The sequence below is a fragment of the Henckelia pumila genome, chromosome 3, assembly GCF_033568475.1.
Source record: "Henckelia pumila isolate YLH828 chromosome 3, ASM3356847v2, whole genome shotgun sequence".
NCBI classification, from domain to species: domain Eukaryota; kingdom Viridiplantae; phylum Streptophyta; class Magnoliopsida; order Lamiales; family Gesneriaceae; genus Henckelia; species Henckelia pumila.
This window is the reverse complement of record NC_133122.1, coordinates 28,141,741-28,206,149: the sequence shown is the minus strand read 5'-3', so window position 1 is coordinate 28,206,149 and position 64,409 is coordinate 28,141,741. Positions and strand designations below refer to the sequence as shown.

The 64,409-nt window shown below is 33.9% G+C and overlaps 2 protein-coding genes across 2 annotated transcripts; both read left to right on the top strand.

Moving 5' to 3' along the window:
* Window positions 1–5,033: 5,033 nt before the first annotated feature.
* Window positions 5,034–6,181, top strand: LOC140888335 (receptor kinase-like protein Xa21). The gene is made up of 2 exons (XM_073296017.1): window positions 5,034–5,756; window positions 6,140–6,181. The coding sequence occupies exons 1-2, from the start codon at window positions 5,034–5,036 to the stop codon at window positions 6,179–6,181; spliced, it is 765 nt and encodes a 254-aa protein (XP_073152118.1).
* Window positions 6,182–21,294: 15,113 nt separating this feature from the next.
* LOC140888334 (uncharacterized) lies at window positions 21,295–28,626 on the top strand. Its single transcript, XM_073296015.1, has 5 exons — window positions 21,295–22,155; window positions 22,461–22,581; window positions 22,666–22,703; window positions 26,319–28,172; window positions 28,268–28,626. The coding sequence occupies exons 1-5, from the start codon at window positions 21,309–21,311 to the stop codon at window positions 28,624–28,626; spliced, it is 3,219 nt and encodes a 1,072-aa protein (XP_073152116.1). The 5' UTR covers window positions 21,295–21,308.
* Window positions 28,627–64,409: the final 35,783 nt, after the last annotated feature.

The window sequence follows — 64,409 nt, the reverse complement described above, 5'->3', positions numbered from 1 at the left end:
TGATACAATACAAAAATATTATATATAATTTATGGACTGCAACATGGCTGGTTAAAAAAAGAACATGATAAAATAGTTGAGAAGTGGAGACGTGTTCTTCAAATTCTCCCTTCATATTTTTAATTTTAGTAAAAAATAATAAGGGTGTTTTTGTACAATCATTAAAATGATCAAAACGGTTATTATGTGATTCTCTTGCATTATAATATTGTATAGATATATTTTTTGTAGGAAAAATAATTGAATATATAAAGGTACGAGGATAAAACTTCTTTTGGCTCTCTTACTTGAAAGGGATTTTGATGAATGAACACTAATTGGAGTCTTTTAACCAACACCCATAATTTCTGGATGAAATAAATAATATGTGATAAAGACTTTTAAGCGTTTCTCGGAAGTCAGAAATATTGGAGTCTCGTAAATTAATGCTTGACTCACTTGCCAAGACTTTTAATTATTTAATATCTTAAACACTAATTGTTATTTACAATTTTTTTTTCCCATATCCCCTAAAATTTTTGTTATATATAACTTAAAATTTTAAATCCATTCAAAAAAAAAAACTTAAAATTTAAAATTAATTATCTATATTATCCATACATTATACCATATATCTATACTATACTATATTATAATACATTAACCGAGTAACAAACTTTGTAGTTTAATTAATGTATATATGGATGAAAATACATATTCTTTAATCCAATAAAAATTATTATAATAAATATATTTCATTATATTTGAAAAAATAACTAAATTCATGATCAACATTTTCTTTTGCAAAAACTTTGAATTTTTTTAAAATAATTAATTATGTTTAAAATATATGCACACAAATTTCCGTATGCATGAGTTGCTACACACACATATACATATATAATAGATACAGTTACTGACAAAATTTTTATTTATTAAATGTGTATAGTTAACATATTTGTATACTAGCATTCTTCAAAATAAAAAACAAAATAAGCACAGATTAATTTTAATATTTAGTGTTTATCTACATGATACACATTGAGTTCAAATAAAACCCTTATATAAAAACGACGTCATATCTATACAGACATTGTCTTGATATAGATTTAACGGTGGACATTTATCAATAAATGTGGGGTCCATTATTTTTTAGTAGACTCCACATATAATAATAAATAAAGACCTTTAGATTTATCATGGGGGTAATGCATGTAAAGATAGTTTGTAATAAACCCATAAAAACTATGTTGTTAACACCAAAAGATATAATACAAAATAAATTAAAAAGTACAAAATAACAAAAATATCTTAAATTTAGTCTTAAAATTTTTATATATAGTGTATTTTATACCAAACTTTAATAAAGTTTTGGCTAAATCAAAATTTTCACATCCAATATTTTTAAATTTTTTTTAAAAAAAAATCGATTAATATTTGTATATCATACTAAAATTTGATATCGAATATAAATAATTTTCAATTTTAATATAATTTTGTATTTTATTTATACACGATAAAATATGCTGGAGATTTCTAAAAATATTAAAAAATTTCAGTAGTTAAATAAAAAACATATTATCTATCTGAAAAATATGTGAATTGTGAGCACCGACTCATTTGTACAATCACTAAATGAATGTCACATCAACAAGTGCTGAGGTAATTGTCCATAGTTGATGACATCTCGAAATTTCCTTCCCGTGTTCGTAAATTCTCCTCCTGTGTTTGCCTGAAATTCATGAAAAAACCGGTCAGGGGATGCCAGAATTTCTCCCGGCGTGACCCCTCCGATGCCTAAGTCAGGCAGAGAAACATGGAAGAAAAATATAGAAGAAAACTGAGAGAGCATAATGGGGAAGAAAGTGTAGAAACTCCCTTCCCACCTCCCCTGTGTAATCAGACAGAAACAATATATAAAACTTTCCTGTGATTTAGATCGTGCCCGACGTGCAGCCTCTGATGTCAGCCCATAACTAAGAGGGCAAAACCCATGATCTGATGATATGCAGGCCCATGGTTTCATGAGATGCGGCCCATGGTTTAATTATATTGACAAGTCCAAGCCCAGATGTAGATAGTAAATATTTGACGAGGCCCATATCCAATAATAATTACAAGACATCACTTACCACCAATAACCTGCTTGTTATCACAAATTCCGGTATAAATTCATGCGAAAAAATAAATATATCCCGAGATATCAGACGATATCTCGGGATATATCCCATGACATCACTACACCCCCTTAAGAAGTCGGGCTAGAGTCACCACTCGTTGTCCCGATTTGTTCACTCCACCCATGAACTTAGATACCAATGCACCAATCACCCTCCAGAAGTCGAATCAATAAGTCAGGTGAGAAGATTCCATGCATGCAAGGCCGAGAGAATGACCATGGACTTGTGTTTGACGAGGGGTCGAATTAATATAATAACTGTTGAAGAACATAAAATCCTCGAGGTTGGATCGATATAGTCGTTGGTGAGTAAATGATCAAATAATCTCTCATGCCAAGTCAATAGACTTGTAGTGCCGAATGCATCGGGTTTTGTAGAGTGCCAAGGTTTAGAATACCTTGGGCTTTGATAGGTGCCGGGGCATGGAACCTCCCGGGCTTTAGTTGGTGTCGGGGCATGGAACCTCCCGGGCTTTATAGAGTGCCAATGGTTAGAATCCCTTGGGCTTTGTAAGTGCCGGGGCATGGAACTTCTCGGACTTTAGTAGGTGCCGGGGCATGGAACCTCTCGTGCTTTAGTAGGTGCCGGGGCATGGAACCTCCCGGGCTTTATAGAGTGCCAAGGGTTAGAATCCCTTGGGCTTTGTAAGTGCCGGGGCATGGAACTTCCCAGGCTTTAGTAGGTGCCGGGGCATGGAACCTCCCGGGCTTTAGTTGGTGTCGGAGCATGGAACCTCCCGGGCTTTATAGAATGCCAAGGGTTAGAATCCCTTGGGCTTTGTAAGTGCCGGGGCATGGAACTTCCCGGGCTTTAGTAGGTGCCAGGGCATGGAACCTCCCGGGCTTTAGTAGGTGCCGGGGCATGGAACCTCCCGGGCTTTATAGAGTGCCAAGGGTTAGAATCCCTTGGGCTTCGTAAGTGCTGGGGCATGGAACCTCCCGAGCTTTATAGAGTGCCAAGGGTTAGAATCCCTTGGGCTTCGTAAGTGTCGGGGCATGGAACCTCCCAGGCTTTATAGAGTGTCAAGGGCTTGTAAATGCCTTGGGCTTATAGGGTGCCGAGGCGTGGAACTTCCTGGGCTTATAGAGTGCCAAGGGCTTATAGGGTGTCGGGGCGTGGAACCTCTCGGGCTTATAGAGTGCCAAGGGCTTATAGGGTGCCGGGGCGTGAAACCTCCCGGGCTTATAGAGTGCCAAGGGCTTATAAATGTCTTGGGCTTATAGGGTTCCGGGGCATGGAACATCTCGGGCTTATAGAGTGCCAACAGCTTATAAATACCTTGGGCTTATAGGGTGCCGGGGCGTGGAACCTCCCGGGCTTATGTAAGGTGCCAAGGCTTAGAATACCTTGGGCTTTAGATAGATGCCGGTGCCTGGAACCTCCTGGGCTTTGGGTGCCATGACGTAGATAGTGCCATGGACTTTTCTGGACTGCCATGACGGAGATATTGTCATGGGATTTTAAATGAGTGTCCGGGCCTTGAGACCCCGGGACTTTAAATAAAGATGTCAGGGCCTTACTGCTAGATTGCACGCCCAAAAATAAATCTGATGGGGCTTACTACTAGATCGCATGCCTGAGAAACAGAGTGAGGCGGGGCTTACTGCTAGATGGCATGCTTGAGCAATAAATCCTGGCGGGGCTTAATGCTAGATCGCATGCCCAAGCAATAAATCCTGACGAGGCTTACTGCTAGATCGCATGCTCGAACAATAAATCCTGACGGGGCTTACTGCTAGATCGCATGTCCGAACAATAAATCCTGACGGGGCTTACTGCTAGATCGCATGCTCAAACAATAAATCATGACGGGGTTTACTGCTAGATCGCATGCCCGAGAACTCTACCTCGATGGCAATTTTTTCTTCGGAGAAATCCCTGATTATATCTCAAATTCCTCTAAGCTCACCATTCTCTCCTTTTCTGTCAACAGTTTCAGTGGACGAGTTCCCTACTCCTTTGGAAAGTTGAATCTTTTTCAAAGTTTACTATTAGGCTGGAAAAATTTTGTTAGCGAAACATCGGAGCTAAGCTTAATCACTCCATTGAAAAACTGCAGCCATCTAAGAAAGTTAACTTTTGCTGAGAATCCACTCAATGGGATTCTTCCAGCTTCTGTTGGGAATCTGTCGACCTCAATTCAGTATTTTTATGGTTACAAATGTGGTCTTAGAGGTATCATCCCCGAGGGATTTGGAAATCTTGAAAATTTGGTCACTCTAGCTCTATTTAAAAACGATCTCACCGGAACTATTCTGAATACTCTTGTTAACTTGAAAAATCTACAAGCACTGCCTCTTTTCTAAAACAGAATTAGCGGATCGATTCCTGATATTCTCTGCACATTGCAGAATTTGAATGGAATAGTGCTTCACGGGAATCAGATCACGGGTTCTATCCCCGATTGCATCAGAAACATTACTTCTCTCAGAACATTATTCTTGGGGAGTAACAGATTAAACTCGGGAATACCCACAAGCCTTTGGAAACTCAACGATCTTCGCGAGTTGGATCTAGCTTCTAATCTTTTAACGGGTTTTATACCTCCAGATATTGGAAATCTTAAAGCTGCAGTGAGTTTTAATTTGTCAGAAAATCAACTATCGGGCATCATTCCTAGCTCTATCGATGGCTTACAAAGTGTTGTTAATCTTACTTTGGCAAGAAATAGATTTCAAGGCTCTATTCCCGAGTCCATTGGTAAATTTGTGAGTTTGGAGATGCTTGATCTTTCACACAACAATCTTTCTGGGACCATTCCAAAGTCATCAGAAGCACTTCAATATCTCAAGTACTTTGATGTTTCTTTCAACGAGTTAACCGGTCCAATCCCTGCTGGTAAGCCCCTTTAAATCCTTTACAAGCCAGTTCTTCATGTCTAATGGAGGACTTTGTGGTGATCCTATATATGGAGTTCCACCTTGTCACGAAAAAACCGTGTCTGTGTTGAAAAGAAAGAAAGCGATTCTTCGTTTCGTATTCATTTTCCTGGGGATCTCGGTGCTAGTTTTCGTGCTAGCGTTGTCATATATACTTGAAAGGTACCGCAAGAAAAACAAGACTGAAACTCCAGCAGATATTTCATTGAATACAACACCATTACGAGTCCCGTATCACGAACTTTTAAGGGCGACTAAAGGGTACAATGAGAGCCATTTACTTGGAACAGGAAGTTATGGTTCGGTCTACAAAGCGAGGCTTCAGAATGGAGACGATGTGGCGGTAAAAGTGTTCAACTTGAAATCAGAAGGTGGATTCAAGAGTTTTGACACTGAATGCGAAGTACTACGCAAGCTTCGCCATAGAAATCTCTGCAAAGTCATTGGTAGTTGCTCCAATGAAGAGTTCAAGGCATTGGTTCTCGAATATATGCCGAATGGAAGCCTCGAGAAGTTGCTATATTTGGAAAACAACTACTTGAATATGGTGCAGAGACTGAAGATAATGATAGATGTAGCATGTGCATTAGAATATCTACACCATGATTACTCGACACCTATCGTTCACTGTGATTTAAAGCCAAGCAATGTGCTCTTAGATGATGATATGGTTGCCCATTTGAGCGATTTTGGAATCGCGAAGCTATTGAGCGATGGAGTTAGTGTTATGGATTATGCCGGAGCTATCATGACGATAATAAAATTGCGGAATAAAACAATCAACAAGAACACCAAGATTTACGTGGTTCACCCAATATAGGCTATGTCCACGGAGCTGCTGCAATATTTATAACCGGAGAAATATTACCAGTGTATACAAAACACTATATCTCACCACACCCAAACCCCGAGTATTACTGAAAAATAATTTTCTAACTCACAAGAGATCTCCAAAAAAAACACACACACTTTTTCTCTCTTTTTATTTTTTTCTCTTTTTGTTAATACAAAAGAAGAGAAGAATGGGGTAATATAACCTGAAATCAGAGGAGCCTATTTATAGGCCATTTTACGCGTCTATTTATGTGTTGCATTTAATAGGAATTCAGCAACCATCTGCAATTCCCCGACCAACCTCATTAATTTTCATCTAACATTTCTCCCACTTGAAGACTTGAATTCAATCATGTCTTCACACAATTAATGCAACAGCTCATGCCTCCTTTCTTATACTTGAAGTTCAACTGAAGTTGAACATAACTTCAGTTTGTCAGTGGTCACTGCCTTCGTGAACATATCAGCTGAATTTCTGCTTCCAGGAATCTTGTCAAGCATCAAGATTCCATCCTCCAAAAATGATCTGATGAAATGGTACCGAACCTGCATATGCTTCGTCCTAGCATGATAAACAAGATTATTTGCCAAATGAATAGCACTCTGACTGTCACAATGTAATGTGTTATCCTCAAGCTTCTGACCCAACTCCTCAAGGAATGATCTCAACCATATCATCTCCTTGCTAGCTTCTGTCACTGCAACATACTCAGCTTCAGTAGTCGAAAGTGCAACAATATTTTGCAACTTGGACACCCAACTTACTGCCGTACCACCCAATGTAAACACATATCCAGTAGTACTCTTCCTGCCGTCTAGATCATCACCCATGTCGGCATCTACAAAACCTTGTAAGCCTGAATTTGACTTTCTGAAGCACAAAGATGAACTGATAGTACCTTTCAAATATCTGAGAATCCACTTCATTGATTCCCAGTGTTGTTTCCCTGGATTGCTCATAAATCTGCTCACAACTCCCACTGCATGTGCTATGTCTGGTCTGGTGCATACCATTGCATACATGAGGCTTCCGACAGCAGATGCATAAGGAACCTTATTCATATAAGCATGATCCTGCTCCGTCGATGACGATTGGGCTTTGGTTAGTTTGAAATGACTGGCCAAAGGAGTACTAACCGATTTAGCTTCATCCATGTTGAATCTGCTAAGCACCTTTTTCACGTACTCTGCCTGAGATAACTTCAAGACTCCGTTCACCCTATCTCTCAAGATCCTCATACCAAGAATTTGTTTTGCAGCTCCCAAATCCTTCATTGCAAATTCTTTTGATAATTCTCTCTTGAGCTTATAAATCTCTTCCAGACAAGATCCTGCTATCAACATGTCATCCACATATAGCAGTAGAATGATATAGAAACCATCATTCTTCGTCACATAACAACAGTGATCTGCCTGGCACCTCAAGAAACCGTTGTTATTCATGAATCCATCAAACTTCTTGTACCACTGTCTTGGAGCTTGTTTGAGACCATACAAGCTCTTTTGAAGTTTGCATACCATTTTCTCCTTCTCTCGTAATTCAAATCCCTGTGGCTTCTTCGTATATATTTCTTCATCCAAGTCACCATGAAGAAACACCGTCTTTACATCCAACTGCTCCAGATGTAAGTTTTCATTCGCCACTAATCCAAGTACAGTTCTGATAGTGGTCAGCTTCACCACTGGAGAGAAAATCTCGGTGTAATCAACGCCTTCCTGCTGTTGAAAACCTTTCACAACAAGTCTCGCTTTGTACCGCTTGCTACCATCATGTTCTTATTTCAACCGGTACACCCACTTGTTGTGTAATGCCTTTTTGTCTTTCGGAAGTTCCGTCAATTCCCATGTCTGATTGGATGACAGTGAATCCATCTCATCTTCCATGGCTAACTCCCACTTGGTTGAATCATCATTTTGCATCTCTTCTTCAAAGGTCTCCGGTTCACCTTTATCAGTCAGCAAAATATAGTGAAGTGCAGGGGAGTATTTCTGAGGTGGTCTGATTGTTCTTGACGATCTCCTGAGTTCAATTACCGGAGTTTGTGGGTCAGCTTCTTGTGCAGTTTCTTCTTCCTGGTTACTATCCTCCGACTCATTCACAGGAATATCAATCAATGGCACTTCATTTGACTTCTGAACTTCTGGACATTTATCTCCAGTTGGAATGTCTGAGTTGTCCTTGTACAAAACTTGCTCATTGAAAATGACGTCTCTGCTCCGTACGATCTTTCGATTTTGGTCATCCCAGAACCGATAACCAAACTCATTATCTCCATAACCAATAAAGAAACACTTCTTTGATTTCGGATCAAGTTTCGTTCTGTTGGCTGAATCGATGTGAACATATGAGAGACAACCAAACACTTTCAAGAATGAAAGGTTTACTCCTTTGCCGCTCCATACCTCCTCTGGTATTCTGAAATCAAGTGGTACTGAAGGTCCTCTGTTGATCAGATACGTTGCAGTGTTAACTGTATCAGCCCATAATGATTTCGGCAGTCCAGCGTGCAATCTCATGCTCCTGGCTCGCTCATTCAGGGTCCTGTTCATCCTCTCAACTATACCATTCTGTTGAGGTGTACCAGGAATGGTTTTCTCCATCTTGATCCCGTTCTGTGCACAATACTTCTTGAACTCAAAATCTTCATATTCTCCACCATTATCAGACCGTAAACACTTCACTTTCAGGTTGGTCTCATTCTCCACCATGAATTTCCACCTCTTAAAGGTTTCATAAACATCAGATTTATTTTTCAAAAAATAAACCCAGACCTTCATGCTCGAATCATCGATAAATTTGACATAATATCGTGAGCCTCCAAGGGATGTCACAAGAGATGGCCCCCACACATCAGTATGAACCAGCTCCAACTTTGCTGCTTTCGGTTTTCTACCGCCTTTCGAAAAGCTCACCGTTTTTTGCTTTCCAAGAACACAACTTTCACACAGTTTGTGTTCGACAGTTTTTAACTCCGGTAGCTTCCCTTTTGATATCAGCATCTTCATTCTTTTCTCACTCATATGTCCAAGTCTACAATTCCATAGACTTGAGTTAGCTCCAGCATCCACAGCTGCTAACATGTCTCTGCAACTGAAAGTCATGTATAGGGTTCCATTTTTTGTTCCTCGAGCAATAATCATGGCTCCTTTGCTCACTTTCCAAGAGCCATCACCAAAGGTCACGTCATTGAGCTGTCCCACTGAGATCTGATTTCGGGTCAACTTTGGTACATGCCTCACTTTGTTGAGCTTCCAGATGAATCCGTTTGAGATTTTCAAACTGATATCACCCATACCAGCTATTTCCAACGATTTTCCATCAGCCAAGAAAAATTTTTCGTAATTACCAGCAATGTAATTACTAAACACCTCAAGATCACCGGTGGTATGAAATGAAGCTCCCGAATCCATAACCCATGAATCAACCGGGCTTTTAATGGATAGTACTAAGGCATCATGTACATCCTCAGTAACAACATTTGCATTATTCTTGGGTGATCTGCAGTCCTTTTTCATGTGACCAGTTTCACCACAGTTCCAGCACTTTAATTTCTTTTCGAATGTATTTTTGTCTTTTCCACTCCTTGATTTGGATCTGCCACGCCATCGGTTAGAACCTTTTTTGCTACTCCTGCCCCTACTTCTGTTTTTGATATTTAGGGCAGATCTCGATGATGTTGCTTCTCTCGAATCCCTTCTGCGAACTTCTTCACCAAGGATTCGATTTCTGACATCATTGAATTGTAACTTTCCCTTTCCAGCAGAATTGCTAACCGCTGCACGCATCGGCTTCCAAGCATTTGGTAAAGACGCCAAAAGAATAAGTGCACGGATCTCATCATCAAATTTAATTTCAACCGATGTAAGCTGGGAAACAATCGTGTTGAATTCATTGATGTGTGCCGCTACTGAAGCACCTTCCTCCATCTTCAAGTTGAATAACGTTTTTCATGAGGAACACTTTATTATTTGCTGATGGTTTATCGTACATGTCCGATAAAATGGACATCATCTCCTCCGTGGTTTTTGCCTTCGACACGTTGTGTGCCACGTTCTTTGTTAGGGTCAATCGTATTACCCCTAACACTTGTCGGTCAAGAAGCTCCCACTCATCATCCTTCATCTTTTCTGGCTTCACCCCGTATAGAGGTTGATGTAGCTTTTTGCTATACAGATAATCTTTAATCTGTAACCGCCAGAACGTGAAATCTGTACCATCGAACTTATTGATTCCAAGACCCGATCCGTCATTTCCGGCCATTGCTTCTACCGCCTTAATAAAATTTCAAAAAATCTTTTCTGATGTGGAAGATCAGACAAAGCTGCAACCACAGAGCATACTCAGAATTTTAAGAAATTTTTTACCAAGGCTCCCGGACATCGTAACAGCTCTGATACCAGTTGTTATGGATTATGCCGGAGCTATCATGACGATAATAAAATTGCGGAATAAAACAATCAACAAGAACACCAAGATTTACGTGGTTCACCCAATATAGGCTATGTCCACGGAGCTGCTGCAATATTTATAACCGGAAAAATATTACAAGTGTATACAAAACACTATATCTCACCACACCCAAACCCCGAGTATTACCGAGAAATAATTCTCTAACTCACAAGAGATCTCCGAAAAAAAAACACACTTTTTCTCTCTTTTTATTTTCTTCTCTCTTTGTTAATACAAAAGAAGAGAAGAATGGGATAATATAAACTGAAATCAGAGGAGCCTATTTATAGGCCATTTTACGCGTATATTTACGCGTTGCATTTAATAGGAATTCAGCAACCATCTACAATTCCCCGACCAACCTCATTAATTTCCACCTAACAGTTAGCATTACTGTCACAAGGACTCTTGCAACATTAGGCTACATAGCCCCAGGTAAACATGCCATTAATATTTTCCATCAGCCACAATTTTTGATTTGTTGAAATTCTTTGTTTTCCTATTTTATAGAATATGGTTTGGAAGGATTGGTGTCGGTAAGATGTGATGTTTACAGCTACGACATAATGTTGATGGATGTTTTCACGAGAACGAAGCTGAATGATACAAAATTTACAGGGGATTTAAGCCTAAGGAGGTGGGTGAATGATTCGATGCCTAATGCAATTGAAGAGGTGATAGATTCAGAATTGTTGAGTGCAGATGAAAGATATTTGGACGAAAAGCTGGAATTTTTGGTGTCAATAATGGAGATAGCTTTGAAATGTTCGATGGAGAATCCGAGTGAAAGGATAATTAACATGAAATCTGTTGTTATAGCACTGAAGAAGATCATGTCTAAACTCCTTCGCTATACTCCACAATAAGTAGGCCACGTTTGAAACTGGATTTGTGCTTTGTGTGCTTTGGAAAATTCGAATAAAGTTAAAGTATAATTTAAGATTTGATTTTTCCAAAGATGAAGTTACATGCTAAGGCTTTATCAACACCAAAAAGTTGGAAATTGTTGGAACAATTCAACATTTTGGTGTTGACAAAACATATAGGCAAAATCTCAAAGTAAAATGAATTTGTCCACGACCCCAACTGAAGACATAACTCGACAATTTCACACCGAAACTAAAGTGCTACCTTAACTAAGTTGACTTTGAATAGAGCTAAACTGAAGTCATCACCGAATGAGTCAACCAAACTGGATTAATGAGCTAAACTGGATCATTCCACCATGACCAAGATTTAATTTTTATATAAGTTTACCTTTGCGGGATAAAGTTTTCTTATATAGTTGACGCCGCAAAACTACAAAGCCACAATTTACCTTTGTGTCAGAATAGTACAATGTTTCAGAACTGGTACAATTTGAATTGAAAAGAGCCGTTACAACCTACACTTATAAAATACAATATCAATATCGGCTGGTCAACTCTCCACTTTCTTAACAATCAACACGCTCGAATTGCTACAAACTATATTTTCTCTGTCTAGCAAAGAGCTTCAAGAGCGATCGAAGCAACTGATCAAGCATACACGTAAAGATATATTTGATCAAGTGTAGGATCAATTTGTGCTAAGTTTATCGAGTTGTTAACACTATAATAGATCAGTTTAATGAAATGTAAAACACTACCCGAGTTCTAAGATAGGCAGTTGAGAAACCCTAGTCTTGGATTGGGCTGATGCAAATAGTTGTAATAATAAAAGTCTTGTAAAGTGAATTATTCTGAGGTGGAAGAAAGGGTGATATAGGTGAATTTAGCTTCAAACATCCATAAATAATTTCTTGTGTTCTTTACATTTCAATCCAACCATTTGATATAAGGGCAACTTGGAAATAGGTACCCAAGCCAAACAAAAGTTTGAGTTTAGTGCCTAGAGTTGCATTTTCCAAAAATGCCCTTGTCGTTATTTTAATTATTTTTATTTCTTGAATTATCAAATGTGGAATCAGATTCAAAATCTGATTCAATTGATTCATCAAGATAATAAATATTTTTATCGTCGGATAAAAATTCAATTGTTTCTATTGGATAGAATTCAATAGTATATATTTCTTCAAGAAGTTTAACTTTATTTTTCTTTTCGTTTCGTTTTGGACATTCATTCGCATAATGTCCTTCTTCGTTGCACAACCAACATGTGCAATTCTTTCCTTTACCCTTTGGGCAATGTGGTTTTTTGTTATCAAATTTTTTATAAAATTTTCTTTTATAAGGTTTTCTGAAGAAATTCTTTTTAAATTTATTTTTATTATAGGGAATAAATTTTCTATTAAAAGATTTATAAGGTTTATTAAATTTATTCTGTTTCTGTCGTTTTAAATGTTTGTGTGACATGTTTGTTTTGCAACCGTATTCCTTTACTGTGAATTATATTTTGTCACAACAAAGTTTATTGTTTTGTTTGTAAGATCTGGATATTCTTTTATTTAATGTTACTTCATGACATTTCTTTGTTATAACATCTTTAATGAATTTAATAGCTCCTCCTAGTGTTTTGGCATAAGCGCTAGTTAAGAATTCATCTTTACTATTTATTGGTATATTAGGTATTTTATTAAAAATACTTAATTTATAATGTTCTTTTTTATCAGCATCTATTAACTGATAATAGTTTGTTTCATAATCACATATAAATTCTTCTAGATAACATAAATTGCATAGTTTAATATTATCTAGAATAAAAATTGCTCTATTTTGTTCTATGTTCTTAGCTACCAGATTAGCATCATTATTAGAAACTCCTAAAAAATTTTGGTACAAGGCATCAACAAATAGTTCAAAATATCGATGTCCTGTCATTCCTTGTGGTAGATTAGTAATTACTAGGTTTTCAGCCCAAGTTCTTACTGCTCCTACCAATGTCATTTTTATCATCCCATGAGTTAAAACTTGAATATTCTTACTTTTGTCTAATAATGGTGTTAATTGAATTTGTACTGATAGTTCATTTGCCCAATGATCTATCTTTGATTTTCTTTCTTTAGTTGTTGAACAACCTAAATCTAAAATATTTTGTTTCACAAATCCTGATGTTTTTGATTCTCTAAGAATGTCTCTAACATCTTTATAAGATCTAGAGTATTGGTCTCTGTTGTATTTAAATTCTTCATCATCTCTTCCACCACTACCTTCTACATTTGTTCGTAGATTTAATTGTGGTCTAGAATCATCTTCAGACTCTGATTCTGAAATATCCATATCTCTGTATTGTTCTGATTCCTGATGTGAATGATATAATTCTTCTGTATTTACTCCTATTTGTTCAGATTCAGATGAGTCTGTTTCACTAAACATCTTCATACTTATGTTTGTCATAACTAAGGGGATTTCTATACCATGATTCAATTTTGAATGGTGGTTCTTCTTCCATTTTCCTTTTTTCCTTTATCTATTGGAAGAACTTCCTTAAGATAGTTTAATATTTCATTACTATGTCTTTCTTGTTTAATTATTAATCTAGTCGTTGCTAAATCAATATATTCTTTGAAATTCTTCTCTAATTCTTGTATTGATAGATTGATCTTATTGATATTATTTTCTAAATCTCCTAGATCTTTTTCTAATTTTATTAAGGACGTCATTTCCATGAGGTTGATTCATTAACAATAGCTTGTTTAATTTTAATAATATTTTGATTCATGGTTCCAATCTTTTCAAGAATATCTTCATCATTTCTAGCAAATGATAATGATCTTCTTGGTACAGACTGTTTTGTGATTTGGAGGTCATCTGAACTCCATCTTTTATAGGGATTTATTTCTTCAATAAATGTTTTTCGAGGGTGTTCAATTCTTGTAATATTTTCAAACATTCTTTCAACAGAAATAGTTGGTTTTGTTGAAATTATTCCTGTTTGAGAATTATTACTTATTGCTAAACCAACAACATAGTTTATATTGATCGGATGGTTTTCTGTTAACATAAGATTATTTCTATAAAAGTAATAATCTAATGTTAAAACATCATTTATGTTTTTATCAAAAAGAGATATATTGTATTGTGGATAAATACAAAATTTCATCTTTTTGTAACATAAGTTTCCTTCAATTTTTCCAAGGATAGAATCCTCAAAATTACGTATCCTTTTGTCACGAACTGTGATTTCAATTGGTGTATCTATTCATTCTCGGTAGTGAGCTGATACTATTATTTCGATTCCTCCAATATGAACATATTTCAGTTCAGATCGTTCTTTTTCACTGGCTTTTGCCATGATGGTATCAATATCTTGAGTTGTTAATAACTTCAGAGTATTAGACTTTGATTCGTTATTTATTTTACAAGATCGTTCTTTTGTACGAATCGAATAATAAATTAAATTTTTTTTGGGATTAATAAAATTTGAAATCTTGCTTAATATTCCTGGTTGGTCTATTAGATTTGTTTTTGAATTAGAAAACCCTGTTTTTTGTATCTCAGCAAACTTATTCTGATTAAATATAATATTCAAATTATACTCTTGGTTCTCTTCAGATTAATCAATCTGACTATTATGATTTGAAATTTTTACTTCTGTCATTTTAACAGATGATAGAACTTCTTAATTTTCTTAAGGCTATTAAAAACCTTTTTTGTTGAATCTATCTGTTCTAATAAATTCTGAAAATCTTCGAAACTATTAATTGAAGATTGACAATTTTTAAGATGTTTCAAATTGTTTTCACAATTTTCTATATCAAAATTTATATTTTGAGAATATAAATTAAAGATATTCATTTTCGTATTTTCATAAATTTTCCATTTAGTAAAAATTGTTACTTTTATTATTTTGTTTTTGTTGATCGGATTTCGATAACAAAGTTTGTTCTTATTCATAACATATTGTTATGTCTTCAATTTCATCGTTTTCAGAAATTTGAATTATCATTTTCCAGTTGCTTGAAAAATGTTCTTTTTTATGATTTTTGAAATAAAAGGTTTGGAGATTTTTTATTTTATACCATAATTGATCTATTTGACGTAAATTTTTTAGTAAGATTATTTTATCAAATAAATTTTTAATCTCAATATCTAAAGTTAATCCAGGCATTAATAATCTGCTTTAATTAACCGCTCTGATACCAGGTTGCTGAATTCTTCAAATTCTTATGAATTTTCTTATTCATGGCTTTACAGATCTGATTCATTTATAACAGAGGGGTTGCGGAATTCTTCAAATTCTTATGAATTTTCTTATTCATGGCTTTACAGATCTGATTCATTTATAACAGATAAATGTTTTCAGATTAGTTTGGTTCCATTCATGGGTTATAATTACAACTTTTAGTTGATAAATTGATTCGAATATGGTTAAATCAGAAGTATTTAAACGATATTCATGAAATGTATCATATTCATGATCATCTTCTATTTCAAACCAGTTTTTTTATTATCAATCTTCCATTTCTTATGAAGGATGATGACATGACTAACGTATTTTGAATATTTCTTTGAATTAAGGGCTGCAGGAGATTTAGGAAGGTTACATTGTTTGAATGAATCTTGGTTTTGAGCAGAGGCCAAATCCTTGCTTTTCCTTAACGATCACTTGATCGACTGATACTTGCTCTATGGATCTCCAGGTTTACTCTAACCATGAATCTTCAATGGTTGATTTCCAACCTTATCCTCCTTACGCCCTGCTTGTTTAGTTATTAGCCATAAGACTTATTTTGTTTCTGATTTTATGTTTCTTAGTTTCTGATAGTTTTCATACGTCTTGTATGAATCAGATTGTAAGAAACTTAAGAAGAGAGAGATACTCAAACTTCGCTTCTTCTTATTTACAGCACAAAACATCTCCTTTTATAGGCGTGGAGAAACGCATACATAATAAAGAAAATAGGGGGACCACCCGACACTACATAATGGAAAACAACTCATTTTACATCTGAGTGGATGCCTTTAACATGTGGTGTGGTCCACGATTTCATTTGTTTTTACATTGTGTCACTTTCTGAATCACTAGTACATTCGGACCATTTCTTTATTGGTTTGTCTTCTTTGACAGCTGTTTCTTCTGTCTGAATTGTTTGGCAATGTCCACATTTGTGAGTGGAAATCATTGTTCTTAGTCTTTGACATATCATTTGTTGGGTTTCTTGGGTCATGTCAACTCTTGCTTCATAGATTGGAGCTTCGAATTGAGCTAACATGGCTTGTTCTTTCTTTTGGATTGTCTCCTTGTGTCCAGTGGTTAATAAAATTTTACTGGTTGCAAAATTTATTTTAACCTTTGAGTTTCCATCAATCTTTCCTGTCTTTGAGATCATGTCAATCAATGTCTTTATTCTTATCTCAGGAAGTGTTGAGATATCCATTACTGGTTTCTCTTCATTTGATCCTTCGAATAAGAACTTGTCTTTTTGTTTTCGACATTGAATATATACCATTGGTTGATAGAATTTGTTATCATCCCAATCTGGAAGGGTTGAGTGAATACTCAATGTTAATACTGGATCGTCCTTAAAGACTGCTTTCTTGAACTGGATGATACTATTTCTCAACTGATATGGAAATAGTTCTATTTGTTGATTGTTGGGACTGACTTTCAATCCACTTAATAATCCATTTGAAAAGAATCTTGCGACTTTATGCACTGGAGCACCTTGCAGTATTCTTGCTCTTGATATGCTCTGTGTGTCACAAGTTTGTAGCCAAGATTCTGCAGATGGTTTGGCTATTCTTAAATAGTTTAATGTTTCAAAGAATTCAGTCTTGAGTTTTTCTGGAAAATTTATTTTTTCAAAAATTGGTTTTTGTGGTCGCAGATTGACCATCTTTCTTTCTCTTGCTTCAAGGGCACTTTTAAACGTCCTATTTTTTCATTTTTCTCGGTGTTAGCTATGATCACCGGTTCTTTCTTCTTTTCTTTTCTTGGTTATCAGTGTTGGCTGTGACCACTGACTGTTTTTCATTCATCTCCATTATTTTGTTAAATGGAGTTACTAACTTGATTGGAGTTTTTGGTGAGGATGATGATGATGATGTTGTCATCTTTTCTTTAATCCTCTGAATTTTTCCTTTTATATTTTTTTTCTTTGTTGAAGAATCTGAATTTCTTCATCTATGTCAATCAATTGTTCTTCTAATTGATTTAATTGTTCCATCCTGCACAATAAAACATATATATATATAAATGGTTAGAAATTTAACTCTTTTTCGTGAGTAACCCGGATAGTTTTATTATGCGTATCATTGTATTTATGAAATTCTTTTGCAAGAATTGAATCAATCTTCATAAATGAGATTGATTGTCTTTACTCATAGAGTAATTCATGTTTCTGAATATAAATCTCATTTTCATCAATTTATATTTTTCATACTTTCTGAGGCATGTTCGGATGACTGAAAGCCATAAAATAATTCATGTCTCTGAATATAAATCTGATTTCATCAATTTATATTCCCCATGCTTTCTAAGGCATGTTCGGATGACTCGTGGTCATTTTCTGGATCACTTAGGATCTCTTTTGTTATTCCATTACTACGGATAGTATAATTTGGATGAAGTTCTCTGGTTAATGCGTCGGGTAATGAATTATCCGTTCCTTTGACATGTTGGATCTCGAACTGATAATGGTTCAATTCCAATTGCCATCTAATTAGCCTTACTGCATTTCTCCCTGCATTTCTTGATATTTTCCTTGTCTTGAAATATGTTAAATTCATATTATCTGTTCTTACTAAAAATGGTTTAGGAATAAGATAAATTTCATAAGTCCTAATTGTGAATATTAAAGATAATAATTCTTTTTCAATTGAATGATAATTTAATTGTGCACCTTGAAAAGTTCCTGATGTATAATTGCATAATTCTTCATTATTTCTAGTAGCTGTTTTAGTAAGTTCTTTTAAATTTCTTTCTCCTGTATAAGCTTTTAAACATGCTCCCCAGTATTCATCTGAAGCGTCTGTTTCAATTATTATTATTATATCTTTATTGGAAGGAAAATATAACTCAGGAAGATTACTAATTATTTTCTTTTTAATAGTATCTATATAATTAGTATCTTTTTTAGACCATTTTCACTTGTAGTCTTGTTTAAGTTTTACCTGAAGAGGTTTTCTGATTTCTGCAAGATTCTTAATGTAATTTTCAGAATAAGTTAATAATCCTAAAAATCTTCTTAATTGATCTTTATCCTTGATTTCACTAGGAAAATCGTGAATTTTCTTAAGTATATGCTGTTGTAAACAATGTTTTCCATCTTCTATTTGTAATCCTAAATAATTTATTTTTGTTTTAAACAATTGTGCTTTTTTTTCAGAAAGTATAATTACATCTTTATGACAAATATCTAATACTGTCATGAGGTCTTTATAATGTTAATCTAGTGTTTTTGAATAAATTAATATGTTATCTATATAAACACAACAAAAATCTACATATGATTTAAAAGATTCATCCATATATCTTTGAAAGATATCTGGTGCTTGTTTAAGTCCGAAAGGTAATACAGTCCATTGATACTGTCCTTTTGGACAACTGAATGATGTAAGTAATTGTGTTTGTGGTTCTAGCTGAATTTGCCAGAATTCTGATTTACAATCTAAACTGGAGAAATATTTCATTCCTCCTATATAAGATAGTAAATCATTCTTGTTTGGGATGTAATATCCATCCATAATTGTTGCATTATTCATTTTTCAATAATCAGTTATCATTCTTTTCTTATCAGTGTCTTTCTTACTGACATAAAAGGCTGGTGAAGAGTGTAGACTCTTGCTTGGGATGATTATCTTAAGTTTTAGTAATTCTTGAACCTCTTTTTCGAATATTTTTACATCATCCATGTTGCATCTTCTTGGTGCTTCACGGATTGTGATATTAGGGTCTTTAAGTTTTATTGAAGCAATGAATTTTTTTTTTTCTTAATTTTGTCCTGAGGATTTTCAGAACAAATATCATGAAATTTCTTCATGTTTTTTTTTCATGATTAATTGTTAAAATATTTTCTATTTTTAGTTCTATTGGATTTGTATTTTCGTTTATGAAAATTCTTTGTAAATCCTTCATTTCCTATACGAAATACTGTTCGTATTTTAGGAATATAAATCATTGATGATCCTTTGTTTAAAGTTATGTAATTTTCAAATTGTTTAAAGGGAAGATATTCTCTTAAAAAGTTATTTCCTATTATAATGTCCATTCCTGATTCTATTTGATATATAATAGGTATTACAAATTTTGTTTCTTCTATTTCTATTTTTAATTTTTCTGCTACTGTATTAAGCATGATTATTGATCCATCTCCTATTCGAACTTTTAATCTTTTGTCGTATTTCTTCCAATAATGAGTTGGGAGTATGTGTTTACTTGCTAGACACATACTTGCTCCTGTATCAATATAAGCATGTTTATGATATGGTTTATGTTCTTTGATTTTAATTTGAATTTTTATATAAATACTATTTGGATTTGTTTTGTTTTTAGTATCCATTTTCTCACCCTTTTTTTTATAGTGATTTATAAGGATTTTTAATAGATAAGGGTAGAATTGGTATTTTTAAACAAAATTTTCTCTCTTCAGGAAGTAGAAAATAAGTTTTAATGGGTTAGGTATTAAAATGTAAGATGAAAATAGGTTTGGGTATGAATTTATAATTTACCCTTAATATAATTATAATCTGTTAATTGACATATTTTTGCATATAATATTTGTTTGCTAATTAACATCTACATACTATAGTACTTCAGTTTAGCAACTTTGATGATTGACTGATACAGACTACATATTATAGTACTTCAGTTTAGGAAGACCACCACCCCACCAAAGAGATCCTATCACTATGCACGTGTAGGACAATTGTTAGCTAGATAAACTAAGTTTTGGTGATGTGTCAAATCCGTTAAAGCGTTTCTCTTAAGTTAGAAAATATTGGAGTCTCTTAAATGCCGAGACTTGTTATGCCCTTAGTTGACCTAGTCCACGGTCGTAACAATGATCATGAAATTATCTTTAATTACATTCTTGCTCTCGTTTTTTTTTTTTTTTTTTGACATGGGAATCTGCGCCCGCTATTTTCAGTGCGCATTGGGTAAAGCCTTGAACTAACGCAATAGCTGCAAACTATGTTAGTCACGTAAACCACACTAGGCAAGCCCGGTGCGACAGGTTAGTCCAAGAAGGTGTTTATAGGAAGAATCGAACTCCTGACCTCAGACCAAAAGTTCACCTACTCCATGCTCTCGTTTATGTTGTGTGTATATACAGTCAGATTTTTTTGTTGGAAACTTTTCATTGGATTAGTTCATACACTAATCCTGTAAAATCTTGAGATTATGAAAAAATTTCCAATGAAAAATAATGATGTATTAGTTCTCTATTATTTCAAATTTTGAGTACATACGTCTTATTTTTTCAAATTCGAACACATACCCCTTTGTTCGTATGTTTTTTAGGCGTATGAATACTCAAAATTTGAAAACACAGAAAGTTAACGATCATAGAAGAATTTCAACAATTTCGTGATCCCACGGGACTGGTGTATACGATTATCTAATTTTTATATAAAAATTAAAATCGAGTTTATATATAAAAAAATGTCAATTTTATGATATTTTATATATTCTGTACTTTTTGTTACTAAACAATTTGTCCCTCAAAAATATTATATTGAGATGCCAATTGCAACTTTCGCAAGAAATATTATTTACATTTGCTCTTCAAATCAAAATATCTATTTTTTAATTAAACAAAATGGGAATTCGCAGTATTAATTTCATATAAACATAGCTTTCTTTTGTTTTTGTTTTTGTTTTTTTGTTTTTTTTGTGACGTAAACTCGCGGACCAACGCAATAGGAGTGGACGTTCTTTAATTTATTTATTTTTAAATTTTTGGTGGAAAAGCATAGTGGAAATATATACTCAGTATATATATATAATCAGTAACATAACATTAATTAATTCAAAATTCCTCTGTATCTGGAAATGGGCATACAGAGACCTCAGTTATTTCTTCTAGCAGTGGTTTTATTGCATACACTAATGGCTTGTTTGGCGATGGCGCTAACCAACATAACCACTGATGAATCTGCCCTTCTTGCTTTCAAATCCCAACTCAGTTTAGACCCTTCTCATATTTTGTCTCAAAACTGGTCCCATTATTCCCCAACGTGCGAATGGATTGGAGTTACGTGCAGTATTCGCCACAAAAGAGTTGGTGCTATAGATCTTTCCAACATGGGACTTGGCGGAAATCTGCCGTCACAACTGGGAAACCTGTCGTTCCTAGTTTCTCTAAACTTGAGAAATAACAGTTTTCGTGGCCAACTTCCCAAAGAGTTGGCCCAGTTGCATAGGCTCAGATTCTTGGATTTTGGGTTCAACCACTTTGTAGGTGACATCCCTTCTTGGTGGTTTGGAACCATGGTTGAACTTCGGTTCTTGAATCTTCGTAACAATAGTTTCACCGGTTCGATCCCGAGTACCATCACGAATATGTCCAAGCTTGAAGTTTTGGATTTATCATATAATCCTTTACAGGGAAGCATCCCAGAAGAGATTGGAAGTTTGTTGAACTTGAAAAGATTGGCAATTCAAGATAACAATCTTACTGGTGTTATACCGTTGTCGGTTTTCAACTCATCCTCCATGGAATTTCTTGGTTTTACGAAGAATAGTTTGTCTGGTAATCTACCAGAAGGAATGTGGCGCGGCCTTTCAAATTTGAAAGGGCTTTATCTGTCTATCAATGAGTTGGAAGGCCCATTACCGCCAAATATTTCTGAATGTTCACAGCTTAGGTTTCTTTCCTTGTCATTCAATAAATTTAGTGGCTCCATACCAACAGAAATTGGAAACGCAAGGGCACTTGAAAGATTGTATCTTGGTTCCAACCATTTTACAGGTATATATTTATGTGTTCTCATTTTCCAACAAAAAACTTCACTTGACGGTGTGGTGTTGTGAGAAGGAAATTAAACGTGTGTTAATTAAATTGGATTATAATCACTGGATTGGATCATTGAAACTTTTATAACTACACATGTAATTGGAAGCATACATAAAGCCATTGGAAACTAAAAAATCATGGAAATGTTGTATATTGGCCCTGACAAGTTCATGATGGATATATTTTAATGATATTTGACGAACTGTAGCTTGTATATATATCCAAGAAATTAATTAATATCAACTGTTCCTTTATTTCAGGAACAATTCCACAAGGGACGGGCAATCTTTCCAATTTGGAACAACTCGACTTGTCACAGAATAACTTAACTGGTAATATCTCAGCATCCCATCTCAACATTAAGATAGAATCAACTTTTGGGTCATTTTCCAAAATTCAATTTGAACACTGCTTCACGAAATAAATGAATCAATAACTAATGCTAATATTCTCTGCATATTACAGATTAATTTTTAATGAAATAGTGCTTCAACATGATATAAGTCACTGGTTCTATCTATGATGACATTGGAAATCCTACCTTTCTCAAGCTCAATACTCTGAAATATTTCTGAATGTTCACAGCACAGGGAGTGTTGTGCATTAACCACGAACAAATAAAATAAATAAATAAAATTATTGGTTTAAAAAATATATATCAGTTTTTATGTGATTCTTAATTAGGTAGCTAGTGTTTGCAAATATTTTTTTTTAAAAAGTAATTATGAACTTTTCTTTATAAAGTTTTCAAAAGTTTGAAAAAAAAGGTTGATAATATCTTTTTTATTCATTGACAAACACTACTTAAAACTCATCTACATTATTTTCTAATTAATTTAATTGAAAACCAAAAAGTAATCGTATGTATGGTGATTTTTTTATTTTTCGAAAGTGATTCAAGTAAAATATTAATAATACATAATTATTAAATATTTATTAAATACTATCCACTTTTGTTTTTAGCTTTCACTTTTGTTTTCAAACATCATACACTTCTTATTTTCATCAACTTCTTCAACTTTAAAACTTAGACAAAAACATATATAATATGGCAAACACTTTCCTAGTCATCTTTGCTTTTTATTCAATAAGTTTAGTGACTCCATACCAAGAGGTCAGCAAACTCATGGGTGCTTGATAAATTGTATTAGAATTTAGTATCTGAAAGCAATAAATTATGTGTATTTTTAGTTGCTAAAATATTATAAAAATATCGTAGAATCACGTGCACAATTTAAACTCTCAAAGATAACTGCTGAATATTCTCCATAAATTATAGTATCTGCGCTTATGTTGAAAATGTTATGCAACAAAAGAAGTTAGAATCACGTTAATATTTTTACAGGGGTCTAAGAACGATTTTTAAAATTCTTTTTATTTTTCACAATGGTAATTAGTTCATTTAAGAATTTTTTTTTATTTTTAAAAATGTCTAAAAATAAACAACTTTCTTTAAAAAAAAATTATGAAATTTTTAGCTTGTGAATCCAAGAAATCTATATCTGTATATATAAAAGCAAGCAAGTCTACTAAATATGGTAATTTGAGTTTTTCCGCCAAAAATCCAATACTATAAATGGAAAGAATATTAATTATGATGCTAGAATATGAAAAGTCATCAAATAAGTTAAATGCATTTACATATTCCAAAAAATTGAATGTATGTTCTAACAAATAGTAACACGTAGTATTTTAAAAAAATAGATAGAGTAAAATGTTAAATTAAAATTTTATGATTTAATATGAGTTGTATGCATATATTCTTGTGAAAAAAAAAATGTCAACAGTAATATATTTATGTCAAAGTGACAATTTAATAATAAAAATAATAATAAAATATATCTTGACATATACAAATTAAATATTTGAAAAAAATAACAAATTAATACGAATTTTTTTAAAAAGTGATATTTAAAAAAATGAAAATTGTATATCATGATTTTTTTTCTTTCATCTTCATTGGGTAATTTCAAAATATCTTATAATTCTCTTTTCGATTTCTATGCAACTAACCTAATAAAATCTTATAAATTATGAGATGTCTATTGAAAAAATTATCAATAAACATTAAAAAATAACTCAAAAATAAATAATTTAATTATTTATGTTATATCTATTAAATATTAATAATAATAAACCTTTATAATATCAATGAATAATTTGAAAAAAAAATTATCAAACGCGTTCGTCTTTGATTTTTGTGAAGTCTACTTAAAAAAATAATTTTAATATAATATTTATTGGTGCACTGTGCACATTTAAAAAAACTTCAAATCATAACTTCATTTTTTTATAATATTATTTAAATATCTATATCTATATCAATATATATATATATATACATATATATGTATATATATATATATATATGTGTGTGTGTATGCAGAAAAATATGCTAAAAAAGAAAGCTCAATTTTTCTTCGCCTAAAACTCATTACTAAAAGCCGAAAAATGCAATTATAAAAAAACAACTAATAATCTATTTGTGAAAAATATAATTAGTCATTAATACATAATAGTATTACGAGATAACAACAAATTCAAATTTTGCTTTTAAAAAGATGAAAAACAGTTTCCGATATAACAATAAATTCAAATTTTGGCTTAAAAAAATAAAAATAATAGATTCATTTATTAAATTTAAATTTTTACGATGATGCATAATGACACAAAAAAATTCAACAGCAGATTTAAAAAATTGTTATACAAAGAAGCAAAAAATATATAACATCATATTTTAAAAACGACAGAATAATTTTTACGAGATAATGCTAAATTTAAATTTTATACTCACCTTTTAGATTATATATTCAACGACATATTTAATAATATTATGTAAATATAATGCTAAATTTAAATTTTATAAACGGTATAAATTTTTTTTAGATGATATATCTAACAAAAGAATTTTTAAAAAAAGTTACACAAATAAGACCAAAAAATAAATAACATAATTAAAAACAGCAAAATTCAATCTCATTTAGATGCATATATAAAAAAAAATGTTATGTAATAAGACCCAAAAAAATATAACATAATACTTAAAAAATAGCAAAATCCTTTTACGAGATAATGTTGAATTTTTTTTAAACATAAGCCTTTTTAGATTATATATTCAATATCAGATTTAAAACAATGTCACGCAATAATACAAAAAAATATATTAGCATATTTAATAATAACATAATTATTTTATGAGATAATATTAAGTTCACGTTTTTCAAAAACTATAATCTATTTTTTGATAATATTTTTAGATCTATTTATTGTAAAAATTACCAAAAAATATATAATACTATGAATTAATATAAGTAATTGCATATATACAAAAAAAATTAGAATTTTATCATAAATTTTTATATAAAAAATAAAAAATTTATCTTAGGTCAATGAGAAAAATGAGTGGCTGTTAATTTTTTAGTTAATGTGAAAATTGAGCGAAAAAAATATCAAAATATACAAAGACAACATGGAAAGTAAAATATTAAAATAAAACATTTCTAAAAAAGTAGGGGTGTAACGATTTTTTTAAAAAGCATCTTATAAGATGTCAAATAGCTTATTTTGACAACTTAAAACTGTTTTGTTTTCTTACAGATTTAAATAACATATAAGCTATGTCAAATACCCTCTAGCCCCAGTCATGAATTTAAATTGATTCCAATATTCTAAGATTTAAAATCCATTGTGATTAGTTATATCAAGAATTTAAATTGATTTCAATATTCTAATAATTTAAATTGATTGCAATATTCTAAGGATTTGAAATCCATTGTGATTAATTATATCAAGAATTTAAATTGATTCCAATATTCTAAGAATTTGAAATCCATTGTGATTAGTTATATCAAGATAAATTTGATTTTTTTAAAGTTATCTAAACAATATATGAAATACATTTAAATCTCTATACTTCAAACCATTTCATCAAAATTCAATCTTAATTTAATTGTATTCTACTTATTTATTCAAATACTCATATTTACTATTTTTTATCAATAATTATATAACAATAACAATCTGTGCATCGCAAAAGAGGAATACTAGTTTTAATTAAACTGTCCATGTTTTGTTTTCATTTCAACATCTCTTGGTTAAGTTAAATTGTTTGTTTTTAGGTGACGTTTCATCTCTTTGGAATGAAGGGCTGCCTAATCTGAAAGAACTCTACCTCAATGACAATTTTTTGGTCGGAGAAATCCCTGATTCTATCTCGAATTCATCTCAACTTACCATTTTCTCCATTTCTTCCAACGCTTTCAGCGGACAAGTTCCCAAATCCTTTGGCAAGTTGAATCTTTTAGAAAGATTGATGTTATTTGAGAACAATTTTGTTAGTGAAACTTCAGAGCTAAGCTTCATCACTCCATTGAAAAATTGCAGCCACCTGTGGGAGTTCGATTTCGCGGAGAATCCTCTAAATGGAATTCTTCCGGCTTCTGTCGGGAATCTCTCCACCTCTGTAGAATATTTCCACGCCGAAAAATGTGGTCTTCGAGGCAGCATTCCTGAGGGATTTGGAAATCTTGAAAATTTGGTTACTCTAACCCTCTTAAGTAATGATCTAACGGGAGCTATTCCGAATACTTTTGTAAACTTGAAAAAATTTCAAGGATTATATCTCTATGACAACAGATTAAGTGGATACATTCCTAATAATCTCTGTACATTACAGAGCTTGAATGTAGTAGCTCTTGGCCAGAATCAGATCACTGGTTCTATCCCTGACTGCATAGGAAACATTACTTCTCTCAGGACACTATACTTGAGGAATAACAGATTAAATTCTGTCATACCCACAAGCCTCTGGAAACTCAATGATCTTCTCGAATTGAATCTAGCTTCTAATTTTTTGACGGGTTTTCTACCTCCAGATATTGTAAATCTTCAAGTTGCAGTTGTTTTAGATTTGTCAGAAAATCAAATGACAGGCATCATTCCTAGTTCCATTGAAGGCTTAGAAAGCATTGTCAATCTTTCTTTGGCACGAAACAGATTTCAGGGATATATTCCCCAGTCCATTGGTAAGTTAGTGAGTTTGGAGATGCTTGATCTTTCACACAACAATCTTTCTGGAACAATTCCAAAGTCATTGGAAGTACTTCAATATCTCAAGTACTTTGATGTTTCTTTCAACGAGTTAACGGGTCCAATCCCTGCTGGTGGCCCCTTTAAATCCTTTTCAAGCCACTTCTTCATGTCTAATGGAGGACTTTGTGGTGATCCTAGATATGGAGTTCCACCTTGTCAAGAAAATACCGTCTCTGTGTTGAAGAGGAAGAAAGTGATTCTTCGTAACGTATTCATTTTCTTGGGGATCTCCATGCTAGTTTTCGTGGTAGCGTTGTCATATATACTTGCAAGGTACCGCAAGACAAACAAGACAGAAACTCCAACAGATATTTCATTGAATACAGCACCTTCACGATTCCCGTATCATGAACTTGTAGAGGCGACTGAAGGGTACAATGAGAGCCATTTACTTGGTACAGGAAGTTATGGTTCGGTCTACAAAGCGAGACTTCAGAATGGAGAGGATGTGGCGGTAAAAGTGTTCAACTTGCAATCAGAAGGTGGATTCAAGAGTTTTGACACTGAATGCGAAGTACTACGCAGGCTTCGCCATAGAAATCTCTGCAAAGTCATTGGTAGTTGCTCCAATGAAGAGTTCAAGGCATTGGTTCTCGAATATATGCCGAATGGAAGCCTCGAGAAGTTGCTATATTTGGGAAACAACTTGTTGAATATGGCGCAGAGACTGAAGATAATGATAGATGTAGCATGTGCATTGGAATATCTACACCATGATTACTCGACACCTATAGTTCACTGTGATTTAAAGCCAAGCAATGTGCTCTTAGATGATGCTATGGTTGCCCATTTGAGCGATTTTGGAATCGCTAAGCTATTGAGCGATGGAGTTAGCATTACTGTCACAAGGACTCTTGCAACATTAGGCTACATAGCCCCAGGTAAACATGTCATTAATATTTTCCATCAGCCTTGCACAGTTTTTGGTTTCACTTGCTATATCTTTGTTGAACTTCTTTGTTTTCCTGTTTTATAGAATATGGTTTGGAAGGATTGGTGTCGGTAAGATGTGACGTTTACAGCTACGGCATAATGTTGATGGAAGTTTTCACGAGAACGAAGCCGAATGATACAAAATTTACAGGGGATTTAAGCCTAAGGAGGTGGGTGAATGATTCGGTGCCTAATGCAATTGAAGAGGTGATAGATTCAGAATTGTTGAGTGGAGATGAAAGATATTTGGACGAAAATCTGGAATGTTTGGTGTCAATAATGGAGATAGCTTTGAAATGTTCATTGGAGAATCCGAGTGAAAGGATAATTAGCATGAAATCTGTTGTTGTAGCACTGAAAAAGATCATGTCTAAACTCCTTCGCTATAGTACTCCACAATAAGTAGGCCACGTTTGAAACTGAATTTGTGCTTTGTGTGTAAGTTCCAGTATGAATTAGTGTTTTTGTCCGTGCGTAAAAATGTGGAAAAATGTTAGATATGACTGCAATTTGTGGACAACTAGGAGAAATAAAAGTTATTATTCATCTCGAGTGCGAAAACGAAGATGTCTAATTCTGGCATTTTGCATTCTCCACTCAACAACTAATAATACTAGTAAGATGTGTGTTGCACGTGGAAGACATTTTTATGTCAATGTATTTGGTTATGTACGATAAATGTTAAGTCTTGGTTATCATGACAAAAGTGATCAGAATAAGTCTAATCTGACCAAACCTATGAGAGAAATCAAACTGATCCGGAAGGAAGACAAGTGATCTGAATCGATTAAACTGATGTGACCAAGATAGTCCTAATACCATCTCCAGCAGCACACTACACTAAAATAGTGTGCTGCTGGAAATTAATGCAAAATATTGCTCCAGCAATGAACTGCAAAATGCCGATTCTTTGAAGTTGTGGAGTTTCACTGTTCACAACGGCATAATTTTTTTTTTTTTAATATCTTTTTTGTTTTGTTATTTTATGATTTATTTGTTGATATTATCATTATTTTCCTTTTTTTTTCCCTTTTTTTAGAATCTTTATATTATTTGTTTTTTAATAACATTAATAATATTTAACATATTACTTTGAAAATAATTAGTGGCATATAATATAAAAAAAATTAACATAGGATATTTAAAATTTCAAGAAAATTACATAATAAAACGAAATTATAAATTATATACGAATTCATATAATTTTTAATTAAATTTACCACATTAATTTATATAATAAAAATAATTTATAAAATATATGTAAAAATAAAGAATATTATGGAATATTATTTTGGTGCAAAGATTTGGCGAAGACTGTTGGAGATGAAGTATTAGTTACACTATATTTAACATAATAATAGTGTAAAAATTGCACTATTTTAGTGCTATCTGCTGGAGATCAATCCGGACTAGATCAATTTCTATGAAAGACAAGCATAGAAGTTTGAACAAACAAATATTTCATCTAACATTTGATCTGATGTACTCAACGACTATTTGAAGTTATTCTCATTAAAGAAAAGATTAATGATAGAAGATATAATTAATTAAAAATACACACACACACACAAATTAAGTGTATATTTTTTTAAAAAAATCATATTTAGTAGAACAATACATATATAGTTTAAAAATAAAAAAAATACATTGTTCCATCGAGAGGAAAACGATAAAAAGAAATTAACATAGAAGTGAAATAATTTGACCAAAAACCATCACAATACATCCAAATGGAGCACATATAACAAACGATTATCAACAAAAAAATATCTTATATAACAAAATTATCTTAGTAATACAAAATAAAACCACAAAAATTGTTTATTAATTGTGTTTTTGCTAAATTTGTAACGTCGTATGGATTTTGAAAATCTTTCTAGGTTTGTGTAAAACGCTTTGTAGAAATTCTACCAAACACTCGTTAATCGTATCATGTGAACTTTTGACATGCATATATGGACGGTTTGTGGAGCATTGGATTTTGTCTCATTGAAAAATAATTTGACAAAAAATAAAAGTTCAATCCTTTCAAGCGCTTCTCCTAAGTTAGAAAATCATGACACACTTGTGACGACTTGATGTGTTCCTCAATTGATGATTGTAACAATGATTATCAGTCACATTTATTCCTCGAATTTATTATGTTCAAATTAGGATGGCTCATGAATTTTCATCGAAAATAAAAAAAAAATCGTCCTGTAAATTGGTCACATTGTCATTTTAGTCCTGCATCATGTTTCTATATATATATATATATATATATATATATATGTATATTTATAGGATAATTGAATATAAAGTATATATATATTCTAGGAAAAATAATATATTGAATATAAAGGTATGAGGATCAAACTTCTTTTGGCTCTTCTACTTGGAAGGGATTTTGATGAATGTACTGACTTTTAACTAAGGTTTTAAAAAACGTGAAGCGCGTCGAAGCGTGGAGGTCAAGTTTCAAGCTTTTCAAGTTTAAGCGAGCTTAAAACGAGTTTAAGCATAAAAAAAGGTTTTCAATTTATATTATAATTTTAATTATTTTAAGACAAACATTAAATAAAATGTTAGATTAACCATAAATATATGATTTAATATATAATTCAAGTTCTAAACTATAAATATGCATATTTATAAAAATGTTTTTATTTTAAAAAATAAATAAAATCTTTCGTTCTAAAAAGCAATCGTTTAATCGATTTTAAGCGTATTAAAATTTAAGCAAAATTAAACATCGCTTAAACGAGCTTTTTAGAAGAATGTTTTTAACCAACATCTATAGGCCATAATTCTGGATGAAATAAATATGCCATAAAAACTTTTAAGAGTTTCTCGGAAGTTACCATTATTGGAGTCTCGTAAATGCTTGACTCACTTGCCAAGACTTTTAATTATTTTATTAATATTTTTATATATTCTGTATCTTATACCAATAAAGTTTGGTAAATCAAATTTTCACATACAATATTATATATGTATGTATATATTTGAAAAAATCGACTAATATTTGTATATCATACTATAATTTGAGATATAATATAAATAAGCTTAAATTTTAATTAAAAAATATATTTTTATTATTTTTTGTTTTATTTATACACAATAAAATATGTGAGATTTCTAAAAAATTTAAAATTTTAGTAGTTAACTACAAAACATATTATATTTGAGTTTTTTTTTTAAAAGTAAACAAAATTTATTATATAAAAAATGATTATAAGGAAATATGCTTCTAATAATAGTAAGTTTTTGGAGTGTAACTACTTGAGTACGGGTTATCGTTAACGTGGTGCCTTGTAAAATCAGTAACTAAATGTCACGTCAATCGATAGTCAAGTAGTTGTCCACTCTTATTGAATATATATATCAATAATCTACCAATTCATTCAAAATTTTTATATGTTTCTGGAAATGGACATACAGAGACTTCAGTTTTTTCTTCTAGCAGTGGTTTTAATATTTCATACTTGCAGTTCTCGCCACCAAAAAGCGAATACTTTAGATATCTCCTACATGGAACTTGAAGGAAATCTGAGTTTGGGTATTGGAAAGAGCACAGTTTCAGTTTTGTGTGACTGATCTTGTATTCAATCCTCTCCATAAAAAAATATTATATTTTATGTCAAAAGTACTTCATTGTAAACAGAGTCAGATTGATCCGTCTTACAGATATATATGTAAAATCGTCTCATATAAGAACTACTAATTATATTATAATATATAATATTCTTTATATAAAAATGTGATTAGAAGGACATTTTTTCATTGTAAATTTTCTACTTTACCTAAAAATTAAAAACGGAACCAAAACCTTGATCTAAATTGTCTACAATTGTAATCAAAACCGTAAATAAATATTAAATTTTATGTGATCTTGTAGTATACATAATTTATATATATACTTTAACTCATTCATGAAAATATCCATAGTATTTTATAATACAACGTTAATCTTAAGTATTAACTAGTTTTATTACGTACAGCAAAAATCGTTGTTAATCTTAACTAGTTTTATTACGTATAGCAGAAATCGTACTATTCATTTTTCACATACCATCGAGTACAACAAACCAGAACCGAAACCATTTAAAACCAGAGAACTAATCGATATCCAAGTAGTTCGATTCCAGTTTCACCTTTATTAATTGGAAATGAAATTGGTTTTAAAACATATGTGTTAAGCTGACAATTGAAAATCTTCTCAAGAAATAATTTTCAATATCTGTTCTCAATAATAAATTATTATTATTATTATTTTTTTAAAATAAACAATGTGCATTCATATATAACATTAAGTGATTTCGTAGAAAAGTAGCTCCTTTTAATTTTGTGGTATTAAATGGTCTAATAGACTTCCAAATCTTTGAAGTCAACATATGCACGTAAGAATCACGATTGGCATTTATCAATTCAACATCAACGTACACAATGGCATTAATTTTCGTAAGTTGGAAAATACGAAACGTCTTGATCAACAACGACCATGACAATATGATAATATATATATATATATATATATATATATATATATATATATTTTACTACACACATTTTATAATTAATCTAACAAAATAAAAATTATTTCGTAAATTTGAATTTGAGTTCTAGACGAGGAAAATCGATTTTATGATATTTTATATATTTTGTAGTCATTTGTAAATATGTGGTAAATTAAAGATATCATGGTAATTGTTTATGTACAACAGGGGAGCATGAAAATTAATTAATTTTTCAAGCAACAATATGTAATTATATTTCTATCCCAGGGACATACCTTGACTCCAAAAATGTGGATGTTATATGCTCAGCCTTATTACAGGATGGAGCTATTATCACACATTTATTCCATGAATAGATTTGAAGCAAATTAAGCAAGGCTCGTGATTTTTCATATATGGCTCATTATTTTGCATAGCCATAAAAAATATTGTGAAAACCCGAAATTTCAGTTCCATTCACTTCAATTCAGTTTGGATTCAATTTGGATTAGTTCAGATAGATTGTCCTATTCATTTCAGTTCAGGTCGATTTAGCTAGACTGGTGAGATGAGTTCAGTTCAGTTCAGTTCGGCAAATCAGTTCAATCATCCAAACTGAAATTACAACTCTCTAGCTGCTGCTTTAAAGTTGTAACTAGCACATTAACTCAAGATCATGACAAATAATGACATTAAATGGGAGTCCATTTATACATACATAGACAGAACAAAGCTGAAGTATTATTTATTCATAAAAAACACAGAGTCCATTTATGCACCGATTAACTTATGATTTTCGTGGCTAATTGATCAGTCTCTTATATGTTTATCAAATAAATGGTAAGTAATCAGAACAGAACATAAACATAATAGAGTATCCAGAATATATATTCCTACCATTAGTTCACAAACATCAGTGTATTAAAATCACAGATTTCAGAGATTTATGCTTTGAAAACAGATATATGTTGTTGGAACACAAATTTAAAACATAATATTAGCTTTAAAACCGAAAGTCCACTTACCGTAGATTGCTATAGAAATTTCAGTTATTATTGAGGTTATGCCCTTTTTCATTGAAGCTCGGCTGTTTGTTCAGCTGAGTTCTCTCACTCAAACTTCTGTGTGTATTTGCTCATAATCTTGTGCAAATCTTAATTAGAAATACGAGTGCTATTTAGAGGCTCAAATCCTACTGTTACACACCATTTAATATCTTTGAATTGCCTTGATTTTGAGTTAATACGTCGGTTACAAAATGGTATCGCTAAGTCGCGTCACGCCCAAATTACCCAACTCAATCAGATAACCACTAAAAATGTAGTAGTGTCAGTAGGGATCGTTCCCACGAGGAAATGTAAATTTAATGTGTTCTAAATAAACAAAAGGAGGGGTTTTGAGATTTGTGATTAACTATTAAAAATTCAAGCAATTAAAATTTAATATTATCACTATCATGCAAGAATGAAAATTCAACGGGAGATATCAATAAGAGACGAGACTTGGTATCGATCGGCTAGACCCTTGATATTTATTTATTCAATCATCGATTTCCTAAAAATAATTAATCCTATCAAATATTCATCATTGAAAAACTAATTCATGTTTCACCTTAATTTTAGTTAATTAGAAACCAGCGTTCTAGATTAACCCTCACCAATAAAATAACCCAATACCAGCGATCAGATTTAAATCCACGGTAACATTCAAACGAGTAAAACTGATGAACCTAGACAACACATGCACTAGCGGATGTATATAGCCTAGTAAATAGTTGACCCTACAATTTAATAAATTCAACAGCAGAAAATATCAAACGTAGTTGCTTCGTAGATTAGTTGATTCAAACAATAACGGATTTGAATTCTAATTTAGCTATAGTTTGCATAGCAAAATCCTAAGATGGTCAATCCTAAAATCTCGCACACAAGCATGAAATAAAACAGATCAAATATCGATACTCAATAAGAATTAAACACTGAAAATCGAATCTCATGAACAAATTATATCAAAGTTTCGTCTCCCTCAACCAAGTATAAAAGTTAGTTACAACGATTCATCAAAAACTCAAGAAAAATTCAAAAGAAGAGAAGAAAACTTGAGAGAGAGATGTAAAATAAAACCTAGCCGCCCTAGAGATCTCCAAAGTCTGATAATTTTCTCTAAAAATCGGAATAAAAGCCTAATAAAAGCTAGAGTCTAAAATAACAAAGTTTTCAAAATTACAAAATATTTCCCGAACAGACTAGCGCGCTCGATCGCATGAGTACGTCCGAACGAGCACATGAAAAATTACGAACCTACTGTCTTAAAATTGCCTTGCCCGCGCTCGATCGCATGAGTACATGCGATCGAGCGCATTGTTTTACGCGAGCCCACTGCCTTGAATCCTCAAATGTCGCGCTCGATCCTATGAGTACGTGGGATCGAGCGCATGAAAAATTGCCAACATTTTGCCTTACTTCTTGAAACTTGATACTTCCTACACATTAAACCCGAGAGTGTGTTATGTAGCTAAATGCATGCATAAAAACAAAACTAAGATAAAACAAGAACAAAACAAATAAATGAATGCAAACTACTAACAAAATAACATTAAAATATGCAAACAAAACACGACTATCAAATACCCCCACACTTAATCCTTACTTGCCTTCGAGTAAGCCATGCAAAACAAAATAAAACAAAACAAACACATATGTAAGGGCGATTATGAATAATATAGCCTCAAAAAAGTCTTCTCACAAAAACAAGTGCACATGTACTCTCGATCATCAATGATATACCTTCAGTCGAATGCGAACGTGTGTGTGTGACATGTTACCCCAGTTACATGCAACTTCAAAAGACAAAGTGTCAAGACTTTTCGCCGACCTAAAAACAATTCAGTGCAAGCTTCACAATCAAGAACTCTCCTCCCAACAATCCATCAACAAAACACAAACTCTCTTAAGCTAATTACGCACCAAATTTTTCTACTTCTTTTACAGTCCCAATAATTACCCGCACACTTAGCTATAAAATAGTGAATAGGATTTCATTCACATTCCAAGCCCGGATAAAACTGATGCCTTACTAAATTTTTTTTTTCAAGGCTTAACCCCATTTTATTTTTTTCCGCAGACTTAGCCACAAACAAGATGAGTAGGATTTCAAACATCTTGCTCGCAACCTGGATGTATTCGATTGCTCATAAACAATTATAAAAGTTTATGTCTCTTTTTTTTTTTTTTTTTTTTTCAAAAAGTACCCAAGAGAGTAAAATGCTAAATCAACAAGATCATCGAGACTCAAGAACCATCAAGTTCTACAAACACCTATTGTTGTGCAATGGTCCAACAAACATTCACGATATCAACAAACAACCTACGGTTTCTCAATGTGATCAAGAGCCAAAAGTTTTCAAAAATTCATCATTTTTCAACTACCTCATCATAAGCTAACACTCTCATCCTCAACTCTTGTATACGACACACAAGCACACAAACATAACAACGCACATAAGGAAAGACAAAAACGAAACATAAACAAACAACACACTCATGCACGCAAATGTAATGTAATGCACTCAAGACTGTTCGCCGACCTAAAAACAATTCAGTGCAAGATTCACAATCAAGAACTCTCCTCCCAAAAATCCATCAACAAAACACAAACTCTCTTAAGCTAATTACGCACCAAATTTTTCTACTTCTTTTACAGTCCCAATAATTACCCGCACACTTAGCTATAAAATAGTGAATATGATTTCATTCACATTCCAAGCCCGTATAAAACTGATGCCTTACTAAATTTTTTTTTTCAAGGTTTAACCCCATTTTATTTTTTTCCGCAGACTTAGCCACAAACAAGATGAGTAGGATTTCAAACATCTTGCTCGCAACCCGGATGTATTCGATTGCTCATAAACAATTATAAAATTTATGTCTCTTTTTTTTTTCAAAAAGTACCCAAGAAAGTAAATGCTAAATCAACAAGATCATCGAGACTCAATAACCATCAAGTTCTACAAACACCTATTGTTGTGCAATGGTCTAACAGACATTCACGATATCAACAAACAACCTACGGTTTCTCAATGTGATCAAGAGCCAAAAGTTTTCAAAAATTCATCATTTTTCAACTACCTCATCATAAGCTAACACTCTCATCCTCAACTCTTGTATACGACACACAAGCACACAAACATAACAATGCACATAACGAAAGACAAAAACAAAACATAAACAAACAACACACTCATGCACGCAAATGTAATGTAATGCACCCCCCCCCCCCCAACTTAAATAAAGCATTACCCTCAATTCTTGAGAACGAAACTAAAAAAACAAAAAACAAACCAACAAACCAAAAAAAACAAAATGCAAACAGAATGCAATGCAAAGAAAAGTAAAACAAGACTCCCCTGGTTTAGCGGTTGGCGTCGTTTTCCTCTTCATGCTCAGGAGGAGGGATAGGATCGGCGAATGGAAACTCGAAAGGTGGGGGAAATGGGACAACCGGTGGAAGCGTGGTAGGGTCGATCCCGAGCCTCTCAGAAATGCCATGACAAATATAGTCCAGGACTTAAAAATTGGAGGCCGTAGCGGCATTGAAGGCAGTTTGATACTGGGCATGGTGGGCCAATTCCCTAACAATTATAGTAGTAGTTTGGCGGGGGAGCGGCGGAGGCCGTACTGGATCGTGGACCGACATAAATTGATCGTCCACCATGAATTTGCTTCTTTGAAATGCGCGTTTGGCATCGATAGTCGCTCTGTCAATGGGGCGCATTGGTGGCAACCATTCCTCGTCGGGTCTAAGTTGCACACCGGCGCGTAGGCACAACTGCGGGATGATCATTAGAAAGAAAAGACCCGATGTCCTGGTAGTGATTGAATGCCGCATCTGTGCGTGAATCACTCGTCCCGCATTTACCAGCATATTAAGATCGAGAGCGTAAAGTAGCACGGCACGCTCAACATGGACTTCGCTCGTGTGGGAAATGGGCATCAGACGACGGGCGACGAAAATGTACCAAGTGGCCGGATCCATCAGTAGGTATTTCTCCTTAAAGCATTTGAAAGTAACTTGGTCCTGCCAGGCAGCCCCTACCATGCATAATTGCTGAAGGACCTCGGGCAAATTCGGGTTGAGGGCGATGCTCTGGTACAAGCTATCATCAACGTCGGGCGTTTCCGACAGACTATTCAGATCTTTGGGCGCATAAGAAACCAAAATGCCTCGAACAAAGGCCTTACTATCTGTGCGCTCCGCAGCATTAGCGTAAAATTCCCTAACAATAGGGACAATGATCGGAGAAGGTTGTTGACAAAAGGTTCCCTACCCACGGCTCAAGAATTGGGTAGTCACATCGCTGTCGTAAGCCTCTATATCAAAACTCCTCTCAGTAATAGAGGAGCGATGGGTTTTAGCATGATCATACCTATCCCGAGCCGTTTGGTTGATGAATCGGCCGGCAAGGTTGAGTGAAGCAGGTGCATCCCTTGTTCCTTGGCGAGAAGATTCACCGATCTCTCTATTGCATTTTGGGCCCATAATGTCTCAAGAATTTGCAAGAAAAATGGATAGGGCAATTCGTCGAACACGTGGCGTTCACCAAAGTTTCCGGCGTTTCTGAGCAAAACAAGGCGCTGGAGAACTGGAGATGAGAGAAGGGATGATGATTTCAATCCTTGGAATGACGCCTGCAAGAAATTTAGAACAATTGGTGAATATTTAAGCGAATTCAAAATTTGGGGGTTTAGGGTTCTAGGGAGGCCGATAAAAGAAAAGGAAGAATGAGGGGAAAAGGAAAGAAAAGAGAGAATATAACACGCACAGGGGAGCGCGCTCGATCGCGTGAGTATGCAGGATCGAGCGCGCTACGTAAAAGTCAGGGGCAGAGAACTGGGGTAAAAATGCGCGCTCGATTGCGTGAGTACGCAGGATCGAGCGCGCCCAATAAAATATCCGGGGCAGAGAGTTGGGGAAAAATGTGCGCTCGATCCTATGAGTTCGCAGGATCGAGCGCACAATGCCTTCAGTGAAACTTTTTGTAATTTTTCAAAATTTTCTAAAAAAAAAAACAAACAAAAGAAAAATAAACTAATAAATAAAATCAAACAAAAATAAAAGGGAAAAAAACTCTGGGCTGCCTCCCAGTCAGCGCTAAATTTATAGTCAGTCTATAGCTCGACTGCATGCCACGATTTAGTCGGCAGTTGGCGGAGCATCTATATTGATATCATGCTCGTCCCCCCTTATGTTCGCTTGGACTCCTTCATAGTAGTGTTTAAGCCGGTGGCCATTGACCTTGAATGTTTTGGATGTGTCCAAGCTTTGAATTTCGACTGCACCATGGGGAAAGACATTAGTAACAACAAACAGACCATTCCAACGTGAACACAACTTACCTAAAAATAGTCAAAGTCATGAATGATAGAGAAAAACTTTCTGACCGACTTCGAATTCCCGTCTAGAGATCATCTTGTCGTGGAAGGCCTTTGTTTTGTCCTTGTGAATCTTGGAGCTGGCATAAGCATAATTGCAGATCTCTTCTTATTCTTGAAACTGCAACTTTCGGTGCTCGCCACTCTCATCCATCTGCATGTTAAAGTTTTTGATAGCCCAATAGGCTTGATACTCCAATTCCATTGGCAGATGGCATGGTTTTCCAAAAATCAGCCGATATGGAGACATTCCAATCGGCGTCTTGAACGCGGTTCTGTAGGCCCACAAAGCATCATCAAGGTGCAAGCTCCAATCCTTTCTTGTAGGATTCACGGTCTTTTCTAGGATGGATTTGATCTCTCTGTTCGAAACCTCAGCTTGACCATTGGTTTGTGGATGGTATGCAGTAGAGATCTTGTGCGTGACATGGTATTTTTTTAGCAAACTGGCCACAGTTCGGTTGCAAAAGTGCGTTCCTATATCACTGATGATAGCGCGTGGAATTCCAAACCTAGAGAATAGATTGTGCTTGATAAATTCTGCAACAACTTTAGAATCATCAGTTCGAGTGGCCTTTGCTTCCACCCATTTCGAGACATAGTCCACAGCAAGCAATATATATATATAACCATATGAGCTAGGAAAAGGCCCCATGAAGTCGATGCCCCACACATAAAAAAATTCACAAACTAAAATAGGTTGCTGGGGCATCTCCTTGCGTTGGGATATATTACCTTTCTTCTGGCATTGAGCGCACGACTTACAGAACACGTAAGCGTCTCGAAATAAGGATGGCCAGAAAAATCCGCAATCCAACACCTTTCTTGCTGTTCTTTTCCCTCCAAAATGGCCTCCACATGCATAAGAATGACAAAACGTGAGAATAGGGATTACCTCGCTTGCTGGTACACATCGTCGTATGACTTGATCAGCGTAGTGTTTCCACAAGTAAGGATCATCCCACACATAATACTTTGCATCGCTCCGCACTTTGTCCCTTTGTGCCTTAGAAAATTTAGAAGGAAACCCTTTAGTCACTAAATAATTAACAATATTTGCGTACCAGGGTAATTCGGCGCTTGCTGAAAACAATTGCTCATCAGGAAATTCTTCTCGCAAATTCAGCTCCTCATCAATATGAACTAGGCGACTCAAGTTGTCAGCAACTCAATTCTCGGTCCCTTTTTTGTCTTTGATTTCTACATCAAATTCGCTAAAAAGTAGTATCCATCTTATCAGCCTTGGTTTTGCCTCCTTCTTCGCCATCAGAAAACGAAGAGCTGCATGATCAGAGTAAACAATGACTTTAGCACCAAGTAAATAAGAGCGAAATTTTTCTAATGAAAAAACAACAGCTAAAAGCTTATTTTCAGTGGTGGAGTAGTTCCGTTGGGTATCGTTCAGGATACGCGAAGCGTAGTAAATAGCATGCGATGCTTTCCCAACTTTTTGGCCTAAAACCGCGCCAACTGCATAGTCGCTGACATCACACATGATCTCGAATGACTTGCTCCAATCCGGTGACTGGATTATTGGTGCGGATGTCAATGATTCTTTGAGTTTATCAAAAGATGTTTTGCATGGTTCATCAAACTCAAATGGGACATCTTTTTGCAATAGTTTGCACATGGGGGATGCGATCTTGGCGAAGTCTTGAATGTATCTCCTGTAGAAACCTGCATGGCCAAGAAATGAACGCACTTCCCGCACACATATGGGGTAAGGGAGAGACTGAATAATATAAATTTTAGCTTTGTCTACCTCGATTCCCTTAGATGAAAAAACATGACCTAACACAACACCTTGTCCAACCATAAAGTGACATTTTTCAGAATTTAAGACTAAGTTGGTTTCGACACATCTCTTAAGGACAAGAGCAAGGTTAGACAGACAGTTTTCAAATGAATCACCATAGAGAGTGAAATCATCCATAAAAACTTCTAAGATATGCTCAATGAAATAAAAAAAATACTAACCATACACCGTTGAAAAGTGGTCGGTGCTGAAAGAGTGGGTGCCCGGTTAGCCAACTTGTGGCTAAGGGCTTTTATGACTCTATGTAAAACAATCTTTTGTTTAATATAATTTACACATTTATAATGTCATTGACTTTATCTTTCTTCATATTGTTATATTATGATATACTATTGTTGTTTTGATAAAGACCTTGAATATACTATAGTGTATGTAAGATGTGGTAGCACATGGGGATGGCTATCATGAAACACATCTTATAGTCACTGTATATTCTAAACTGTTCCTAGTCAATTGAGCCGTCCGCAAATAAGGATAAGGATCGCTCGAGATTGAGACTAGCATTTGCGATGCCGAGTACCACGTTTCATTGGTATGGAACATAGAGATGTTCAAAGCATGCAAATGGATATTCATATGATGAATGATCGAACTACCCTATTCGGACTTTCCAAGTGGTTATCACTTATCGAGTGGATAAAGTCCGCGGTTTTGGTTGTACACCATTAGTCCTTATTACTTGAAACATCATTGAGACTCTATATGCTAGTACTGTACTTTGACTCGTTTACCGACTCTATTGGGGTCATCAGGTGTCGGGATTGGGTACAGTTACGACACATATAGGAGTCGATGCTTTGTTGTCAAGGATTCACCACATACTTGCGAGTGTGGATATCTTATGCGATCTGAGGAGATATTAGTGTGACGAATCTCTGGCCAGAGTACATGATGTGTTTTAGGTTAATGGGTTATCCTAGTAACACATGCGATGTCACTATTTGATCTCCAAGATGTTATGCATAGTTATCGAATCTCGAACGACTCTCGATATACCAATGGTTGTTGATTTGATCGGGATATATGGATGAAGGGACCGTACTGTACGCTAACCAAAATCTACTGGTTCTTGCAGGCACTATCAGTAATACCTAGGGAATCATGGGGCGATGTTGCTAGGCGCTCTTACCATGATTCGATGGGTAAGTCAGAAATTGTTGTTCCGAGTCACAAGGAGTTGTGAGCCCACGGCTAGCTGTATTCCTGAACCATTGAGGGTTACACAAGTAATGGATTACTAAAACCCCGTAGAGATAGTTAAATTTAAAGAGTTAAATTTAATGAAAGAGAAGTTGGACTTCTTAACTAAAGGGAGTGGAATTTCCTAAAATGACATAGGGATGGGCATTTTTGGAAATCACTGAATTCGGATTCAGAAAAATTATCTTGACTTTAAAAGATGCAGAAATGGTTTCTGTGCACATTGGTAAAATCAGTTTATCAATCGGAGTCACGATGAATTTTATATTAATTTCTATAACAACAGGCTTGGCTTGTTGGGCTTAAGTTATGGATTATGGGCTTTAAGGAGTTGGAGTTCTGAAACAATTATAACTTAATCTAGTCTAGAAATTATCTATAAATATATGTGCAGTGTTCGAAAATTACATGCAATTCATTATTAGAATTTTCGGAAACACTACAAAATATTTCAAGAGGATTTTCGAAATCTTCTATCCCTTTTCGGAGAAAATTTGGTCTTGTGATTTTTGTGAAAAATTACAATTCGGATTAACAGATCATATCTGTTTATTCTCTACGGAAACTTCTGATTGATTTCTAGTGCAGTCAATCAGAGGGTTTTGTTTTCTATTCGTGGACCTGATTGAAGAAACGTTCGTTCATCAGTTCCGAGGATATACAACAAGAGCAGATTAAATTCTGTTGGTGTCCATAATCTCGCTTCGAGATTTTAAGGTAAAATATTTAATTGTGATTATTTATTTTACTTACACAAATTTAATCGTAAAAGTTTTGATACCCAGATATGGAATCGTTCCATATTAATAAAATAAATTTTTTAAACTTCCGCTGCACCGGGTATCAATTCTAATTGATCTGAACACCGGTTTTCCAACAGGTGCATTGCAAAGTCCAAAGGGCATCCGTCGATATGCAAAGGTGTCAAACGGGCATGTGAATGTCATCTTTTCCTGATCCTCCAGTGCAATTGCAATCTAAAAATAGACAGAGTATCCATCAAGAAAACAATAGTAAGGATGACACGCTAACCTTTCAATCATTTGATCAATAAAGGGTAAAGGAAAGTGGTCCTTTCGGGTTTCGGAATTCAGCTTCCTATAATCAATACAAACCCTCCACCCATTTTGAATATGGGTGGGAACCATCTCGTCATCCTTATTCTTCACCACAGTAATTCCGGTTTTCTTGGGTACAACTTGGACCGGATTGACCCACTGACTGTCAGAAATTGGGTAGATGACCCCAACTTCAATTAGTTTCAGAATTTCAGCTTTTACCACCTCCATCATGGGTGGGTTCAACTTCCTTTGTGGCTGCCGCGAGGGACTCGCTCCTTTCTCCATTAAAATTTTGTGCATGCATGTAGAAGGGCTAATTCCCTTGATTTCTGATATGGTCCACCCAATGGCAGTCTTGTGCTCTTACAGTACTTTGACTAACTATTCCTCTTGGTCGGCTTCCAAACTATTGGAGATTATGAATGGTAACGTTTCTCCTTCTCCAAGAAAAATATACTTAAGATGTTTTGGAAGTGTCTTTAGTTCGACCACTGGTGCTTGCAAAACAGATGGAAGGCGCCTAGTATTAGAAATTGGTAGAGATACATAAGAGACATTACCTGACTGAGGTAGCTCAGAAGCACTGTTCAGAATTCCATCAATCTCCTTAACTTCTTCGCTGAATCCAATTCCATCATCCTGCTGAATGGGTGCAATAATAGCCACCTTTAGATCATCTTTCCCTGCATGCTCACAATAATCTTGTGCCAAGTAATCCACAATATCAAAAAAAATACACAATCATCACTATCACTAATTCGATACGTTTTCCATGTCTAGCACATAAAAATCTGCAGGAAATACCAAGTCATTCACTTGCACTAGCACATCTTCTACTACTCCCCTAGGGTATGCATTAGTCCTATCAGCTAACTAAATAACAATTCCAGTTCTATTCAATGTACCAAGTTTCAAGGATGCATAGATATAATATGGCATAACACTGATTGATGCTCCTAGATCTAACATGACCTTCTCAAGTCTAACATTCCCTATAGTGCATGGGATAGAAAACATATCTGGATCCTTGCATTTTGCGGGCAATTTTTGTTGGATCACAGCAGATACGTTCTCACCAAGTTCCACTTTTTGACAACCCTTCAGTGTTTGTTTTCTCTTTGCCGTGCACAATTCTTTCAAGAACTTTGTGTATCGAGGTACCTGCTTAATAACATCTAACAACGGAATATTCACCTCACATCTACGAAAAGTCTCATAAAGATCCTTTATCCCTTCATCTTTTCTAGACTCTTTAGGTGCTAAGGGAAAAGGGGAAACATGCTTATATTCAGAAAGTGGAGAAAACTTACCTCTTGGCGCTTCTTCCTTGGATGCCTCTCCATCAGTCGCCTTCGGCTCTTCTTGCAGCTCCTCTTTGGCTGGAGTATCCACTTATTTCTCCTTGATCTTCAACTCCTTCCCATTCATTAGAGTGATGGCACTTGCGTTTTCTCTTGGGTTCGGAATTGTTTGAGATGGTAGAGCATTGGAATGTTGTGCTTCTAACTTATTGATGGCGGTGGCGAGCTGTCCCATCTGGGTATTCAAGTTTTGGATACTTGCTCTTGTCTCCTGTTGGAAAGCTACAGTATTAGTAGCAAGATCCTTAACAATATTTTCAAGAAACTCACCCGGATTGGGAATCTGAGGACGCTGATGCTGTTGAGGATACGGTGGACTATAAGTTTGATTGTGCGGTGGTGCTTGAGGCCCTGATTGATTTGCTTGAGGGCTCCCATATCTCAAATTTGGATGATCCTTCCAACCAGGATTATATGTGTTGGAATAAGGATCATATTTCCGCTGTGGTGGTCCAGGAAATCCTCCAGTAGAATTGACTTGTTCAACCGATTCTTCTTGAAGTGTGGGACACATATCAGTAGCATGTCCCACTGCAGCACAAATCCCACATGCCTTTGCAGTTTTTCCATTCCCTACAGCCATCTAACGCACAAGAGACGTCAATTCAATTAATTGTTGCTCAAGGGAAGATACATTTACCTCGGTGTTTTTCTTTGGTACATGCTCATTCCTGATGGTGCCAAATTGTTGAGAATTGGCAGCCATATTCTCTATCAGATTTCTCGCTTGTACCGGAGTTTTGTCTACAAAAACTCCTCCACTGGCTGCGTCTAGCATACTCATGTCATGAGGTAACAAACCTTCATAGCAAAATTGTATTAATTGATTTTCACTTATCTGGTGTTGCGGACAGCTAGCACAAAGCTTCTTGAACCGCTCCAAGTATTCATGCAGTGATTCCCCAGAGTATTGCTTGATTCCATAGATTTCCTTCCGGATGTTCACGGCTCTAGAGGCTGGGAAGTATTTCTCCAGAAAGGTTCTTTTCATCTCTGTCCAAGTTGTGATAGAACCAGAGGGCAAGTAGTATAGCCAATCCTTAGCAGCACTCTTCAAAGAGAAAGGAAAAGCTCTCAGCTGAATCTGCTCCTCTGTCACTCCATGGGGTTTCATACTTGTGAAAACCACGTGGAATTCCATCAAGTGTTTATTCGTATCCTCACCTGTAAGACCATTAAAGGAAGGCAATAAGTGAATCAATCTAGATTTAAGCTCGAAAGTTGTATTATTTTCTAAAGTAGGAAAAGTAATGCATAAAGGTTGTTGATTGGGATCAGGAGTGCCCAATTGTCTAAGACTCGGGTTTGCATTTGCAGCCATCTCTTCTTCTGGAAAAGCAGCTCGAGCAGCTTCCTCTTGTTGTTTCCTACGAAGTTCTCTCCTTCGCTTATGCAAGTCCTTTCAATTTCCGGGTCGTAGAGAAAGTCTTCTTTAGCGAAATCTCCTGCAAGCATGAACGAGAGAAAACTAGAAACAAAGAAAAGAGAAGAGAGTAAGATTAATCAAACAAAACAAAAAGAAAAAGAACACAATAAATTAAACACCGTCCCCCGACAACGGCGCCAAAATTTGGTATCGCTAAGTCGCGTCACGCCCAAATTACCCAACTCAATCAAATAACCACTAAAAATGTAGTAGTGTGAGTAGGGATCGGTCCCACAAAGAAAGGTAAATTTAATGTGTTCTAAATAAACATTAGGGGGTTTTGAGATTTGTGATTAACTATTAAAAATTCAAGCAATTAAAATTTAATATTATCACTATCATGCAAGAATGAAAATTCAACTAAAGATATCAATAAGAGACGAGACTTGGTATCGGTCGACTACACCCTTGATATTTATTTATTAAATCATCGATTCACTAAAAATAATTAATCCAATCAAATATTCATCATTGAAAAACTAATTCATGTTTCACCTTAATTTTAGTTAATTAGAAACCAACGTTCTAGATTAACCCTCACCAATAAATTAACCCAATACCAGCGATCAAATTTAAATCCACGGTAGCATTCAAATGAGTAAAACTGATGAACCTAGAAAACACATGCCCCAGCGGATGTATTTAGCCTAGTCAATAGTTGACCCTACAATTTAATAAATTCAACAGCAGAAAATATCAAACGTAGTTGCTTCGCAAATTAGTTGATTCAAACAATTACGGATTTGAATTCTAATTTAGCTATAGTTTGCATAGCAAAATCCTAAGATGACCAATCCTAAAATCTCGCACACAAGCATGAAATAAAACATATCAAATATCGATACTCAATAAGAATTAAACACTAAAAATCAAATCTCATGAACAAATTATATCAAAGTTTTGTCTCCCTCAACCAAGTATAAAAGTTAGTTACAACGATTCATCAAAAAATCAAGAAAAATTCAAAAGAAGAGAAGAAAACTTGAGAGAGAGATGTAAAATAAAACCTAGCCGCCCTAGAGATCTCCAAAGTCTGATAATTTTCTCTAAAAATCGGAATAAAAGCGTAATAAAAGCTAAAGTTTAAAATAACAAAGTTTCCAAAATTACAAAATATTTCCCGAACAGACTAGCGCGCTCGATCGCATGAGTACGTCTGATCGAGCGCATGAAAAATTACGGACCTACTGTCTTGAAATTGCCTTGCCCGCGCTCGATCGCATGAGTACCTGCAATCGAGCGCATCATTTTACGCGAGCCCACTGCCTTGAATCCTCAGATGTCGCGCTCGATCCTATGAGTACGTGGGTTCGAGCGCATGAAAAATTGCCAACATTCTGCCTTACTTCTTGGAACTTGATACTTCCTACAAATTAAACCCGGGAGTGTGTTATGTAGCTAAATGCATGCATAAAACAAAATTAAGATAAAACACGAACAAAACAAATAAATGAATGCAAACTACTAACAAAATAACATTAAAATATGCAAACAAAACACAACTATCACAAAACCCAGACTATATGTTGTCTGTTACGAGTTGTCAACTGGATGCCCCAACTAGTCTGACCAGTTGAAATGGTTTGATTGATTTTTTCCTTCGATTGTTCTAGTACAGCTTCTCAACTCGGACTGCTTTTGTTCCTTAACTGGCCCAGTTCAGCTGCTCAATTTAGTGAAATCATCCAATAGGTCCGAGATCCCCTTTTCCTCAACTATCTTGAACGAGTATAACCTCTGCTTCATATACAATCTGTTAGCAGGAGATTTAGTCATATACAAGCTCTCAAATTTCAACCATGCAGCAGCAACCGATGTTTCTCTTGAAATTTCCCAGAGTGGTTTATCCCCTAAACATAGAATGATCACACTTAGAGCTTTCTCCAGGAGTTCTGGTTTCATCTTCTCCACTTTCGGGTCTGATGTTTCACCTTCTTTCTTGAGTGCATCTACCAATCCTTGTTGTATCAAGATTGCTCTCATCTTAATCCTCCATAATCCAAAATCATTGTTCCCAGTAAATTTCTCAACATCAAATCTTGTTTTTCCCATCGAGGTAGTCATTCCTATAGACGGCGTCACTTGATGGATGAATAGAACAACAAGAACAATATATATACTGGGCTATAAGATTTGGGCCAATCAAGCAAGATGAATTCACGTAACACCCACCAGCAATCACACAATCATCAATAGTAAACACAATCATGAAAAGCAGTAAATCAAGAACACGATCTTTACGTGATTCGATCACAAGTGATCTACATCCACGGAGAAGCAACCAAGATTTTCTTTATTGATACACCAAGGTGTTTACAGTACATGTACAATCTGGAGAAGTAAGAACATGCGAATAAAAGAATTGAACTTCTTCTCAGTTGTTTAAGATCCAGCTGATTCCCCCAATTCCTTCTTGCTCTGCTTCCTGCTTCATCTGCTCAAGTGTCTCGATCTCTCAGTATTGATCAACCCACTCCTGTTAATATCCTGTTTTTTGAATCTACCCAATCTCTATATGGTTGAAGGTTATATAACGATTAACCAATCCAACTGCCATTCTCAACAAACTCCAAGAAAGTCAACATAATAGATGTATAATATCACTTTGACCCCTTTGGACTAACTGATCTGTGGGAGCCGAGTTTGAGAGACATAATCCCAACAATATATATATATATATGTACGTATGATATTATTATTTTATATTTAAGAGTAATTAAAGTATTTAAGAAAAAATTCAGTAGTAGTTTTTGGGTCGTTTCACCATACAATAGAGATATTGTTATCCGTGGACACAATGGAGAGTATATATATCATAGAATCAAGCACTACTATTTCGGATGTTATGATCTATTACAATGCCGTATACAATATTTTTTATACGGTATACCGAAAACTAGGGGTGATCACGGTGCGGTTTGGCGGTTTTTCGTAAAAAATTCAAATCGAATTATCAATTGCGGTTCGGTTATATTTTATTTTTTTAGTTGCGGTTTTGTATTTAAAATCGTTTTCGCGGTTTTCGGTGGTTTTAAGCGGTTGAGGTCGGTTTGCGGTTTATTTTAATGATAAGTAAAATGAAAAAATAAAACTATTCAAATTATTAGAATAGTGAATGAAAAATATAATAAACAAAATAAAAATAAATAAAATAACAATCAAGCGACAAAATAAAGTTAATCAACTATAATATGTTTAGACAAGGTTGAAGATTAACATTTGTATAGAAAAGTAGTAAATAGATTAACAAGAGAGAAAGATGGGAAAATTTTTTGAAGAAGAGTTGGGAGAGAAAATATGTTTAGACAAGGTTGAAGATTAACATTTGTATAGAAAAGTAGTAAATAGATTAACAAGAAGATGGGAAAATTGTTTGAAGAAGAGTTGAGAGAGAAAAGAGTGGAGACGACATAGGAATCTATTGTGTATAATGTATATACAATGTGCAATAAATATAACCCTAGCTAATACAACAATACACGGCAGCGCGGTGCGGGACGGTGCGGAGCGGTCGGTTCGAGCGGTTTTTAAAAAAATTGATCACCCCTACCGAAAACCCACCCCTTTATATGATGAACCAAGAACAATACTTTTTTATTAATTTTTCTAGCGTTACTATGTGAAACCTATATTTCCTAAACTTAATGTTTTTCTTTAATACACATTTGTTCACCAGCTTATACTTAAAATATTTAGTGTAAAACTAAACATCAATCACCTCAATCTATTATTATATATTTCATTATTTACAATAATTGCCTAATAAATAATAATAACTAATTAAACCAACAATAAGGTTGATATGTTGTTTGTGCAATTAACGATTTGCTCCAATAAATATGACATATATACATTTTCTTTTTATTTTCATTTTTCCAATAATCCTTTGTCCAATAGAGAATTATAAGTTCTATTAAAAATTCATGTGCCCCGTATCTTTAATTTCAAAATGTTTTAATCAGGAAAAATTTAGAAATTCAAATAAAATTTCAACTAATGCTAGATCGCTAATTTCAATAATTTTTTTAGTAGCTTACAATGCTCTCTTTTTAAGTACCCACTTTCTATGTTTTTTCAAGAGAAATTGGAAATTGCTAAACCCGTGAACCAACACACAATTTTCTGAAGAATATATATCGAACTTTCACAACAAAGAAAAGTGGCTTGGAACTGTGAAAATTGGGATAAATAAAAATTGGGATTTTGAATTGGATTTTGTGACGACCCGGTTCGTAATCTCTCAAAATATATTAATAATCCAAGGTTCATGGATTAAAGCTAAGCAACAAAAGCCACAAAATTATTTTTTTTAAAAAAAAGATTGCCCTGCGCGCGGGGATCACCCCTCGCGCGTGCGCAGGCCAACAGGCCAGCAGCCCCAAGTGCTAGCCTGTGCGCGCGCGCAAGCAAGGGCTCGCCCGTGCGCAGGCAAGACGGCCAGAAAAAAAAATCAGAAAGCTCAGCTGCTGTCCCAAGCTTCTTGGATACAACTACAAGCTATACTAAGTCCAAGAACAATATCATCAAACTACAATATACATCCACAATATCATTGTTAGAGTGAACACAACATGATCAAGTGTTATCCATAACCAAGTAGTAGAATCTCTAGACAAAAGTTCAAGTCTATCAACTACAAGATCATTATTCTTGAACTAACAAAAGTTGACAGCAACCAAACATCTACACCGGATCATCACTCTACTCTCTCAAGTCTTGATTCATCAAGCCCGTCTTTGCCCTGTTCCTGAACCATCTATTGTCATGCACACATACAAACACGACAACAGCCAGATAACTCCGGTGAGAAACATATTTCCCAGTAAAAGCGACATACATGCAAATAAATATATATATCAAACTCATGATATAAATAAAATACAATGCATGATTAAAAACAGGTTTGTCTCAAGAAATCTCTCATTTCATCGGTTGAGATCCCGAGAAGAAGATATCGTAACTGAACCACCGACACTCCCGATCGAGGTGGGGCTACTTATCTTGCTTCTCTAGACTTTGAAGCCACCATACATGTAAATCAGACGCTAGGCTATCTCAACCACCCAGGCCATACATATATAGTTCCTCAAATCGTCTAATCGAACGCTTCAGTTCATTTCAAAATCAAGGAATAAGTCTCACAAGATGAATGCAACATATAACATCAATATAGCATTTATTAACATCATAAACTCAATTAACAATTCACATAAGAGCAAATAGTCAAACACGTATGTGATTTAGGGAACTCGATACAAACCATCTCGAGTTTTAATCTCATTCAAGTAGAAGTACACTTTTACCTTTCAAGTATGGTGTTTAAGGTGTCGTCAAGCTATCCATTCTGTACAAGAAACAAGCATCACACTTCAATAACACTTGTACTTGCACCTCAACTCAAATATCAAGCTATAACTCTCAAACCTTGTTCTTTTCTTTGCCGATACGATTTGGAACTTCTCGATCTCGTCAAGCTCTCACCCAAATCTGACAAAGTAGATACATCAAGCTACAAAACTCAGCAACCAACTCAACAATATCACAGCTGATCACAAGATAACAAAACAACTTCAAATCACAAGTTCGACGGCGTAACAGCTGAAATTTGATAATCGATAAAATATTAAGTTCAAAACCAACTTCATATCAGCCATAACCATAAAAACCAACAAGAATTCCTCAACAGATCAGCAGCTATGAATATCGAATAATAAGCTGGAATCATAATAAGCTGAAACGATATTCGTTCGTCGATTCACTTTTGAATATATCAAATATACAAGTTCATAACATCTATTTGAAATTATTTATAGATAATGTTTTTCAAATTTAATAAAACATTCTTTCATCTATTTGAAATTAAACAAGATAATTTTATTAATTTATCTTGCATTATTATGTGAAACCTATATTTCCTAAGCTTATGTTTATCTTTAATACACATTCGTGCGCCAATATATAATAAAAATATTTAGTGTAAACTAAGTGGTACTCTAAACATCAATCACCTCAACCTATTAGTGTTTATTTCATTCTTTGCAATAACTGAGTAATAGAATATTAAAAAAAATTATTAAACCAACAACACTGTTAATATGTTGGTTGCACAATTAACCAATTGATCCAATTAATGTCCGTACGTATATGAATTAAATATAATTAAATTCACTTAAAAACATATATAAAACTATTTAATAGCTTCTTTATTCTAATGATGTATTATTGTTATCTTCATATTATCATAGGTGTCAATAAAGAAAGTAACAAAATGATCTCATGCCGAGAAGATGTGGCTGCTGCTTTTATTGGTTGTCCAGTTAAAGATTATATCAAGTCGGTGGACGAGGTTAGTGCAAACCAAGTACTAACAATAACACCTAAATTAAATTCAAAATATAACTCACATTGTTTTTTTTTTTGTGTAGGATGCAAGTGCTTCACCATACTATATGGCCCTTGACATGCCAGAAAAGAGGGAATACAACTTTCTTTTCAAATTTCATGAAAAGGATCATTCCCATAATGGAAATTATTCCATTGTAATCAAGGTTTTTAGAAGCACTTGCAAAACCTCAACAACTCGAGCAATTCAACGCAAAACAACTCAAACCATATTGATGAATATAGGAGCACAAGAAAACGAGGCAGCGCCACCAAATATCGGAGCAAGAAAACAGTTGAGACTCACAAAATGGAAGATCACCATGCCATCACACATATTCAAATCGAAGATGATGACAAACTTGCTACTTTTATCAAGACGAAAACCACCAAACAAAGTCCTATTTCCAAGTCTCAAACCAAACCAACCAAAAATAAAGTCAATGATGATGCCAAAGGAATTACACAAATCCTTATTGAAGATGATGAAGATATTTCTTCTGTCACAAAGAGAATGAGGCGAGTCAAGTCTAGAAATGACCCAAAAAAGGTGGCATCTGTCAAGATAAAGCAAGAAAAAGTTTGAATTCCTCGTAAAATCGAGCACTATGATTTCCTATTGCGTTTTTTCCCAAACACATCATAAAATTTTGCACTAAGTTTTTTTTATTGCTTTTTGATTCATGTCCTAAATTGCTTTTTATTTATAAATTGATATGATATTCATGTACATATATTTTAAAAACATTTATTTTTCAATCACTAATTATATATCACTGTCTCATCGTCTTCTAAGAAATTTCTTCTATGATTTAAGTTCAACTTAATAACACAAAATTAACTTCACCAATATTCATTTGGAAATCACGTGCAAAGCACGTGCAATTTCATAGTTAATTTAAATGGTAGAAATCTATACACCAGATTGCAAGTGTTGTATAAATGATAAAAATCTCCGCTCAGGTGTTGTTTCTCTCTTCACAATAGAGAATTTTGTTCCCAAAACCTTTTAAAGCTTTTCCCCAAGTTGCAAACTATAATGTGCTCCATAATGAAACCTTTTTAAGATTTTTCCCCAAGTTGCCAACTATAATGTGCTCCATAATGATATTGTCTTCGTGCACTATTATTTCATGCATAATTCGAGCACAAATTGTTTTATTCCATGTATAGTTCGCGAGTCAATCGCGAGCTTAAATATTTTATTAGTTATTAATTATTAATAAATATAATATAATATAATTTTGTGTTAAATATTTCGAGCGTTTCAATGTTTATTTTTGAATAATAGTTTGAATAGCTAGCTCGCAAATATGGTTGAATCTTTTGAGATGAGTGCGAACTATACTTAGCTATTCGAGTAACGAATCAGGCTTGAACTCACGCGAGTTCAAAACTTAAATTTTCTTGATATTCGACTCTGAATTCGTCTTCATTAATATCTGATGGGTTATTACCCAATTTGACTTTCTCTCGGGCCCAAGCCCAATGACTCAATCCATTTGAATCTCATATTATTTATTGGGACACTTTATCAAGGCCCAAAAATTTCAAAAAGCCCATAAGAGGCTCAAGCCCATGAAACTCTCCGACTATCTATAAATAGCTCAAGTTCTCTCATTATTAAGGTACACACACTATAGTCACATGCTCTAGTTCTCTAGAACTTTTATTGGGAAAATACTGACTTGAGCGTCGGAGTGTCTTCGCCGGGCAACCTCCGGCGCCACTCACTTTGCTTTGTGATGCAGGTGACAACCCATGAAGTTCGGACTTTGGAACAGTTTGAGTATTGATCCGACTATCTAGATCTTCACAAATTACCCAGATTGTCTCCAATCGGGTAATATCAATTTTTTGCTACATCAGCTTGGCGCCGTCTGTGGGAACTTGTTCACTGCATCATTGAGAATGCATACTCCACCACAAAAATCTCAAGGAAATAATCGTAATGGAGACCCACCTACAATCTCCAAACCATCGTCTTGATTTAGTTTTACAAAGGAAAAGTTGACAACCTTAATGGAAGGAACAACCGCACGCGCAGAGACTGAAGCGGTCGCTCAGTTCGTGAAAACCCGTCAACGCCGAAGCACCGACAAGAGAGCTCATAGAAGAGGGCTCTCATCTCATGACACCGATAACAAAGACCCAAAGAAAACTAAGTCTAAAATGAATGACAAAGATCCTGAGGGGAGCGAGAAAAATACTACTCCTAAAGAGGGGGAAGCAAGTGGTCACACAGTTCACGACGTCTCTTATGAAAACAAAATCACTAATCCAACCCGTGGAGATGGATCTCACACATATGTAACTGGAGAGAATTCGTCAGCAATCTTGCCTGCACGTCGGAGCCCATTCAATAACGTCATTCTATCTAAAGCATTGCCGAAGGGAGTCAAAATTTCCAGCCTACCTGAATTCGATGAAACTAGCGATCCTCAAGATCATATTAACAAATTCTACGCAAAAGCAAATTTGTATGACATCACAGGTGCTGTTTACTGCAAGATATTACGAACAACGTTATCAGGGCGAGCTCTCACATGGTTCAATAAGCTGCCATCTGAATCCATCGCCAACTTGGAGCAACTCATACATCGGTTCATCCAATAATTCTTAATTAATAAGAAATATCCGAAAACAGCAGCATACTTATTCACAATTCTTCAAAATGAAGGGGAAAGTTTGAGAGACTATATTAAGAGATTTACATACGCGGTTCATGAAGTCCCACATGTGAACCACGATATGTTATCTGAAGTAATGCAGCAGAACTTGTGTTCTGGAAGGTTCAAGGAATCTATAGCAGGAAAATCCCCGAACACCTTGGAGAAGCTGTTGTCTAGAGCCGAAAAATACATCCGCATCGAAGGAACTGATGAGTTGCACTCCTCGGGATAAAGAAAATGATACAAAAAATACGATGAAATATAACGCAGGACAGAGAGTCGTGCCAATCTAAAGAAACTCTATATTCATAGAGCAAACACCTGCAAGCTAAAAATGCTTGTCGCTACTTTATTTGCTCTACAGATCAAAACTTTTACTTGATTCTCTTTTATTTTAAGTTTAATAATAAAATTACGTTTATTTGTTTACTTTTTTATTTAATTATATAGGAAGGAACACAGCTCCGTCAACGAATGCTTAACTCATACGTCACGACCCATGCATTCATTAAGGCTACTCATCCATCAGAGGCTTGGCCAGCCCTGTAGGACTACCTAAGCCACGATGCTGTAAGAGGTCAAGACGACAAAATTATAGTCCCGGGATACCTCACCACCTAGCAAATAGAGTGGGTTCAGGACTTTCCCATGAGACAAAATCTTAGGAACTTGATCCACTCCTAAGTACTCAATGTTAAGCACTACGTTATTTCTACTAGAGCACAACAAAAAGTCATAGCGACTATAAACAATTCAAAAAAGTCATAGCGACTATAAATAATTCAAAAAAGTCATAGTGACTATAAACAATTCAAAAAGGTCATAGTGACTATAAATCTTATATTCTATTAAAAAGGATGAGTTGAATTGTGTAATATTCATTTTACCTTTATATTTATATTGTAATTGTGTTGAGTTTGTATTGTCCTTTTATCTTCTTCATTTATTGTGTTAAATAAATTAATTAAATATGTGTTGTAGTTATGTTCATTTTAACCTTATATTCATATTGTAATTGTGTTAAATTTGTGTTGTCCTCTTATAATTGTGTCCTTATATTAATGTCCATTTTATGTGTATACATGTGTAATTGTGTTAAATTTGTGTTGTCCTATTATATTTTTCATTTATTGTGTGAAATAAATAATTTAAATCGGTGTTTTATTTATCTTTTTGTGTGTTAACTGATTAATTGTATAAATTTGTGATTTGTATGTCTTTAAATTATTGTGTCAAATTTGTGTTTGAGATCTTAATTTTAGATAATGCATTCAAAATTAAGCATGATAAAAATAATTAATAGGTAGTGAAACATGAAATTCATATGTGTGTCTATGGAATAAATTGCTTAATATGATAGATATATAAAATATAATGGCTAACGACTAATGAATTAAAGATCATAAATAAATTAAGTTAAAATAGATCAAACTGATAATACTTTTTTTAAAAAAATTATATAATTATTAAATTATCAATATCTTATTTATATATTTAGTAATTAATAAATATAAATATCGCATGAAATACTAAATAGATGTAAATCTAATTAAAAATTATAAAATATAAAATAATAATTAAATAAGAGGTTTGATCGATGGGGTTTTATAAGAAAATTTGGCACCGTGTCATGTAATGAGGTGTTTTGTCTTTAAATTATTGTGTCAAATTTGTGTTTGAGATCTCAATTTTAAATAGTGCATTCAAAATTAAGCATTATAAAAATAATTAAGTCGTAGTGATAGATTTTATTGATGTGTGTGTCTATGGAAGAATGTCCTCTTATCATTTTCATTTATTGTGTTAAATAAATAACATAAACCTGTGTTTTATTTATCTTTTTGTGTGTTAACTAATTAATTGTATCCACATTGTGATTTGTACGTCTTTGAATTATTGTGTCAAATTTGTATTTTAGATCTTAATTTTAAATAGTACATTCAAAATTAAGCATTATAAAAATATTTAATGTGTATGATATATATATAAATATATATAGAGAGAAATTTTCAGCTGCCCAACCATGTTTTTTCACTTGGTCCACGACCACTAAAACCCGGTAGTGGGTTTTAGTGGTTTTTGTTTTTTTTTTCGCATCACTAAAACCCACTACTGGGTTTTAGTGGTCGCGGACCAAGTGGAAAAATATGGTTTAGCAGCTGAAAATTTATATATATATATATATATATATATATATATATATATATATATATATATATATAAGGTACAACAATTTAGTTACAGATCGTAAAAAAATTGGTTAAAATAGACCAAACTGATGTATTCTTTTTTAAAAATATATATAATTAGTAAATTAGTAATCTCTTATTTATATATTTAATAATCATAAGATATAAAATAATAATTAAATAAACGGTGCAGTCGATGTGGTTTTATAAAAAAATTGGCACCACATCATGATATAATGCGATTCGGTCTAAGATTTATTTTTTAATCGCGGTTTTCTTAAATAAATTGCAAATTTAGGTACAATGTGATTCGATTTGGGTTGTTCGAAAAATATATTGAGCAGCAATACTAGATCAAGTGTATTTTTCTTAATAACATAAGTTCTTAACTAATTTAGATAGTGCATTCAAAATTAAGCTTGATAAAATAATTAACACGTAATGATAAATGAGATTGATATGTGTCTATAGAAGAAATTGGTTAATGTGATAAATATAAATACAAGGCCAAAAATTGAGTTAAAGATCGTAAATAAATTAAATTAAAATAGAGCAAACTGATAGCATTCCTTTAAAAAATATTTAATAAAAAAAAAAATTGGTCAATTAATTTGTCCATTTTTGGATTTTGGTACACTAACTTTAAATTTTCGGTGATTTTGGTCCAATTGCTGACGTGACAGCTTGACAAGTCAGCATTTTTCGGTAGCACGTTATATTTTCTCGACGTCACGTCAGCATTTTCCGGTGTCACATCAACATTTGGACCAAAATAGCCTAAACTAAAAGTTAGTGTACCAAAACCAAATATTGAAAGTTAATGGACCAAAACCAAAAAATAGACAAGTTAATGGACAAAAAAACTATTTTCCCAAAAATATATTAAAAAGCATGAAGAAAATGGAAAAACCGCGAAAAAAAATCTAAGTCAGTCCTCCTCCAAAATAGATATCATAGAGATTGAAAATGATGAGAAGATTGCTGATTTTAATTGAAGGATGAAGAATTTGAAACAAAACAAGGACATGGTCCCAAAAGTGAAAATTAAACAAGAGAAGAATTTATAATTTTTTTAATATCAAGAGTTTAGAATGACCATTATGCTTTTCAATATTGAAATTTCTCAATGGATAATTAATCTTTTGCTTTCCCAAATAAATCTATATAAGTATCTATATTCCAAACATTATGTATCTCACTTGCAAGTAGAATGAAGCTTTTGTTTTAAAAAATAAGTCTATATAAATATCTAATTTTCATTAGCCTAAAAAACTTAATGTTACCATGGTATATCTCACGTGCAATGCACGTCACACTTACTAGTAATTCAAAAAGTCATAGTGAATATAAATAATTCATCAAGTCATAGCGACTATAAAAAATTTTCAGAAAAAGTCATAGCGACTATAAACAATTCAAAAAAGTCATAATGACTATAAATAATTCAAAAAGTCATAGTGACTATAAATACTTCATCAAGTCATAGCGACTATAAAAAATTTTCAAAAAAAATCATAGCGACTATAAACAATTCAAAAAAGTCATAGTGACTATAAATAATTCAAAAAGTCATAGTGACTATAAATAATTCAAAAAGTCATAGTGACTATAAATAATTCATCAAGTCATAGTGACTATAAACAAAAAATTTCAGGAAAAGTCATAAAGACTATAAAAAAAATTTCAGAAAAAGTCATAGTGACTATAAAAAATTTTTCAGGAAAAGTCATAGAGTCCATAAAAAATTTTTCAAAAGAAGTCATAGTGACTATAAAAAATTTATCAAGTCATAGAGACTGTAAAAAGTTTTTCAAAAGAAGTCATAGTGACTATAAAAAAAATTTTTTAAAAAGTCATAGCGACTATAACTATTTTTTCAGAAGAAGCCATAGTGACTATAAAAATTTTTTTAGGAAAAGTCATAGCGACTATAAATATTTTTTTCAAAAAAAGTCATACCGACTATAAAAAATTTATCAAGTCATAATGTCTATAAAAAAAATCATCAAATCATGATAACCATAAAAAATTCACCAAGTCCTAAAGACTATACAGAATCATAGCCTCAAGGGGTTACATCCAATGCACCAACCTAAGAGGTTACGTGAAATACACTAACTCAAGGGTTTTCATCGAAAATACTACTCCAAAGGATTGCAGAAAACACATTTCCTCAAGAGATTGCTTAGAAGACAAAAATCTATCAGGTGTTCGGAAAACTCTCCGTCGAAAATATTATAAGTGGCGGTCCTAACTCATCCATCGGAATAGCAGTTGCGGTCCAACGCCCATATGCGAGCAAAATAAATAACCGACGTTATACCCCGTGGTCCGATTTTTGAAAATAGTGAAAATCACTTATTACATTCACTATCATCGTTAGGTTCCGCTAGATCAACAAACCAGTTGGTATTTCGGTTCACCGTCAACAAGTATAATACTTTATACCAGAACGGACACCCCACCAAATATATATATTTTTAAAATATATATCTAGTACACCTTTTCCACTACCACTCAATGCAAATAACCAAGTCGTAATATTTTTAAAATATTAGACAAAAATTGTAAAAGTGAGACAATAAAAATTTTCACGATTTTATGGTGAAGCAGACCATGAATTAAAACACAAATAAAATAATTATTATCAACAGCAAATAACATGTGTGTATATTCATATGCGTGTATATACATGCATTTATCCATCCCTCTCACGGCCCAAGAAATTCATCGTCGCTTCGTCGCCGCGCCATTTCCGTTGCACTATCATCGATGTCATACCACGACCGCCATCTCGCCGCAACCACTGCGCCCAGATCGAGCCAGGAAATGGAGCATCCACCGGCGGTGGACGTTCCATGCTGGTAGTCGACTCCTGGCACTTTTTTTTCTCCATCTCCTCACGCGGCCATGCTCCTCGCACGGAAACGCCACGAACGATGCCGCCTTCATCGATACAGATTTGGAAATCTTGAAAGCTACTCCATCGCTGGAAATCGACGGGAGCACATCGCCACATTTTCATTGCGCCGCCAACCACCCTCCTCGAGCAGCATCGATCGAGCTAGATCTAGACGCATCCACCGACAGTGGATGCTCCATGGCTGGAAGTAGTCCGTCGATGATCCTTGGTGATGGTGGAGAGATGGAAGATAAAACATATACACACATAGATACATAAACACCAAACTCACGTTGGAAGAAGGAAACAAAAAACTCAAATTGGACAAGAAAATTAAAAGACAATCACGTTGCCAAGGAGAACGCAAAGATATACAGAGGTTGTGCCGCAATTGCATATATTCTAATATATATTGTATATGTTGAAAAATATATTATTATTATTATGTTGAATATTGAATATTGAATGTTGAATGTTGAATATTGAGTTGTAAAATGTGGAAAATTAGTGTGTGATGATGTAGATGATGATGTATTAATTTTTGGACTAATCTCAAATGTGGATATATAAATAGGTCTTCATTTGTGATGAAAAATACAATTGAGTTGAGAGAAAAATATTATAAAGTGTAGAGTTTGATATATTTTGAGTTTTGAAGTATTTACTTTTTACCGTAAATTTTTACTTTTTCACAACACGTTATCAACACGATCGCTCGAAAGTCCTCCATATTTTTTCAAGCTCCAAAACACAAGAAAAAGGTAACAAAAGTAAGAATATTTATTTTATTGTTTATTTATTGTTGTGTATATATTTAATATATAATATCATGTTATTATCAGAAATGATAAAAAAAAAATTAGTTTTTAAAAACTTGTTATAAATCCTGGGATGATGTTAAGACGACATCACACACTCTCAGTAAGGGATACGACAAGTATAAAAGCCTCTAAGGTTTTTAAACAATAACGTGATAGGATATATATTTATTATGTATATATACTAACTGTATTAATATATAATTTCATGTTATTATATAAAAGGTTATCTATGACACTGACCTTATAATAACGTGATATGATATATATTATTGTGTATTTATATACTAATAATATTCGTATAATCTCATAATATTATATAAAAGATTGTCTAAGAGACTGACCTTATAATAATGTGATATGATATACATAATTATTTAATTATGATTATCATTATATGCATCGCATGATTATCACGAATTTTTATTCAACACATACTCGATTTTTTTCCTTACCCCCAACGGTCACAAACGGTAACAAAACGGCTAGTTTTTGCCCTATAAATATGTTCACTCAAACTCATTTTCAATCACACCAAAATTCACTCTTTCTCTCAAAATATTTTCTCCTCGATTTTTCGAAGATGAAGATGATGGCATTTCTAAGGCTATTTTTCATAACGATTATGATCATCATGCTCACGAGTCTTGTACTCACAAGCGATTTTCCACCACATACTTTTTCTCTATTTGTACACGCACTTGTAATCTTCGTTCTTCCATTATTTTGTATTGTCATATTAATGAAAATTAACTAATAAAATGCATTTTTATTTTTCTAGTACCACCATCTCAAATTTGGCAAAGATTGAATTCGTTGCGCTCGATATCATTGGAAAGAATTATATGCCATGGACTCTCGATGTAGAGATGCATCTTAAGTCATTGGGTCTAAGTGATACCATCAAAGAAAATAATATATCATCCTCACAAGAAAAGGAAAAGTCTATGATTTTCTTACGTAGACATCTTGATGAAGGATTGAAATGTGAATATCTTACAGAAAAAGACCCAATGATTTTATGAAAATGGTTGAAAGAAAGATTTGAGCATATAAGGGAAGTGATACTTCCGACCGCCCGTGATGAATGGAATACGTTGAGATTCCAAGACTTTAAAAAAGTCAGTGATTATAATTCTGAGATGTATCGAATAGTCTCGCAATTAAAATTATGTGGACTTGAAGTCACAGAGATGAAAATTCTTGAGAAAATATTTTTCACTTTTCATGCATCGAATATAATTCTACAACAACAGTATAGAGTGCGTGGATTTTCGAGATATTCTGAACTCATCGCATGTCTTCTTGTGGCGGAAAAGAACAACGAATTGTTAGTAAGAAATAATCAATCCCGACCCACTGGTTCAACGGCATTTCCAGAAGCAAATGTCATAATTAAAAATGAAAACCAAAATCAAAAGCATAGACAAGATTTTGGTCATGGACGAGGTCGAGGAAATGGGCGTGGACGTGGACGTGGACGTGGACGTAAAAATTATCGCGGTCGTGGTCGTGGCCGTGGATATGAAAATAATCGAGATAGTTATTTCAATAACTCATCTCAAAAGAACGTCATGAACCACCCACCAAAAATGCAGCATGAAAATACAAGTGTGAATGAAAATCACTCAAAAAGATCTGAGAGTGTTTGTTATAGATGTGGCACTCCAGGACATTGGTCACATATTTGTCGAACCCCTGAGCACCTATGTAAGCTCTATAAAGAATCGACAAAGGGGAAAGGAAAAGAGACCAATTTTGTTGAAAATAGTGACCATTTAATTGGTTCAACTAGTTTCAATGTTGTAGCTTTTTTGAATGATTTCGAAGACATTGATTTAAAGATTGGTGGAACTAGATTGTAATAAATTTGTATTTTCATGCATTCTTGTATTATAAAGCATGTTATATTTTGCATTTGTATTGTACTTAATTTTTCCTTATTGCATTTTTGTGAAGTTTGATATGGAAAATGCTATGAGCAAACATGGAAATAATATCATGGAAATTTGCATACCGGATAGTGGTACAATGCACACTATTTTGCAAGATGAAAGATATTTCTTGGAAATAAAACCAACAAAAACAATGGTGAATACCATATCAGGTCCTGTAGACTTGATTGAAGGTTGTGGTAAAGCACAATTTTTGTTATCAAATGGTACAAAATTTCTGATAAATGATGCTTTATATTCACCACAATCGAAAAGAAATTTGTTGAGTTTTAATGACATATATTCTCATGGATATGATACTGAAACGATAACTGATGGAAATCAGAAATATATGTGTCTTACCACATATAAATCAGGAAAGAAATATGTGGTTGAAAAATTATCAATGCTCCCTACTGGATTGCATTATACACATATAAGGCCAATCGAATCAAATATGGTGGTTAATAATTCTTCAATATTAACCAATTGGCATGATCGATTGGGACATCCTGGTTCAATAATGATGCGAAGAATTATTGAAAATACACATGGTCATCAATTGAAAGACCAAAAAATCTTTCAGAATAATAAGTTTTAATGTAAAGCATGTTCTCTTGAAAAACTTATTATAAGACCATCGCCAGCTAAAATCGAAACAGAATCACCCATATTTCTTGAACGTATTCAGGGTGATATTTATGGGCCAATTCATCCACCATGTGGACCATTTCTATACTTTATGGTATTGATCGATGCTTCTAGCAGATGGTCACATGTATGCTTATTGTCAACTCGAAATGTGGCATTTGCAAGATTAATGACTCAAATAATAAAATTGCGGAATCAATTTTCCGATTATACAATCAAAAAAATAAGACTTGATAATGCTGGAGAATTTACTTCCCAAACTTTCAATGACTACTGTATGTAAATGGAAATTACTGTTGAACATCATGTTGCTCATATTCATACACAAAATGGATTAGCTGAATCATTGATTAAACGTCTACAACTGATTGCTAGACCAATGATTATGAGAAAAAAAACTCCCTATTTCTATATGGGGACATGCAATTTTACATGCTGCGGCATTAATTCGCATCAGACCAAGTGCATATCATAAATTCTCCCCATTGCAGCTTGCATTTGGTAAAGAACCAAATATTTCTCATCTGAGAATTTTTGGATGTATGGTGTATGTGCCTATTGCACCACCTCAACGATCAAAAATGGGTCCTCAAAGAAAAATCGGTATTTATATCGGTTATGATAGTCCATCAATCATTCGATATCTTGAGCCTCAGACAGGCGATGTGTTTACAGCACGTTTTGCTGATTGCCATTTAATGAAGAAATCTTTCCAATGTTAGGGGGAGAAAAAAAACACATCGAAAAAGAAATCACATGGTATGTACCATCATTGTTACATTTGGATCCAAGGACCAAACAATGTGAGAAAGATGTACAAAAAATTGTGCACTTGCAAAGAATTGAAAATCAAATGCCAGATGCATTT

What these genes read in the sequence shown, in the direction of transcription:
- LOC140888335 (XM_073296017.1), top strand. Translation starts at nt 5,034, where the DNA reads ATGTCTAATGGAGGACTTTGTGGTGATCCTATATATGGAGTTCCACCT. An exon ending in CGAAGCTATTGAGCGATGGA is followed by an intron (nt 5,757 to 6,139) that starts GTTAGTGTTATG and finishes TGCATTTAATAG; the next exon opens with GAATTCAGCAACCATCTGCA.
- LOC140888334 (XM_073296015.1), top strand. Translation starts at nt 21,309, where the DNA reads ATGGCGCTAACCAACATAACCACTGATGAATCTGCCCTTCTTGCTTTC. An exon ending in AAGATAGAATCAACTTTTGG is followed by an intron (nt 22,582 to 22,665) that starts GTCATTTTCCAA and finishes TGCATATTACAG; the next exon opens with ATTAATTTTTAATGAAATAG. An exon ending in ATTAGGCTACATAGCCCCAG is followed by an intron (nt 28,173 to 28,267) that starts GTAAACATGTCA and finishes CCTGTTTTATAG; the next exon opens with AATATGGTTTGGAAGGATTG.